Below are 55,698 nucleotides of genomic sequence, written 5' to 3'. Positions count from 1 at the left end.
GCTCTAACCACCATATAGTTTTATGATTTGGATTGGTCGTTTATACTCTCTTCTTCAAGAATGGTTGATTTGGTTTAGGCCTTTAAATTTTTCCTTATTAGGCCATTCTAAACATTGCCTAAAATTGTAATAGAAAGTTATATTGGTTTCATAACCTTTTGTCAATGTAAGTTGCTAATAATTATATTATTGCATTATATTGTTTTTAAAAACTATTATCAGTTGAGGCATAGGCATAGCCAGGGGGGGGGGGCAGGGGAAATCCCCCCCCCTTCAGAAATTTATTACTTTTTGTAAATATCATTTTTAGCTAAAAAAAATATCCACCTTAGTCCTCCCCCCCACTCCCTGACTCTCGAAAATGTATGCATATATCTTAAACAATAATTTGAAAGAAAGAATGTAAAAGTTGATATTTTTTATAAAACTATTCATCATAATTTATACATATTTGGGAAAATAAATTTATAAATATATATAATGAACCAAAAATGTTTAATAAATGGAATATAAGCCAAAGATAAGTCTTAAGACAAAAGTGAAATATATTATAATTATTAATAATAGATCCATAAAATTACTAAATAATATTATATATCAAATATAATTTTTTATAAAGTGAGTAATTTTAATTTATTTATCCTAATAAAAGTAAAATATAATTATAAAACTATTGATAAAATTAAATCATAAATTAAATAAAAATATTAAAGCACAATCAATGATATATATAACATAGATTGGCGATTCATTCATTAAATGCATGATAAAAATGTCCTCACATTGCAATCAGCTGTAGCGCCATTTTGTAGTTTGGATATATATTATTTGTCAGCATGAAATATTAATACATATATAATATTGCCAAAACTAGTCTACGAAGATAATCTATTTTGAAAAGTTTCCTTTGAAATATATTATTTTTCTTATATTCTTAAATATTATGGTAAGATTATAATTTGTTTTAATTATTTCTTAGTCTAGTGAATTTTTATGAACGTAGATTAGCTGATTATACCTAAAAAAAATGATTCTAAGACTAACCCTCCTTTTAATTTTTTAAAATATAGTTTAACATAATTCAGTATGGACTTATAAATCATATGTTAATGCATTTTAGGATACATACAAAACATGTCTTTTAATATCACTATCATTTATTATTTTATTTAGATAATGGGAATGTGCTGTGTTCAGAATTGTAATAAAACAAACAATACAAACATTGTAATATTATATGTCGTAGATTTACAGTATATCTAATTTTATCAATTATCATATGACATATAGCGAATTATATATTTTACAGAAAACTATAAAATATTGATAAGGACATCAAAAAAAAACCTTTAAAGACATTGTGGGATAAATAATATGAAGATTAAATTTTAATATCAATTTTTACTTAAAATAAATAGATGGCGTTAAATAATTGAATGCAAATTCTTGCTATATTTATTATCAATAGCATTGATTAGTAAAATTTGTTAAATTAAACTCTAATATATTCTCTAACTTTCAAATATGTCTGTAAAAGTGGAATTTTACCTAGTATTTTGTAACTATTTCTATATAATAGAGGAATATCAACTATATGTCTACTTACTTTTTATAAATAAATTTCTTATAATTGTTTGGAATAAATTATTACCATGCTTTTATATTAATGTATATACAAGTAAATTATTATATTTTATATAATAATAAAAATATATTTCATATTTGTTCCAGGCTTATTTTTTTTATTAAAATTTGTAAAAATATTTTATATTTATATATAGACTAAGGTAACCCGGCCGAAGGCTTGGCAAAAGCGGCCGAAGGCCCGCCCAAAAGGGGGTCTGGAAACGAAGCCCCCAGTAATTATTTAATTCCCCCCCCCCTCCCTCTAGGAAAATCCTGGCTACGCCTATGAGTTGAGGAATATGTATGAATTAATTAACTTTTTTTATCACTTGTAATTCTTTAGACGGAAGTTTTTTTATATCAGAAATCGAAAATATTTTATACTGTAATAAATAGATTTTGTATTAAAAAATATTATTTTTATAAATGTCTTGTATTGTTTTAATTATTTATATGCCAGTTTATTTTGTATGCATAATACAATAAATGACAAAATATTAAATTTAGAATAATTGTTCAGAGTTAACAAATTTTAAAAATGTATAATCAATTATTTTAGTTGAGCCCCCTGAAATTGTAAAGGCTAGCGACGCCCCTGCATCAAACTCATTTTCATTCCAAACAAACTTATATTCCTGCCAAACAAACTCATATTCATGTCAAGAAATATACTATGTGCAATCATGTAAATGAGGAGTTTTTATAAATTCGTATTCAAACAAATAACTCTAGATTCATCATATTTTAATAGTTGTTAGTAGAGTATTAATAATTTAAATTAAGTTATTCTTTTTAAAATTTACAAAGATGTAGTTAATAATGTGAAAATATCGCCACAGAAGGCGGTAAAACATTTTTAGGGCGATTGATGTTGATTTTTGAGGGGTGTTTGCATCCAGTGAACGTCGTGTCATGAAGACGCTTCAAGCGAGGATCGAAATGCGATATCAATATCAAATAATAAAAAATAATTAATAAAAGAGAAATTTATTTAGAAAATAAACTATTTTTGCATTTTAAAATGAAAATAGGTTTTTTAAAATCTTTTTTAAATTTACCACTCAAATTTTGTTTGTGATAATATTGCAGAACTATCATTTCCTTTTTCTATTACATGATTTATAATTTCACTCCTAAATGGGTAAGGTAAATGGAGGTCATAAGATAATTTATTAGTTTTCCAACCAATTAACGATAAATTATCTAAGATTTTGTTTCTCGATGCTATCTCACAGAATATTTAGGATTTTTGTGAATGTTACTAAATGATTATACATCATTTATGCCCCTACACTTCATAGCATAATTAAGATATTGTTGTTAAGAAGCCATATTGGGTCGATTTTTAAAAATGGCACGGTTAGGATTTTAGCTAAAATGTAAGCCCCATCATTTGGCAAATAGATATCCAAATATTTCTGACATCTATGAGCTGAATCTCCAGGTTTATATAATATTTTTTTGTTAAAACTTTAAACGGGCCGTTTTTTTAAATAGATTCGAATCGGGTTTTTTAACAAAACTAATTGTGTCAACGTCTTTTCATTTAATTTTATGGTTATATATTGGTCATTATGAATTAATTTTTTATTTACATTGTTATCATAATCAAATTTAAAATTATCACTCTATTTTTAAATAAATAGCACCCATGAATAGATAAGGGGGGTGGGCCTCCAGAGTTATGTCGCTTATGAATGTTTTAAGCTAATAAATAATATCTTTTGGTCGCCTCCCTATCCTCTATACCCCAAAAATGATGTATGCATATTTTAACTTATATGAAGAGTATTTTACCTTTATTTTATAAAGAAACCTGAAGGTGTTTCAAATTAGAGATAATTAGTGTAACCTAGTAAGTAAATTAGTTCAAGGACTGTAATAGATGACAGAAAGGTTTGGATATCTATTAATAAAATCTTGAGGTTCGCGTAATAATTTTATGGCTAAAATCTTTATTTAAAATAATCTAAATCGAGTTGTTTAACAACACTACTTTTGGTCCTCAAACTTTCATATTTTATTTTATTATGTGATATTATTATTAACAAAATTTTATTTAGGAATATTAAAAAATATATAATTGGGGTTGCATCATTTTCCCTCTTACTTAGGAGGGGAAAGGGGGGGGGGGAGATTTGATAATAGGTAGTCACTAAAATAGCTATGCTACATTTAAAATATAATCGCTTATAGCACACTAATATTTTGAGAAAGTAACTAATTAATAGAGAAATTATTTTTTCTTGCTGTAGCTATAGCGAGCTAACTTGTTTAAGTAGCTCTAACAGCATTGATTAATTGACTTAACCAGAATATACATGTATGTATTTATTATATTTTAGATGGGAAAATAATCTTTTTTATTTTTACGATTGCATTTAATAAGGGCAACATTAAATTCACATAATACTGTACTGCGACATTTTACAAAAAGATATTCACAAAAATGTTAAAAAGTTAACTGAAGGTAGAGCTATACAAGTAAACTTACTTTGCGCGAGCGTAAAAATTTTTTTAAATTGAACAGGGGTGGGTTTCAGTCTAATTTTTTTTAAAATTAAATTAAGCCATGTTTAAAAAAAATCGTTATATATTATATAAAAATAAAATCAAGTTTTCTAATATTAAAATAAAATTTTAATAATATTTGAGATTAGGAAAAGGCAATTTTTATCAATTTTTAGCCGAGAACAGTTTAATAAATAATAAAAACTTAGGGAGTGATCAGGGCAGAAAAAATAATTTTCAGGTCTTATTTGAAAACTAAACATTGGGATACCGCAAATATTTAGCAAATTTATGTTTATAAATAAATCATCATCATCACAGATAAGGTATTTATAAATTTTGAAGAAAATCAAAGTGTGTTTATCGAATAAAGGCAGGAATAGAGAACTGCACGGGCTGTCCGTAGCTCGACCCGGCCCAACCAGACCCGAGTCTCGGGTTCGGGCATTAAAAAATATTTAACGGTTTTGAGCTCGAGTCGGGTTATAAGAGCTGTCCGACCCAAAACCCAGCCCGACCCGACCCGAAAAAAATATTTATATAAATATCCTAAATAATCATTATAATTCATAATGTCAATTATAAAACCATATCATATTTATTCTTAAAATGTCAATCATAATAACATGTCATTCAACTATTATTTTATCATTTACATAACAACCATATACCAAACCATTTTATGTGATTATATTTTAGTACATTGCATTGTATAGTTAGCGATATTATTATATACTTTACTTTCATCATATTCTATTAAGTTAAATAAAATATATTTTACTAATATCTAATTAAACAACCTCATATTTATTAAAAAAATTATTTCTATGGATGACAAATTAAAAAAAATTGGTGAAAAGATTAAGAGCAATGAATATGAAGTAAGGAAAAATGCTTATGGGCCATTCCACGTCAAATCGATCACGATTCGACCGACCCCTTTTAAAATTGTTAAAAATTTCTGGAATTATTTAGAAGGGTAAATAAATGAGAAAGCCATTTATTTTAGCTCTCTAGCACACATGGTTCTCGAGATATAGGGGCTCATAGGTACAAAAAAGAGCCACTTTGGAATCTGTAAAATTTTTAAAAAGCTTATATCTCAAGAACTATTTATATTAAAAAGATATATAATATATCATATTGTAGGTAAAAATAATCTCTAAAAGGCTATCAAAAAATAATAAAATTTGGCGCCAATTTGAATCTTTAACTTCCGGTTTATCTATAATGCTTTACCTGTATTTTTAAGCAAAAAAGGGAGTTTGTTTTCGAAATTTTTTTATTGCTTTTTATTTAGACACCTTTTATAAATATATATACGATGTCAAAACTTTGGCGACGCTATCGACTCCAAAAATTTAAAAAAATAATAGATGGCGCTTTATGAAATTACGGATTTTGGTTAAAATTTTGCTGCAAACTTATCAATAAACGGATATTTTCACTTTTTATACTAAAAATATTTTAAATTTCTATTAAATATACTAAATAAATTGAGGGGCAGTGTGGGTAAATGCCCATTAGACACTTAATAATGTAATATATTTCCAATAATAAAATCTTTTGTATAATTTTTTTATTATTCATTCATATTAATAATATAGAAATATAGAAATAGAGATAGACAATCATATTCATTCCATAATTTAAAATTTGTGAAATGTTATATTTAATATTTGCGATTCTGTTGAATTAGAATAAAATTTTATTTCAATTTTATCCTGAGAAATTGGATAAAAAGCATGAAATTTTTGCGTCCCTGGTATAGTACGGGCTTTGTCGAATCTCTCTTTTAAAATTATTTGTTCTTTCTCATATTCATCTTCCATAATATAGGAGAACTCTATTCCTTAATAAAAAAATTATAATATATATATATTAATAAATTATAAATCATATACCTTTTATATTTTCCTTACAATAGGCAAAAAACTCTTTAGGAGAAGTTATTTGTTCTGAAGTAGGTCTTTGTAAACTTGCTCTAGCCACTAAACGCTTGACGGTACCTCCGACCCCGTCACAAGCTGATTTGCCATGAGATGTAGCCCAGAAATGCCACTCAGCTTTTATCTCGAAATCATATTCATGGTGGCAAAGATTGATTAAATTTTTCCGATTTTTATATTGAGCTGCTGCTCCATCTGAAAAATAGAAGAATTTTTTTGGCAGGCATTGAAATTTCTTTGTTAAGTATTGAACTAAATATTTTTGGAATATATGAACCGCAATTGTATTATGAACGAGAGATTCAGATATTATTACGCAAATTTAAATTTCAACATACCCAAAGTAACTTTTTAAAATTTTACATTTTCACTTATAACTTTTTTTATAAACGTTTTTTGGACTTAATATTGATTCTAAATGATAAAGAAATATATATATCATATATAAAAATATTGATTTATGGTAATATCTTAAATTATATTTTAATTAACTGTGAAGACCTGGGGCAGATTTTGGCGGGGTGCGTATTAGCCATTTTTAAGCAGGGATTAATTTGAAAAATAAATTGTCAAATATGTTAAATATATTAAGGTTCATCTATATCACATATGTCACCCGGAAGTACTGTCACTTAAATCTGTTATATAATTACAAAAAATAAGTCAATCATCTTCATATTTCATTAGTGGTACTAAACAAACTAGTGGCTTCTAATGTTTTTATAAATTTAGTTGGATTTTTTTTATTCAAATTAATCCCTGCTTAAAAATGGCTTATACGCATTCCGCCAAAATCTGCCCCAGGTCTTCACAGTTAATTAAAATATAATTTAAGATATTACCATAAATCAATATTTTTATATATGATATATATATTTTTTTATCATTTAGAATCAATATTAAGTCCAAAAAACGTTTATAAAAAAAGTTATAAGTGAAAATGTAAAATTTTAAAAAGTTACTTTGGGTATGTTGAAATTTAAATTTGCATTAAAAAATTTTCATGAGCAATTTTGTCCAAAAAAATATTTGGCTTAAATTTCAAAACTTTTTTAAATTATTCAAGAAGGAAATACCTACCCCGGAAACACACCATCCCCGGTCTCCCCTACTTTGGAAGAATTAAGCATTTCAGGTTATATCATATTTAAGTCTATAAATAACTTATTATTTTTTTGAAAATATCTTTTAATATTAGAGGATTGGGTTACAACGGGATCTCCCACGAAAGAGAGATTCCTTTTGCATGATAATAGCGAAGATTCAGATGAACGAATAAATATATTTGCTACCTATTATATGCTCAAGATGTTAGCCGAAATCAAGTCTTGGTATATAGACGGGAATTTCAAATTGGCACCTCATTTATTTTTGCAACTATATGTAATTAGAATACCCTTTAAAACGTTATTTGTTACAGCGGCATATTTTTTACTACAAAGAAAAACATATCTGACGTATGAAGAAGTTTTTAAGATATTACTTGAAAGAGCCCAAGAACGTAATTTAGTAATAAATCCTACAACAATTTATATGGATTTTGAAAAGCTGCAATCAATGCCGTTGAAAATACTCTTTCTTTTAATGATTTAATTATATAATATATTGTCTATGTAAGGACCTTGATTTTAAAATGTATTTTAGACCGGTGGATCTTGAAATTTTTTAAATTTCTTATTTTCCTTTTCCTGATGTTTTTAAGAATTATTTTCTAGTATATTGTTATAAATCGACTTAATCAAAAACTGAGCCAAGTTTTGGGTCAAAAAAATTGACACAAATACTTGAGGCATGAACATGAGTCGACTAGAGGACAAATATTTCAAGTTGGTTTTTTTATTAATTAACAAAACAATTATTTTTTACTTTAGACTTTCAAGAATCGTGAATATGAATTATATAATTATATTATTAATTAAGATTAGGATTAGGATTAGAATCAACCTATCGTAATGATCCATCGTTATGTTTATTTGCAGCAATGATAGACGGATTAGCATTTTTACCTGTACATGATGTCAAACGGGAATGGAGTATTTAAACACAATTGTATCAGATTAAAACAGAGAATTATTGTTATATTTTGATAAAAATTATGTGAATGGAGAATTAAGAAATGGGAGAAATTCGCAAAGACAAGTAGATTCATTGTTTCCACCAGAAACATGGAATGTATTTAATGTTACAATTGCTGGGGAAAATGGAACAAATAATGTATGTGAAGGGTGGAATTGATTTCAGCATATTATAGGTCACAAAAAGAACTAATCGAAAAGATGAGGATGGAAATAGCCGTCGACATGGGAAAAATCGGTCAATGGAATATTGGGACCTACACTACCAAAAAAAAATTGTAGTTACGCCACACAAAATATTTTGAAAAATTTATGTATTGATTTTTTAGAAGAGAGAAGGGACTTACCTAATTTTCTCTCTTCAATTGGAGAACATATACGTTCTAGAATTGTTTCATTTGAACAATATGACTTCTATTGTTTCATATATCATTTTAATAAAATAAAAATATAATTATTTCTTTTCTATAAATTTTGAAAAAAATTTCATAAGTAAATAATAATAAGATTTGAAATATATATTACTCAGTGCTGATTATCACCTCTGAAATAATTTTTTCTGGCCAGCATTTTTTATCTTTTGTCAGTATTTAATTTAAATTGGGAAGTAAAAAATATAATTTAGCAAGTTTTTTTTTTAAATTTTGTATTCAGCCAGTTAAATTCTTATAGTAGGCATTAAATACTTCAGTAAAATAATTTTTATCAAATAGAGGAGACTTGAAATGCAAATTTCCTATTTCGCCACAGAATTTATATTAAATTATTAATATGCCCATCATTAAGCATTAAAAACATAAAAGGGCGCTATTTAAGAGTTAGTAAAAGTCATGCTATTATTTTTGCCAACTAATGACCACAATATATTTTATATTCAAAAATTATCAGCAAAAGATGATTTAAATTTTTAATATGTTTCTAAAAACTTCATGGAAATGATTAGTAATTTGTGTAAAAATTATTATTTTTTTATAATAAATTTTTTTTTTAAATATTTGATTTTTCGATAATATCTAAAAGTTGATGAAAATAGGTTAACTTGATTTATTTAACTTTCGTTTTATTATTTAAAACCTTAAATCTTTTAGGGAATTTGAATTTAAAAAACATTTTGATTTAATTAAAGTATTGCAGATCCAGGTGAAAAAATGGTATAAATTTATAAATCCGGGCCAAAATAAAAAATCTGGGCTGGCCATTATCATTACTTAGCTTATAATAATATTTAGCTTAATATCACATAGACTAGATATCCAATTCTTATTTTACAAATATTGTTTTGTTTAATTTTCACCAAACCTGGATCGGAATAAGGCCATAACATACATTATATTGTTTAGGATTAATTAATAATAATTTAAAAACTTGGTTAGGTTTAATATTAATCACTAATTATTATTCATAATTTTGTTTAACAATTTTATCTGAGAAATTTTTATTTGGAAAAATGTTATAGGAATTTTTTTTAATTTTGTAAGAAAAAATTTTACATATTTTATATGGGTTTTGTTAATTTTCCAAAAATAATTTTATATAGGAATCAAAAAATATGGGAATTGTTTTCCGGGGTAATTTTTTCCAGGGAATTATTTTCAGTTTTCCGGGGAATTATTTTCCTAGGGAAATTTTTTCAGGGGATTTTTTTTCTTCTGGGGAATTTTTTTCCGGGAAATAAATTTCCTAGGATTTATTCTCCGGGATTTTTTTTCTGGGGAATTATTTTTATATATAATTTATAAGTAAAATAGTACAAAAAATATATTATAAGATTAGATATTTTTTGTAATAATTTTTTACATATTATTAACAATTGATTTAAAAAATTTTGATCAGATAAACAAAAATATTCAACATATCTTTCACCATGCTATACATACGTTCAGCTGTCGCAGGATGGGAGGGTTGTATTATACTGAATAAATAAAATTTTTAATTGGGGGAATTTGATAAAAGTTAAAGAATAATCTTTATTTTGAAAAAAGTTTAGTTCATCGTCAAACTTCATTACATCCTTATCCAAAATCTCTATTAGAAAATAATTTGTACGTGTGTTGTTTTTTAAAGGAATCAAGTGTTTCTTTTCTTTGTCAAGATATTTTCTCAAACAGGAAATAAGTTCAAGTTTGCTTCCTTCGCTGACATCCAGTTTTACTTGTGGTCATTCTCTTTAATAAAACTATATTAATTTCACGGAGTTATAGAAAGAGTTTCATTTTGTTAAAACCAGTTTAATCAAATACCCCACTATTTCCTTAAAATTGGGTCCACAGTTTGGAGGATGCCCATGTTTATTCCACAATTGAGGTTAAAATATTTGAGTTAGGACATGATTTAGACTTATAAAGTGTAAACTTTGTACTCTTAGTTTTCTTTATTGGTATAAAAAATGTTCCACATTGGAGCAAAGGCAGCTTTACTGATCTTTATCTGAGAAAATGTAGAATTGACATAATATTCTTTATAAAAAAAATTTATAATATTAATAAAAATAAAAATATAAGTTTACATACATTGATTGATTCAATTTTAATTAGTTTAACAATCTTGACTGAAAATTTAACAACGAAAATTTAAAATAAAAATGAAGGAATTTGATGGTTGATGTGAATTAAAAACTCGGCTCAAATTATTTATAATTTTAAAAAAATTAAGAAAAGTAATTTTATAATACAATAAAATATGTTTTTTCCATATTTGTTAAAAAAAATTTGAAGTAACATTTTGCGTTACCGTCACTCAAAAAAAAAGAAACCCATTACAGTAAATTTATATAATATATAATTTTATAAGTAACGAATAACCCGTTAATTTTTTTAATAACCAGTAAAGCGCATTCCTTTTTTACAAGAGAACGAGTAATGGTAAAGCATTCCTTTTTTCAAACGTAACGAGTAACTCATTTATTTTTTAAAGTAACGTTTTCAGCACTTTATAAAACTGATAAAATTTTATTAAAAATATTGTCAAGAAAAATTTGAAGTAACTAGTAACAATTTGCATTACCATTATTCAAAAAAAAAGAAATGAGTTACTATTACTCGTTACCTCTAAAAGAAGGTAACAAATGGCGTTCCTTAACGCCATTAGTAACGACGTTACTTTACAGCACTAATTGTAAATACAAATATAATAATAAATTTATTAAATATAGCGGCGCTCGAGGTGTTAAAAAAATATATTGAGATTAGTGCAAAAAATTTTTATATAAAAAATGTAATATAGTGATGTGGTTTAACTTGAACGACAAAATTTAGTCGACTAAAACGGACTTAAGTCGAGTTTTTAATTGGAAAAATCGACTCCAACTTCGAGCATCTAAATAAGTCGACTACCTAAATGTCGTTTTGGTATTTAATAATTAAAGGATCCTGTAAAATTTTTTATAAGATTTGATTTTTATAAAATATTGGGGTTTTCTAACTAATTTGATTGCTAGAATTTTTGGTCGGGTTACTCCTACGACTTTTAGTCGTGGTCGGAAGAACTTGTGTGAACAACAATACTAGCAATATGTATTATATAACTCTAAAAGTTATTTATTATTGTATTCTTTAATTATAAATTTATTCGATTTATATCAGGGACAAGGCATTATTGCATTCTTGTTCCCGTTCCATGTTTCACAAGGCTTTCATAAAAAAATCTAATCTAATTTTACTTTATTATATTAAATCAATTTTTACACTGTCGTATTAATTAAGACATTTTCTAAAAAAAATATAATTTATGAGTGACAAAAAACACATTTCTACACGATATTATCCATTAAAATTTAAAGCTTGGAGGAAAAATTCATTTTATAATATAATATTGGGATTAAGAAAATAAAAACAAATATTTACGAATGAGCCATCATATATAATTTTGAATTTTAATATTATTTTTCGAAACTTTCCAAAACTCCCGGGATCAGCGTTCCATAATTTACCCCGAGTTCCGTGTCCGAAACATGATTTATAAAATAACAGTTTCAAATAAAATACTAAATTAATATACAATTCTCCTATATATTTTACAACTGCCTGAAAACCAAAATGCCTTAATCTATATAAATTTACTCAAATAAATTAAAATTGTTACCTTATTTTTTTTACTTTTCAATATTCAAAACAAGTCTTAATCTGTATTTCCGAATCTTGTTACAATTTAAAAATCGAAAATAAATTCATAAGTTGCATTATACACATTAAAAAAGGGTAAATATTTAAATTAGAGGTTGGCGAGCCAGGCAAAAAGATTTTCAAGCCGAGCAGGGCAAATTGTGCAAAATATTTTTACTGGCCAGGTAGAAGTTTTGAAAATGATTTTAGTTGATGGCCAAATTTATGTCATTTTCCAATAAAATATTATTACGGGCTGGGCTGGACAACTTGTATAAAATATATTTTATGGATAGTCGAGTAAAAATCGTGGGATTAACAGAAAAACCTTATATAAAATTTTCACGGACCCGTATGAAAATCTATTAAAAATTATGAGTCTTTATATATATGTGTGGAAAGCTTAAAAATAGTTTAAAAAGTTTTTCTTTTAAATCCTCAATAAGTTAACACCGAATTAAACAGTATTTTAAATGTTTTTACTAATTTTAGAGTTAATACCATGTATAGAAGACCTCAACGTAAATAACATTCGAATTATATATTAAAAACAGCTCATTATCTCGTAAATGAAATGAATAACATTCTTGCAAGTCAACTATTCGATTGCTATCAGGTTTAATAAAAAAAATTTGTCACTAAGTTATGAGTTTAGCTAAAAATTCTATCTATGTTAATATTCTACGCATTTGGCATAAACTTTAAAAAGTGTGAATGTATCAAAATGAAAACCAGAGTTTTAAAATTGATTGTAGGTTTTGAACACGAACGCCTGTTCACCTATTGTTTTAAGAAATTAGCCCGCCCGCTCAAAAAATCTCCCGCCCATTCACCTATAAATATTGTTTAACCCACCCAATATTTAAAACTTATTCGATTGGTTCGTTTGATTCTTAATTTATTTTAATGTATTTTTATTTAAACTTATAAAATACACAATATTATGAAATAAAATTTTTTTTTAAAAAATAAATATAAGTAGGTTCTGCACAGTCCTCATTTTAGTCTGAAATTTCCAAGTCATCCTCCCGCTTATTGTTTTAAAAACACTTTTAACGTGCTCGTCAGATTGTTGGCGGGAGGGTTAAAAACCCGCCAGCAGCAGAACTCTAGCTAATATATGACCTGGATTTTTGTGATCTTAATTGCACAGGGCTCTGGATATAATACTTGCCCCCATTCATATATTTTTAGAGGGGAGGGGAGAGGCTACTAAAACCCTAAACATTAAAGATCTATTTGTAAAATGAAGTGGAGTTTCACTTTTCTGTATGAGTGTGACCAATAATAACTTTGGAAAAGGATTTTAAAAAAAAATATAATTTGTTTAGAAACTAGCATTTTAAATCTTTTTTAAATATAAATAACCTTTTTATATAATAATTTTGATTTATTATTATATATTTATGCATTTTAAAAGGTTTTACAAAATGTGCGATTTAGACAATTTGCTTACAAAGTATAATATAATTTTGGTTTTTAAACATTTAATTTTATTAATATAATTGACTAGATAAAAAAAATGTTATTAAAAAAATTCATTTGCTATTAATTATATAATATATATAAAATAATTAAATCGAAGAAGGTTTAAAAAATTGCATGTTAAATTTAGATTTTGACTATTAACAAATTTCGCAGTTGCTTATCATATTAAGAATTAATAATTGGCACATAATAAAAGATGTAAATGAGACCAAAAAAACACTTTTAAAATTAGAACTTTTTTGATAAATATAATAATCGACATAACATTAAAATTTTTAAAAATAAATTTATTTATTCTTTGTCATCTGGCCAATCGTACATATCCGGAATATATGATTCGTAAGAATAATCATATGCTAAAGACTTAACATAAGCTAGCTTATCAGTGGGTTCATCTATATTACATATAGAACTGGTCCCGCAACATATATCACCATAATTATTACTAATGTCATTCTTGTTCCCATTAATGTTTTCGTTATCACCCAACTTACTGTGACACTGGAAAGATTTCGAATTTAATTTGCGCATGTTGAAGGCGTATTCGACAACTTTAGAAGCGATGACGAGAGAAACATTTCGAATTTCGCTTAAGGGAGGATATACTTTACCCTCTTGTAGATGCATGTCCTTAACCTCATCCGCTAGAGCCTACAGGAAAATAAAGCATGTTCTCAATAAAATATTAATAAATAACATGTAATATTAATCAGTGGTGTTACTATTGGGTGTGATAACCGGTCAGGACACCCCCTAATCTAAAAATATTTACAAGATGCATATTTAATGTATTAAATTTTTTAAATATAAGGGATGGGTTAATAAATTGGTCAAAAATTTTAAAATCGTTATCTCCAAACAATAAATCTGAACATAATTCAAGCTTTGAATTAAGCTAAAAATAATTAAACGCAAATATTTATTGATCTTTGCAAAAATATAACCTAGGATTTTAAATGATTTTCTAACCCAAGATATAACGTTTTAATATTATATAAAAAAAAATTATACCTTTTATAGATATTATTAACAAAATTTACTAGCCATATTAAAATAATTAATTTCATTTTTTATTACCAAGATCTAGAGAGCAGCAAATTAGTTTGTAATATTATAATTAGTATAAAAAGATTGGCTTCGTTTTATGTTTCCAATATTTTATGTATTATAAAGTATTAAAAGTTTTAGATACCCAATTTTAGTAGAATAATTTTGGTTCGATTAGTTTTCAAAAAGGTCTCATAATCCTAATGAAGTATTGGAAAACTTTGAAAAGCCTTTGAGTCTTAGGGTAAAGATTAAAAATATGTTATATTACCTACCATACTTTTTCCAAATTGAAAAAGTTAAAAGGTGACAAGGAAGGTTCTAAGCAATCAAGGATTAATGGCTTAAATTAGTAAATATATACTAAGGTCAACCATCAAAATGTATTGGAAGAAAGTTCGATGAGAATTAAACCGAAAATTCAATTTATATAAATTTTAGATATCTATTTCTAATCATTTTTCTACCCAGTTTATACATTTTATTAATATTAGAATTTTTTTCCATAATTTGTATAAGCAATCAATTTTTTTGATAGAACTTTAATCCTTTTACCGAGTACATTTTATTTATCTTTGCATTATTATATTTTTATAATTTGTTTTATACAATTCATATCATGTTTTAACCTGTGCAATTTATATTTTACGCGATATTAAATATTTTTTTAGTTCGCAATTTTATTCCTTTGAAATTTTCATATTAAATAAATAGATATAATAAATGTAATAGAGTTATTAATTATTTTTTTAAAATTAGAAAAGCATATGTAAATTTTTGAAAAAAAACTTACAACTGAAAGCCGCTAAAAAATTTTTTAATATGCAATACCTTTTACTCAAAAATCCTTGTTACGCCACTAATATAAATTGTAAAACTTTCAATTAATAATTTCATTTACTTTAGCGGCCACCAAAAAAACTTCGTCATTAACTGTTCTTAATCCAGATGCGATAATACCCATCCCAACTCCAGGAAATATATAGGCATTATTTCCTTGACCAGGATTGTAAATCTTTCCATTGTAATTTACGGGAGGATATGGACTACCGCTTGCAAAAACGCATTTTCCCTTCATATTTTTTTAAGTTTATAGAAGAATTAAAAATTTTTTTTTTGCTAATTCCTTTTATTATATATTGTATCTTATGACTAATTAAATTAGTAAATATAACTAATATAATGTAATAATTAAATTGTATGTATAACGAACATATTATAGCAAAAAGGAAGAACATATATCGATTTTTTAAAAAATAAAATTAATAAGAAAGGGGATTGAATGAGAAACTGGCCTACCCGGGTTAGTCTGGGGCTATTAAAAGAAGAAAAAAATCTGCTTTTCAGTAAGTAACAACTTTAGCTATAAAAACTTCGAAACCATCTTTCTATCTTATATGATGCTAATGAAAAGGTGGTATTCACTAAACATGTATATGGAAATGAGTGAAAAATAATGTAAAATTATATTATCATTGTATCAATATTATACGATTCATTGGATATTCAATTTTGACAATTTTATTATTAATAAATTCTTATCATCATGAAACACATTTAGTTGCTTCACATTTCGTTAGCTTATCATTATGATACAGATTTTAATATAATTTAATTTTAATGGTAGGTCTTTTAATAAATCCACTATGTTTAATATCTCAAATTCTTACTTTTTATAATAAAAATAAAAATTTAATTCTATCTCTAATATAATAAAATATATATATTTTGAAAAAGAACTTTAGAATTTTCGTAAGCACTTTGGGCTGTGCATTCAGATTGGCTCGTGGGATTACTTAATGCAAATATAATGGGCCTTTCATTGAGTTCGGACATCGATTGTATGATCTGTGGAGTAAAAGTATTTCCCACCCCGGCAGCTCCTAATTAAAAAATAATAAATGAATTTTAGTTTTCAAATGAATATAAATGTTTTTCTACACAAATTTTTTGAAAGATTTAAGAAAACAAATTATATTATAAAATATGAGAATATAGCATCGCAGCGTTGCCAGCAAGTGCTGTTTTGAAAAAAGTATGAAAAATATGATATTTTATGGTAATTATTTTTATCAAACAAAGCAAAATCAACGAGACGCAGGAAAATAATTTTTTGATTTGCAAAATTCAAATGTTATGTCTCGATTTTCGATATTAGGTTACCATCGCAATGGATTCTTTGAAAATAGTCGTGTTAACAGCAGGCGCGTACGCAGGAATTTGGTCTGGGGGAAGGGGGAATAAAATTTTTTTAAGAAATATTATTGTTATTTAAAAATATCAAGCATAAATTTATTAGGACTAATAACTTTTCTAAAACACAATTTTAAATTAATGTGAATTATAAAATATAAAGTGAATATAACCACCATATGAATCACTTAAATGACCCAAAATTGAAATTTGAATTTTTCGAGCCTTTAAAATTTATATATTATAAAGTATAAAAAATTTAAATGTTGGAAATATAAATTTTAATACACAAAAAGTTACTTAAGAATAATTGTATTTTGTATGTTTTGAGCTAATTTTTCAATTATCTCATCCTTGCTTGGCGTTAAATGCCTATGAATATTTAAAAGATCCAAATCATTCAATCTACTTTCAGAAGTTGTACTTCAGTATGTTTTTAGTGACTTGTTTTTAAAAAAAATATCCGGGCAGGGCTGTATATTTTAAATCCAAATATTTGAAATCGCCACTTTTAGCTATAAAAATTAAAAACAAATATAATTTATTTTTTAAAAATTCAGGCCAGGCCTGAAAATTTTTTTTAAAAAAACCCTGGCCGGGTCGAAAAATATTTTGAAAAAATATCCGGGCCGTGCCCTGCAAATGGTACTTCTGTAGGGCTCTGTTATTCTTCTTAAAAAAGAGAATGTTCTCCGTTTACTAATGGGAAGTTGCTAATATATATATAACCATTTTAATACATTGGTAATATAATCTAAAATGTGTTTGAAATAATGTAAAGCATCCATCGAATTTTTGGGATTGTATCAACCATAGTTAATCTATTAATCATAGTTATTCAGCTAATAAGGCATCATAAGATACTTTAACATCTTCATGATAAAAATATAATAAATATTTTTTTTTCTATCACCACCTGAAAAAGGTTGGAAAGGCTTTAGTGGAAGTAATATCTGCAGATTGGTGTGCTGCATGATGAATTAAATATCATTCATTTATTTGGTTTATAAATGTAATAAGAGAGGGGGCATTTTTATAATACTTTTCTACTGATCCTATATTAATGTTTTGACGAAGCTTGCTTGTTACAAGTCGAGGGGGACAAATATTAAACACGTATATCTAGCTCTGTTTTTGACTCAACAATAACATATAAAATATGAAATTCTTCATCAACATTAGCTCTTTCCGTGAGTTCTAATCTCTCCGCTATTCTCATCTTCTTAATCAAGTCAATGTCATGTTTTTAAAAAAGTATTACATAAAATAGTTGTATAATTAAATAATACATTCTAGAGAAAAAAAATCCAATAATTTTTTTGCTAATATTTATTTCAAGCCATTGTGATATTTCAGTAATAGCATTAATAATCGGCTCTTCTAACTCCATAAAAGCGGTTATTGCTTGATGGCGGAGACTTGATCTCGTTGAACAAGTTTGCAATTTCTTTCTCCCTGTTGGACAAGGAGTTTCAGAGATAATTATTATTTGACTAGAAATTTAGATAAATATTACGCCACTAAAATTTGAAAGGTAAATATTACACGAAGGAAAACTTGAAATCGAAGATAAAATAACTTAGTAGATATATGTGATAAATAAATGTTATTTAATATATATGAGATAGGAATAAATATTAACAAATATGAATTAATATTAACAATAATATTTTTGAAAAATATAATCCGGCAACTGCATTTTTTGGCTTGGGGGGGATTAGCCCCCCCCCCCCCCCGCTGAGTACGCGTCTGGTTAACAGGTATAAATAATAAAATTATATTTTAAGAATAGTTTAGATTTACTAGTTTCACATATTTATTTGTTAAGAGGTATTTCTAAATTTTAAAAAATGAGATTTTTCAGAGAATTAAATTTTTCTATATACAAAAATATTTGGTCTATAGTTTTCGCTTTACGTTCTAAAATCTTAGGACATTATTATCAAATATTAACATAAAAAATTAATTTTGAAATTACGCAAGCTATTGATTTCAAATATAAAACCAAGTATAAATTTTATGAGAAAAATTTAATCCTCTTTATGGGGCATTTATTAGTATAATGATAATCTTGATTAACGATTGATTAAAATGTTGTCAGTTAGGAGAAATTTAATTTTTCGCTGATCCTTTCTTATCCATAACCGGTAAAACCTTAGGGGTGACAGTAACTTCGACGAATAGCAATTTTAGTAATCAGTAAAACTGTTTAGTGACCATATTTACCTGTATATAATTAGGAATGAAAATAAAATAAATACCTATGAGAATATTCGGTTTAACTGCCCTGACGATTTCTAAAAGATCGGTCATTGGAGGGTGATCTTTGGCGAACCTCCATTTGTGATTGCTATCATATTTGCCATTGTCTCTTTCCTGTGTTTATGAGGGAAAAATATTTTTTGTAATTAATATATTATTATAAAATAAAAAGGCTAATGATTAAAAGAACGTGTAAAGGATAAGTGACTGCTTTGCCTTTGTTTCTCACATATACCTATGGGAGAAAAAATATTTTCATTATAATGAACATGTTATCATAAATTATAAAAACTAATTAAAAAGAAAATGTAATGGATGGAAATATTTTATGTCTAAATAAGTGTTTGCTTTAAAAAAAATTTCAACCATTCTTAGTTTATTTCCTATTTTGTAAATATTTAAATAGGTCATTTATTCGTGATTTTACTTTTCGTACTTTTAAAAATTGAATGTCTTTAATTAACATGCAATGTATAAAAATGTTAAACATATTTTACTAAAAACATTCTTAAAATTTAATAATAATCGATATATAATAGTTATCCTTACGTAAGGTTCTTAAATGCAAGCATGGAAACTTAAAGTTATTTAACTTTCTTTCATATTTCATAGATGTGTTTAAAAAGTAATATTTTTTTAAAAGGAATAAAATAAATTTCTATTTAAAAAAGAAGGCATCTGATAATTATACAAAGCTGAAATATAGTTCAGCTAGATATCAACGCATTATGTTTTTATAGCCAAATTTTTGATAATAGCGTGAACAATGAATCCAAGAACTGATTAAATATAAAAAAAAATTTTAAGCAACTCTAATTTTAAAAAAAATGTTAGAATTTTAGTTATATTCTTTAATTTATTTTTACCCTAAATTCTTCGATTGTGGTTGGCAACTTATAATAAAAAAATACATTTTTTTATTTTAAAAAATTGTAAAATAGAGTATACCTTTATTATAAGACCCCTACTATCAACTAACCATATCTTGCTGATAGCTTCTTCTTCGGATATCCCAGATTTCACCATGGACATGGTCAGCAAACTAGCTATGCCAATTGAAGCCTTAAATTTTTTAGGGAAAATCATTTTTATATATCGTTATGCAAATGAGAGAAATTAATATGATGCAATTATAGATCTATCTTAAAAATTATTTTTTTGTTTTACAATTATATGAACAAAATTGGCATTAGAAATTAAAGGTATAAATAAGAACTATATTAATTTACAGCTATAATATTTATATGAAAAATAAATGACGGATAAAAGAAAAGAATGCGAGATATGATGAAATATAAGATAAGAATAGAAAGTATCAATGGTTGATAACAAACATATTAAAAATTTTAAGATAGCAAAAAACTATTTACAATAATATCATTTATTTTAAATAAATAACATTCCTCCATGTCAAATCAATCAAAAAACATTATTTCTGCGGGATCCCTTGGGATTTTGGTAATTTTTTTTATACAAATTTAGGCACATGTAGCCAATGTTCGATTTTTTCATCATAATTATTTAATAATTAAAGTCAAAAAAATAAAAAATGATTTATTTTTAAGCTTATATATTATTGTCATTCAATTAAAGATTTACTAAAAACTACCAAATATTAAATTGATTCTAATATCAAAATGAAGTGTATACATTTTATTTTATTTAGTGTGGTGGCTCATTTGATTCCATTCTAAAGTCTAAAACTTAAAATAATGAGTTTCTCTGATTTTTATAAAATTTAAAGTATCATGAAGACCAATCTATATCTATAAAAAAATAGGAATACCAAGTTTTCTCTTTCATAGTAAAAGTCGATATAAACACTATAAAAAAATAATTATTTCTTTAGTACAATATGTAATTAATCGTAAATATTAATATAAAATACTTTTATATAATGTTCTTATATTAAAGAATCTAGAACTTTTGCAATATTTATATATTTAAAAACAGTAATTTACATGTACTATAACCAGGTTGAGCAAATTTCCAGAAAATTGATATAGATACAGATGTTTTTTTAAAATTTTGTATTTAAGAAATAAGCTACTTAGCAAAAATTTCAATTTTGTGGCATTCTTTACCTCTGCAGTAATTTTATTATGGGTATGTTCATGTTGAGTGGCCTCAAAAAATTTTCCATTTAATATGCTTAATTTAATTGTAATTGTATCTTGAATAGCATCATTGTTTTTACTTTCCGATTCTATAATTATATCTTCGATAACTTGGTTCATGATTTTTGGGGTAATGATGGATGGCGATTTTAATAAAATATGGTAGTTGTTTAATAAATTGCTATTGGAAGCCCAATGTCATATATTATTACCTATCTTAAAATATCTAAGCTCGAATTAAATTTTTAAATAATATCATTTTAAAATTTCAAACTATTTAAATTAACTACTATAAATTTTTTTAAAAGTATCTTTATCTTTTTGAATGCAAAGTTGAATAAGGTACAGATATTTTAAAATTATTTGTATCTTGGATACAAGATCTTTATAGAAACGTTTAAAAAAGATACAAAAGTATCTTGTATCTTATATACAAATATCCCTGATACTGTTGAACCCTAACTATTACCATGTTACCCAAAAATATTTTAAATCATCTAACCTAAGAATTTTTAATTTTTTTGTAAAATTGAAGATATTGCATAAATATGTGTTGTAGATTTTTTATTAATATAAAAATACTATACAAATGTAGTTTAATATTAAAATTGTTGAACAATGCTTTTTTTTAATGTTTTTATCAATTTTCCACATAAAATGGAAAATTGGGTATTCCAATTTTTTTCTATACAGATATAGATTGATCTTTATGACATTTGCTTAAAGTTTTATAACAATCGGAAAAGCTTGTGAATTTTAAACTTTATAATGGGGTCAAATGGAAAGACACATTTAAAAAAAATTTATTGATAGAATGTACACATATTATCATGATATTAGAATCATTTTTCTGTAGATTTTAGTAAATATTTTCGATTGATAATTAATAAGCGTAAAATAAGTCATTTTCCATATTTTGGCCCTAAAAATATAAAATTTAGACTTCTAAAATTTTAAAACCGCATTAGTAGCATGAATCTTAGATTTTAAATAAAATTTCACCCAAATCCCAAGGGGTCCAAAAAATAATTGATTTGACAGGGAATGACTTAAATTTGAAATATTGTATAACCTCACCGGCCCCCAAAAACAATATCTTGTTTTCTTTCAACGGTTTTTTTGTTATTTTTACAGCTGCATACAGGCCGGCTACAATAACAGACGCGGTTCCTTGTTAAAATATATATATATAGCACATTATTAGTAAACTTTTCTTCGTTAATTCCTTTCCTAAGGATCATTTAAGTGTATGTTATTTTACAAGGCGAAAAATAATGTTATCATTACGAAATCTTTATTAATTCTTGACCCTTAATACAATAATTAGCTCAAAGTAATCCCTCTAATTCCCTTTCAAAAATTAAAAATAAATTCATTAAAAAAAATTATTTATATTTTATATTATTTAAAATTTTATTCAATAGGCATAGGAATAAATAAATATAATTTAGGATATAAACACGAAAAGAATATAACGAATTTTTTTTTTCATATGTAAAAAAACACTTTTAAATATAATAAAATTTTGAAGCACTTAAAAAGTAAAAACAATGCCAACATAAGGGGGGCGGGAGGGCAACGGTCCGTGTAGACAAAATAAGACTATTTTACGAATGGCCAAATTTTGATTTCCTTTTTTTTTACTATTTAACTTCCCTATTTGCTAATTTTGATTTTATTTATTTTTGCTAATTTTGATTAGAATTTCCTTGTATAGGTTAAATAAATTGAATTTTTAAAGGGTCGATGAATTCATTTTCACCCCGAGCCGTCAAAAGTCAGCACTGCCCTGAATGGAAAAATGAAATTAAAATTTCTGTCCGGTAACATAATATTTAATGTTTTAAGTAGGTTTATTAATTATTTTCATGTAATTTTTTAATAAACAAATTTAGGAGATGTTGGTGTGCCATGGGAGATATCAATAATGAATGTGCAATCACCTTACTGTTGACCGAATCAAAAACTCCTTTACATATATTTCTATAAAAGAATGTTCTTGAATACTTAATTTTCTATTTGTATTCATAAATTTATCTGTTTTAACATTTTATAACTTTACATTCCAAAGAAGAATGAAAAGCTATCCTCCCGTTTATAGATATTGATCATGGAAGGTGCTACCGAAGTGTCTTGAATAGGTGGTCATTTAGTTAGTGATTTAACTTAAACAATTGTAAATTTATAATTTTAAATGAAGCTAGTTCAGTTCTACCCAATACCACAGATATTCAATTTTTTAATCTAATGTTTAAAAAAATATAAGATTTCAAGAATAAAAAATCCACACCAGCTTGAAATTTTTGTAATTTGTTTATAAATTTATTTAATGACATCACTTAATAAAAAAATAACGCACACTACATAAAAGGAAATTCTATAAGATATACTATATAAATATATTTTTTTAAATATATCAATTTTTAGAATATTATCAGCAATAGAAAAGACTCTTCTGCGTGAAGGTGTATCAATGTTTCTAGTTTTACTGATAATTCTTCTAGTATTCGCGTGGTTAGCTTGAATAAAAAAAGAGGGGTATGGAATTAATCAGATTTTTAGATGCAGTATTGGGAATTGATATCAGTATAAATAAAATTATCGGTAATTTTTTTTCATGTATCGATATTTGTCATCGATATACCTATGGTTATTATAAAGATATATATATTTACCCTGTATATCATCGTTAAAGGTACAAAATTGATGCCTGTATTTTTCTAGAAACCTGAAAGCGTTCGAGTTGGCAAAATCTTCAAATTGTATGAGGCAATGTGGACCGTACCTTGATTAAGTTGATAAAAAAAATTGGGAAATGGGAAAGATAATATACAGACATGATCCAAGTGTAATATAAAATTTCAGCTCCTACCAGAAAATTACTATTTTAAAACATTTGAAAATTGTAACAGAAATTTTGGCGTTTAGATATTTAAACTAAAAAAATGAAATAAGGTACTGTAGTTGCGAAATTCTCTAAGATGTAATATGTTTCCAAGCGATTAATATTTAAAAAACCAAAATTAAATTGAGGAAATATATACACTTATAAACAAATTTTTAGAAAATTTTTTCCTGAAACCGCATAAATGAGATATTTCTAATTTTTGAAATTTTACACTCAATTTATTCATGTGAGGCGAAAATTAATTAAATTTTTTATCAAAAGTAAAATTTAATTGATTTTATTTAGTTCATCTTATTACATTATATTGTTTAGTTTTGTTTGATCGATATTATCAATTGATTGATCTTCAAAAACAAAGAAAACTCCATTATTTAGGCACAGAGATCAAATTCTATTGGGAAATTTCGCCAGCAAAATTTTTCCAAGATATAAAATTTCAGATATTGTAAAACTAACGCTTATTATTATGTTAACCAGTGATGAAAACGTTACTTCATATTAACACCGTTACTTTTATGTTACTGTCGAAAGAAAAGAATATATTTTTCTAAGATTAAGAGAATTTTTCGATTTTTATTTAGTGATAGCAATTCGAGGTTACCATGAAGGTTTCCTATGGTGGAAAATGATTAAACCTGCGTATAATGGCGTGCATGAATTCATCGATTAATTCATCATAAGCTTGACCCCTTACTCGTTTCTTTTGCAGGCCTAGGTAAGCTGAGTCCTTTTGTAATTCCTTTAATATATATTTTAATATTATATTAAATAGACCGAACAAAATTATTTTTTAAGTAAATCCTCACTCTTCTTTTTTTTAAATTTAGGTTACATCACAATCAGTTATATTACTCAGAGCAAGATAATTTATTTCCTGTCTCCTTTCCTTCCTATTATCTCCCCTTTTCTAATTGAATAAAATATTTTAAAGGGTAACCTGATTATCCGTTCCAACATCTATAGCAACCGGTAAACAATACTTGGGATCAACGGAACCCAGAGCAGTATAAAGAGATAATTTTCCCACTGGAATTCCCATTCCACAAGAACCCAGATCCCCTAGTCCCAAAATTCGTTCCCCGTCCGTTACTACTACCACCTAATAGCAGAAAATTTTTTAGGTTTAAAAAAAGGTAAAGAAAGGAAGAAATGAATTAAATAAGAAGAGAAATAACTACAATTTAAAAATACAAAAAATTGCAGGCAAAATGGAAAATCATGCTATTTAACCCTAATCTTCATTATATTTCACTATCAAATCTTCTTTCACCAAATTCTCCAGCATTGCAATAAATTTTATTAGGTGTAACAAGAAATTTGTAAAAATGGTCTAGTTCGAAACCCGAAAATATTCTTTTATATATATACAATAAAATAATGCCTCCTCCGGCTCAAATAAATTCTCAAATCTAAAAAATCAGGCCATTTTATAGACTTTTAACCCCTAATGCCTCCTTAACTATTTTAAATCTAACCAGACTGGGAATGTCCAAGCTTAAGTCCTCTGTATTTATCAGCAATGCCAAAACTATTTTAATATGATCGTCTAGCACAAATATATTTCCATGCGTTTTTTGCGTGTAAGACAAAATTAATAATAACTCACCAGGTAAAAAAAATTATTATTACTGCAATGACCTAATTGAAATAAAATTCTCAATTTCGTGGATAACTTAAGATCACCCTCTTCCCATGCGCATTGATTATTTAGTTCCTTCCATTTTTTTTCCTTAGCCAAAATTTGATTCCGCATCCCCAGGCCTTTTATGATTTTTCCCATTAAAAGTCATTATAATCGATTTAATTCCCAGCCTTAATTTCTAATGTAAAATGTTTCTCCTTCAATCTAAACAATTTCTTTAAGTTTAAGTTTTTTGGAGCATTATCGTGTAACCTATAATTTTTCTTTTAAGTTTTTACTTAAAATTTTAATATATTCTTAGAATATCAAAATTCCTTTGTGACTCCCTACAAAATTTTCATTTTTTAAAAAGATCCTTAACGGAAGGCATCAATATTAATCATTCCAACGAATACCTGTAGCTCATGTTTATATTAGGTCTTATTATTTTTGTAATTTTAACTCTTTATGATTTGGATCGGCCAACAATTAATATTAAATTAAAAAATGGGTATAGACCTCGAAACACAGCAACCATACTCCTTTGATAGAAAAGCAAATATGAATTCTTAAATGTATTGATAATAATTTAAAAAAGAAAGAAAGCTGTTCATCGACACAACACTTATTCGACGCTGTAAATAAAGGTATAAAAGATCAAACTTTAGATTAGGCAGTATCGCTTCAATTCTCGAACGTGGATAGTTCTTCATAGCCATGAATATAGTTATATAAAAATCTGAGTACACAAGAGTACAGAATTGCGCCATTCCGAACAGACAGAAGTGCCGTGGCTCATTCACATAGGCGTAGCCAGGATTTTTCTAAGAGGGAGGGAAAGTACTTTTAAGTTTGTTTTACCCGTAAATTTTATTGGAGATCATTAAGATCATCTATTGAAGGCCTTGTTTATATTACATTTTTTAAAATAATTATTTTGATTTTTCACTTTTTTTCTAAAAATTTTGAATTATAATCATTATTTTAAAATATTATCTACTTTTGCTTATTTTTCTTTCAAATTATCGTTTATAGTGATATATTATATACATATTTGTGAGAAGATAAATTATTATTAGCTTAAAATGATATTTACGAGAACAGGCAAATTTTCCCTTGCATCCTCCTATCCAAGCTACGCTTATGCTCCTTCACTTTAATAAGCTTACTAGTATAGGTGAGTAATGGCTAAATGTCGAATAATTCGGCTCAATCTTCAGGCGCCTACCCGAGAAAATCTGTTAATATTAAGTCGTTTTAATTTATATCAGTTTCTTCCAAATTTAAACTGCTACTTTTTTAAGAAAAACCCCGAGGTTTAAGTGATAGTTTTCGGCTAAAAACTAGGTTTAGCCGATTTTTTAACCGGCTATAAATATAGTATTTGCCCAACTATACTTACTATACCCCAGAGTTGTTAATAGTGCGCTATCTTTTTTGCTAGCTATATCTAATAGCGCGCTACTTTTTTCCCATTTATTTTTTTAGCGCGTTCCTTTTTTATAAAAAGTAACAGGCTACTTTTAAAAAATAGTAAGAATAGCGCTCTACTTATTTTGATGGGTAGGGATAGCGGTAGCGCGTCACTTTTGACAAATAGCGATAGCGCACTACATTTAAAAGTAGGGTTTAACAACTCTGCTATACAACGGTCTAACTTTTTTCTACCTATTTGTGATATTTTATACTTAACGTAAATAGGTAATCATCTTTATATCAAAAGCCCGGGCCATTCTCACAATACTATCCCCTTCCTTTAGATCAGTCGTCTACTATGGATATACTAATTAGTATTTCAAGATCTCAGAAAGGTCACTCATGCTTTCCCTTAAAGGATCATTGCTTTTTATAGCTTTGTATCTTTATCCTTTATGTAATTATAATACATATTTTTGATAAGTCGAATGTACGCCTCATTAAATGTCAATAAAGAGCATATTATTTAAATTCACGTCTACTTTTCTCTTTCCACATAGTTCTATCATAATAGCTCCACTTTTTCTCGAAACAGATTCTAATTAATCCCTTTTTATTAGAAAATTCCATCTCTCCATGAAAGAAATGAAATTAATCAAGTGGTACAAGCAATAATATAAAATATTTTTAAAGGAAAATAAATTGTCAAAAAAAGGAAATAGGAAGAGTGAAAAAAATAAAGAAAACATGTTATACAATGAATTATGAAACACCTAATATATTGAATCAATTAATCTCAAAAATAACCTTAACATTGGTTTCAGGCCAATTACAGACCAAACTATACACGTGTCCTTTGTCGTTGATTGATATGAATAAGCCTCTATGAATTATAAAATGTTATTTTTAAATAAAACAGAATAATAAAATTAAATAGTTTCAAACTTATAGGAAACTACATTAAATCAATCAGGGATACCTGACCTTCTGATTTTTAAAATTTGCATAATAGCAATATATTTCACAACTTCCGTTACTCCCAGAGTTATAGAATTATGGGCACTTAGAGGGTTAAATTGAGAAAATGTCATTTATATTAAAATACCTGTCAATATAGTGATAGTTGAAGAGGAATTTAAATTTTATTATATTACTTACTGGTTTTTTATATGACATAAAATTTATTATAAAAAACTGGAAATAGCCATAGCAAAAAATTTTAAACAAGTAGATGTTCATTAGACATTTTACATTTATACACAATCCTAAATTGAGTCTAGAATTTATTAAGAGCATATGGCGATTTTAAAATTATTCATACGACTAAAAAAAATTAATTAATTATCAGGTTTGCATGAGATTCAATTTCATCACGCTCGAAGAAATTGAAGCGTGCATCGTGTATTTTGTAATTGTACCCGTTTAATTATGGAGGATGGTACCTATATGTACGTTAGCAAAGGTAAAAGGAATATGTGATGTAAAAATTTATTAGTAATTTCTGACAGGGTAATAAGGTGAATTGATTTTGTTAAGTATACAATGTCTGTTAAAGTTGGCTTATTTTTTCGTTTTCGGTTGTAGTTAGGCATAATAGTTAAATGTTCTGTTAGCTGGTAGGGTAAACCTGTAATACCATGTATATTTTCATGCCATGCCACCTAAGTCTTTTAAAGGAATGAGGGAGAGTGCACTAAATCTATTCTAGTCTTAAATATTAAGATAAGTGTAAAATGATTCAAGCATGAGGAATTTTTACATAAAAGAATTTATTTATAGATGTTTTATTTATTAATACCTTATTAGCAAAGGCCATTAAATGGTATATTACCTTTTCATAGTATAAGTAGAACTAAGCAAACGTCATTTAAAAAAAATGTTATTACTCAAAATTATTTCTATATTGTTTGGATCTTTTGTAGATTTAATTTTAGGTAAAGTATATGTGCAAAATTAATTTTGATTTAGTTCTGTAGTTTGTGAGTTGTAATGATTTTTGGAACTTGGGTTCTGCAAAGACCCCACCCATCGGTGTAATTTCTTTTTATCTGTTTAAGCATAAATAAACACTTTTTTAATATATCATTTTTATTAATTAAATATTAGATTATATTAATATTTGAACCTTAGATAAACATTCTACATCATCAATTTTATTTATATTTTTTTATATCTTAATGTGACATTTTTAAATAATTTCTTGAAAAGGCTGTCATAGAATTTTAAAATAACAATAAATTCTTAAAATAACAGTTATTCACTAAATAGTTTATTTAATATGTATAAAATTTGAAAACTACAAATAGATTTAATTCGAAATAGCACATCTAAATTGGGGTCCGAGAGAAGTCCACCTAAACTTTTGTGTCATTGTTTTTCACCTAAGCTACGAAAGGTTAAATGTGTTTGAAGTATTTAAAAAAATACGAGTCTCTAATTTATGTATTATTTTAAAAAAAAATTAATTGTGTAGTTTTTTCAATTTCTTATGCATTCTACTCATATATTAAGAATATGATTTCACAAACTTTCATAATTTTGGAATGGTTAAAATCCATTTCAGAAGACTCAGGGAAGAATAGAAATCCTAAACTAGAATACTTTTTACAAAATTACTATGTTTATACATGAATTAATTAGTCCTTTAATTGTATTTGTACTTGTAGTTCTGAAAAAAAAGGATTCAAAATATATATTTTATAAATTTTATTAAATTAAATCCAATCCACAAACCAATCCGATCGAACTCTATTTTGTTAGATTCTGACCCTAATCTTAAAATCTATTTCAAATCCGATCGAACCTTGAAATTATTTTTTAAATATATTTGTTATCTGTCTTAACCAATCGTTCTTTTTAATTAATAAAAAAAATCGGATCGGGCCTATCTATTTATAAACTAAGATTTAGCAAACTCGGATTCTTGAAAAAAATAAAGGATAAGATAACGAACAAAATTTTTAAATTTTTGCTTGGATCAGGTCAGATTTAGAAAAAAGTAAGGATAGGATAGGTCGGAAGTTCAGATCGGGTTTGACCTCGAAATTATACTTAATGGCATCTATGAATGGCTGTACATAACTTATACAGGGGGGGAGGATATTATAAGGATAGAATAGGTCGGGTGCTGGGGTCGGGTCGGACCTTAAAAAAAATAGGCCGGTACAGGGCTCTAAAATTAATATTATATTAATTTAAAAAAATTTATATATTAAAAATATTGCATTATATATTTTTTCAATACAGATTTTAATATATATAAAAAACACCTAAGAATTTATAAGCTTTCATAACTTTATAAAACATGTCCAAAATCTAATATTCAAATTTTTTTAAAAACAAGATGCAACAAATGGTGTCGTTAGAAAGCTCAATTCGTGTCGATTATTAAAAAAGGGTCGTTTAAGATTATAAACAAAATAAGCCTATAGATTTCGCTAATAGATAACAGAATGTTTGGACATCTATTTGTTAAATCTCGAGGCTTACATAATATAATTTTAGTTAAGATCTTAATCGGACCGATTTTGGGCTTTTTAACAACACTAAACAAACATAGATAAAAGCACCCTACTGAGGGGAGGGGGGGGGGGGTGGATTTCATATCGCCCCCTCCAACAAATATATTCCCAACTGATTTCACAGAAGATTTGGATTAGTGTATTTAATCCTTTCACAACGATTCTTCATAGGCTATGACGGATTCCACTCTATCTTCCTCCAGGATCTTACATCTCTCCTCATAGTCAACCAGGTCCCAATCCTGTAAAATTTGAAAACCTTCTGTAATAAAATACCACATGAACTCGATCGCAAATTTATCACACTCCTATTTGATGCTAAATTAATAACACTAGAAAAGCCAAATAAGAATATTCAAACAATAGCAATTGGAACCGTAGTTTGCCGTCTTGTTACAAAACTAATATCTTCCAAAAAGGACACCGCAACTTTACTTTTAGCACCCTACCAACTTGGTATTGGCATCAATGGTGATTGCGAAATAGGCACACATGCTATTCTTATCCATCTTCAAAAATCCTAGTCAAATAGGCTTTTTTAATGCCTTCATCTCCATTCGACGCTCTAATTTTCTTCTATAAATATAACATTCTTATACATTTTCTCAATTTTTCCCCTCCTGCTATTCTTTAACATCTCATCTCCAATTCAACAATTATTTACTTTCATCAGAAGGGTTCCAATAAGGCGATCCTTTGGGTTCGGTACTTTTCTGCATTGGCATTAATGAAATGGTCAAAATTAATCCGCCAATTGTAATCCTCCATTGTACACCTGGAAAATCCACGATGGAATAATATGCGGCTATACAAAATAGGTCGTATAAGCTCTAGCCATCATTAAAAAACTCCCATACAATTGGGCCTTCAAACGAGCAGAAAATTTTGATCTGCCCAATATACTGTTCTATCCTATTCACCCATAACTTCCATATAAACTCTCGTTCTTTACTCATCTCGGCCTCCCAGTTGGTGGTTTAGAATCCACGAGTACCTTCTTCACTAAAGCTTCATCTAGCTTACTTTATTATATAAAAAGATTTCCAAGCATCTCCCCTTTTTTTATACTCAAAAACTTTTATTATATCTCTTTCGTTAAAATCATTTAAAACTTCCATCAAATCTCTTGAGATTCTTAATATATACTTTAATCAAAATTCATGGTTACAAGCATTACTTTCAAGCAAGTATGGAGATCGGCTTACGTTTACCCCTAACCCTATCTATCAATGGATTAATCGCTTCCCGTTTTTCATCTTATCCATACATTCGCCGGCTTGCCTTTGCTGACCTCTTGTTAGCCGAAGCCCACACTATTTAAGACAATTCCCTAGTCCCAAACACTCTACGACCATCCAAAAGATTAGGATATTCAACTCAATGAAATTCCCATCGCTTATCTAAAATCGAGCCTTCTCGATGAGGACCTCGCAGTTTTTCACCACTTGAACCAAGGATCCGGTTAAGAGTTTTGGAAACCATACCCTCCAGCAACCTCGATTTGTTGCCTTCCGCAGATGAGTTAAGATTTTCTATTGGATTACGGCTCAATTGCGAAATTGTTCTACTTATCAACGACGAACTAGCGTAGATAGCAAGGATATGCATTACCTCCATTGCCGCTTTTGTCGAGGCCGTTTCCCATAAACACCAAATGTAACGACATCTTTGCTACTTAAATCAGCAGGCATTCCCTCTAGGCTCGAACCAACCGGCATATTTAGAACCGATGGAAAACAACTTTAATTCCTTAGTCAAGGGGTCAGCTTGTAGCCAGGATTTAGTCATGGGGGGGGGGGGGGGGGGGTTTAAAGAAATTTGTTGATAGCGAAGTCCCCAAATCTCCCATTTTTTATGCCCACTCAATTGTTTATATCTTAGGTTATGTTAAAATTATTTTATATATTTGCATATAACAAAATTTTAGAGAGTATTTCATTATAGATTTTATTTATTATATAAAAATACTTGAGCACAGAGTTGTTAACGCTCCTTTTTAAAAGTAGCTAGCTCCCGCTCCTACCTTCTCAAAAAGAGCTAGCTCCCGCTACTACATTTTTAAAAGGAGCTAGCTCCTGCTCCACGTAATGGAGTGCCACTCCATAACCGCTCCTTTGATTTTCATTTTTTTAGAAGGTATACAAAACAAAATCATATTTTTTTAACAAAAAACTTTATTTATATTAAATGATCTATCAAAATATTTATAACCTTTTATTAGCTTTTAAAAGTAATAAATTTTCTAAATTAGAATCTAACAAACATCCACGCCTCTCTCCTAAGACCTGTTTTGCAATACTAAATAGGCACTCCAGGAGTACTAGAGGTAAGCGGGGTATTGTATTTTATAAAGATATTTTTTAATTCAGGGAATTTATCAAAAATAGTATTTTGGTATCATTATTTAAAAAATATTTGTCCAATATATTTCTTCCTGATGATCAATTTCATGGAATCCAAAAAAATTTTCCAAATCAATTTGTATTTAAAAGAAAGATTTTTTACTTTTAGATGTTTTTTTGGATTGAAGCTGCTCATTTTTGAAAATTAGATAATTTATTTAAACACAAAAGACATTTTGCCCTTAAATTTATTTGATCATTTGGATCAACATCTTTTAGAAGTTTAAAATATTTTTTGTATGATGGAAATGGAAATTCGATTTCTTCATCTATAATCTCTAAATCCATAATATCTGCGATCCTCAAATAATGTAGATATAATTTATTTCGGATAAGAGATTATACTCCGTGAATAATCTCACCCCTTGCCCCCTCTCACCTAAATTACTTACAAAAGTTCATACCCCTCCCTTTTCAATAGATTGTATAGGAAATCATGATTTCCTTGATTTCCCCCACTAGCCTTTCTTAATCAATAATTTTAGTTTCCCCAATCTGTACATAAATTATATTACATATTAATTAGTTAAATAACATTATATACACATTTTCTTTAAATGCTCTTTTATCTTATGAATATTTCATTAGTTTTAGTATTTATTTAGTATATAAATTCAAGTAGTTTTTGTTTTGTTTACAAAACAAATATATGTTTTATCAATTGTAATACTTTTGCTAGCTTTTAGACAAGATTACTTATGTTAATATACTTTAGTTTATTTATATTCATTATATATTATTAGTTTGATATTAGTTTAACCTTAATTAGTAATTGTTTTTCAGCCTTTTCCCTTGATAATATATTACATCATTCATCTATTTAGTATAATTTTTACTTAAGTTCTTCTGGATAAGTTTTCTCTTTTAAATATACAAACTCTTATATGCACCCTTTTATTAAATTATTATAAACATTAGTTATATTACCATTATGATACAATGATATTAGTAATCTTTGACTAATTTTCTTAGGGGGTAGGCATAGGTTTAGATGGGGGTTTGCATCCAGTGAAAATCTTGTCATGTTGACGCTGGTTGAACCACTAACTAATACTACATTTTTCTTTTAAATTTTAAAATTAGTTAAAAATATTTCTTTCAAAACGTGAGGAAAAGGGTCCGACTTAGCGTGATTATTTTGTTCTTCTCAAAAGTAAGATAAACCAGAAGTGTGATAAACATGAATAAGTAAGAACCACGGCTATTTGTAAGATATGGAAACCCTGCTTCTAATACTTATGCATTCTTAATATTTATTCGAGAAGAGGTTCTGTCCTCATATATACAGATAATAACCGTATGTTAGCTCTATTTCTATCTCGCACCTTCATTTTATTTTAAAAATTGTTTGGCTCCTTTAGACGATAAATTTTGGAACTCTTTGTAAATTAATTTTTCTTTTCATAATTTCGGCGCCAGTCGACTACATTTATTTTTTCATAAAGTTTTAGATAAACGTATTATTAATATTTTATTTCATGTCATTTCCTTATTTTCATTGTTTATATGAGCTGAAGAAAATATTTAATTTTGATTTTTTATAAATATTTTGTGAAATTAGTTTGCTCGATAGTAGTTATTTTTTAGTAATAAATTCAGACAACAAATTGTAGAAATGCCACCCATATTTTATTGTTCTATCAAAAGTGACGTTGATCTCGAAATCCATTCGTTCCTCATCGGGGCATTGTTATTTGTTAAGGCCCTACTTGCTTCATTGATCTGCTCTTTAAAAATAGACCAGCATTCTTCGACCGTTTTAGATGGAGCAATGTCCTCAAAACTAATAATCTTACCACATAAATTACGGTTAAATCTATCTTTAATTTCAGGATTTTGTAAATTTCTAACGTTTAGTCTACTTAAAGTATTTGTCTGGAGGTGAGAAGTATGATTTGTTCTACCAAAGGTTCCCCAAATATTCCTGATTAGAATCTTGGCTTTAATCATTCTGTGGTTGGATAAGTTAATATTCGTCATCGCCGTAACATCTTTGAACCAGCTATGGACGTTCGATATAAAGAAATCGATTTGTGATCTAAAACTTCCTCTATAGAAGGTATATGTATTAGTCTCCCTGTGTTGAAAAAAGGTGTTTTCAATTTTGAAGTTAATACTATCACATAGGTCAAGTAGTTTCCTGCTATCATCCCTGTTAGATTGAACGAGAGTAGCATTACCAATTATGCCTCTGTTTTTGTATGTCTCCTCTAGACCAATTTTAGTGTTGACGTCACCTATTAAAATGATATTAAATCTCATTGGTAGAGCATTAATGATGTTTTCCAAGTCATCAAAGAAAAGTAATCTATCTCTTCTGTTTAGAGGAACATAAATATTTATCAAAATAGTTTTCCTGAAATTAGTATTTAAATATAATAAGCCGCATCTCTCGGAAACTGGAACAAATTTATCTATATACTTGTATATTTTTTTATTAATCAGAAATCCAACACCCGACCAGCTATTAAGAGTGGTTCCGGAGCCATAAAAAATAAAATTGTTAAAGGACGCGGTGGAATTGCCCTGACAGTGGGTTTCTTGTATAGCAATGATATCCATATTTTCATCTAGCATAAGTTTCAGAAGAACAGCGAACTTTTCACATAAACCATTAATATTTATTGAGGAAATAAGTAATTGTCCTTTAAGATTATACATCTCTCTTAAATCAAGAGAAAAAATTCACAAAACAAAAGAAAAAATTAAAGATGAATAAATTATAAAATAATCTCTGGGATATAATAACTTTAGAAAAATAACACTAATTTATCACCTTAAATCTAAAATCCTTAATTACTATAAATTAGTTTTTTAATTTTTTAATGTAAAAAGTAATACAACCCTAAAACCACAACCGGGGAAATGGTACGGTACAAAGGTATTAAATAATATAGAAGTTAATCCAGTATTGGGAAATTAGAGATTTAATATTATTTATCCAATTTTCTACAGTAAGATTTAGATTAAACTTTAAAAAGTGGGGGAAATCAATGATTTCCTATACAATCTATTGAAAAGGGAGGGGTATGAACTTTTGTAAGTAATTTGGGTGAGAGGGGGCAAGGGGTGAGATTATTCACGGAGTATAATCTCTTATCCGAAATAAATTATATCTACATTATTTGAGGATCGCTTAAAACAAATAAGATAAGCATCAACAAAGTGAAATAATAAATTACCTCAGGTTTGGTAGGCTATTGTGAACGCAAGTTGATTTAAAATTAGAGTGCAAAAACGTTTTGTGAGTAAAAGAACAAATTAGCTATAGTTAAACTTGAATATAATACAGAAAAACACAAAGTAAAATATGAAAGAAATAAAGAAATTTTTCAGAAAACCATCGATTAATATGACTTCAAGATTTTCCAAAAAATTTTTAATATAAAAAGGAAAACTTGATGATTAATATTTAAAATGATTAGATGAAAAACCTATATAAAACTAGGCTAAACATTTAATAATAGATAAATTTAAATTTATTAAAATTTCATTTTTATTGAATTTTAATTAATAAATATTATTAATATTTAAAAAATAATTTAATTTATACATTAATTTTAAGGGAGCGGTTAAAAGGAGCTAGCTCCCGCTCGGAGCTCTCCAGGTGTTTTTAAAAAATGTAGCTCATTAACAACTCTGCTTGAGCATAAATAACATCCTTTATTTAATCATGATTTTTATTAAAATAAATTTCATAATGTCGATATTTTATACAGATTATAATATTAAAAATTTTGTTGTATAAAAAAGACTCTATTTTAAAAAAAAATGTTATTTAACAATTACATAAAATATAAGTAATTCATATGCAATAACGGTATTTAAAAAAATATGACGATATTATCAAAATATAAATAATAGACAGTACTAAAATAGTATTAATTGCATAAATTTTAAGAGTTAATACAAAAATTATATAAACGTTATAACTAAAAATTTGATTATAAATATTATATATTAAAACTAATATAATCATATTGCAATTTTTTGATTTGAATTTATAAAGAGAGGTCTACTTTTCTCTGAGATTTTGCTAATTCATCTAGAATCAAATTTTTATTTAGAATAATCTCCTTATAAATATATAATAGGGCTAATCTATTTAAACGTTTTTCACCAGTGGTATTTCTTAAATAGGTTTTTAACCTTTTAATGTTGAAAAAGACCTTTCATTAGTGTAGGTACTAATTGATAATGTAGCTAAAATAATTAATAATGTTTCGATATTAGTCAGGGAATCTTAAAGTGCAATTACGCATGGTAAGGGCCTGCAGAGGTTTTTTGGTCTCACAGAATACTCTATTCTGTCAAGATTTTTATATTAAAATCTGACATCACAAAGTAACTTATCATATGAGCCTACTAAATCATCAGCGTAAAACTCTGAGATTTCCTTAATGTCCTCTCGTGATTTATGTAAAATCAACAATTTAGACTCAACTGGCAAAAGAAAATAAAAGCTTTTTAAAATAAAACTATGACTAATAAATCTTTCCTTTAATTGAAATAAAATGTATCAATAAGGGAAATAAAAAAGTATCAATAAGGGGAATAAAAATGTTTATTTCATAAAAATTCTAAATCGTATAATATTTGAGCGATTAGATTGTCTAGAAACTAAGGTTTAAAAATTTCAATCCCAAACATATTAGAAATCTCCTTTACTTTCATATATTTCATGAAATTTTTCATCCATATTCTATGATATATGTTAAAATTTCAACAACCTCTGCTCTATTCATAGCCTCCCTTAAATCCAAATCAATTTTTTGTAGCATTTTGCTAAAATCATATGTATAATTAAATAAAAAAATAAACACATTAAATTGATAATAAAATTGTGGCTTAATAATATTCTGCAAAAGATTCTCAGCATCTGCTGAATCTTTTTCCTTGCTTGTATATAAAATTCCTGTGCTGCAAATACAGCATCATATAATTTATTTAAAAAAATATAAAAATAATAAAATACTGTAGATCAATTATTATTTATAAAAAATTAAAAACATTTTTTCAAAAAAAAATTTTGGAATCTCATTTTTGACAAAGGCTAGCTACCTAATTCGTTCTAACTACCTAAGTTTCATTTCTTCTATTGAATAATTGTTCATGCCTCCTTATACTTTCCTTCTCATCTCTAGTTTTTGTTTAATATTTTTTTAAACATATCTTTCTTTTAGATCTTTATTCATTTGTTAATTGTATTTTTATATTTATCGCCCATTTTGTCTTAGAAAAAAAATAGTTATATGCATTTTCTCTTTTATTATATATTATATTAGTTATACTTACTCAAATAAAGAAATAATTGAACGGAAAAAATTCTGAAATTTATAATTCATAACAAATAATTTTTATACTTCCCATTTAATTTAAATACTTCCTATCTTGATTAATATAAATCATTTCTTAGTATAATTTGCAAAATATAAATTAATATTACTTACTTTTTTTTCGTATACATCTTACAACTTTATAAACTTTAGGCTAAAATTTATTAAATTTTATTATTTCTCTAACTTTAAAAAATTAATAAGCAAGAAAAAATGATATAGACAACGGTTTTATTTTTAGATTAAAAATAGTTTTCTTTTTTCGTTTATAGTTAAGAAAATTATTAAATTTTAGATATTTCGGTCACAGCTCTAAGGGACTTGCATTTTTTTAAATATTTCAAACACATTCAATACCCTATAATTGAATATTTTTTCATAATTTATTTATTAATATTCAGATTGTTAATATATTAATTATGCCTTATGGGTATGAATTATTACATGACAGTACCTTTCATATTTTAATACTGTATCATTTTAATAAGGTCATAATAAAATTGTGTTATTAAATATGTTTTTATGTCTTATCAGCTGAAATGAAATTGAATCATATATATATTTGTTTTAAAGATATCATTTGATAGTTATTTATTTTAATAACATAGTTAATTGGTTTTACCATATTTAGATTAGAGAACATAGTTTCCTATTTTACTGATATGTTTTGAATTGAGAGCATAAAATTAATTAATCTAAATTTAAGTTTTAAGCATGGCCATTGATCTAATTATATCCAAATAAATTTAGGTAACGTTTATTACTTTGGGTTAAATTAAACCAATTCGTTCTTACTGAAAGAAAATATTAAAAGAATAGATTTCAAGATTAAACATAACTTTATTTCCAAATTCAATTAACAAGTGTAGAAAAATTTGCTAGTATGTAAATGAAATGGGTGAATTCCCTTTGCTATTTATTTTAAAAAAATATATTTTTTAAATTTAATTAAATGCCCTAGACTCGTTGATTAGTTCTAATTTTAAACTAAAAAATTTTTAATATACGTAAGCAAAGCCTTCTTTTTAAATCAAATTAATTTTTCTCTATCTCAAAAAAAAATTTCTACTAAATCAATTTTTTTTACTTAAAATTTTTTTTTATTTGATTATTATTTTAATTTATTTAATTAAAATTTTTTAAAATATATATATAATATTCACCAAAATAAAATGATTTTTTGCTCTTTTGATTTCAAGCTATATTAAAATATTTAAATAATTGCTTTTGCCGCCTAAATTTCCAGAGATATTTTAAAAAGTAAACAATATGCATTTCCTCATGTTTCAACTTTAAACCCGACTGGACCATGCAAAGATATATGGAAAAATGGAAAAAGATATTTCAGGCATCGCCATAGTTACGCGCTCACCAGCAGATATCGTTCAATAATCACCTAATTACTGACCAAAAACATCATAAAACTAGGAGATGCCGACCAAATATGCTCCCCACTTTGTATCATCCCCAAATCGGACGGATTCCCGAGTGTCATAAGCGACTTTTCTGAGACGTCAAAGAATTTCCAAGTACCCGTTCCACCTCAAATCATCCTAATGATGTCGAGAAAACTCGAAAGAGCCAAATTCGAGTGAGATAGACATCAGATCCGCCTTTTTCTCAATACCGCTATCACATCGCGTTAGACGCTATTTATTCGAGAGACAAAAGCACAGGTATACTGTGCTCCCAATGGGAGCATCCTTCAGCCCATATTGCCTACAATCGATAATACTGTACGCGTGTGCCAAGACATCAGAAAGGCCAACTACAATGTTTACTTATATGGCATCTTGATATATGGGGACAGTGAATTCAACGTCAAATGGTTTACAAGATCTCTCAGATGTACCGTGGAAGGTTGTAGGAATACTCGCAGTCGAAAAATCTATTGAACCCGACTCCGTACATTACCTACCTGGATATTCCCATCGACTTGCAAGCTAAAAAGTTAACAGCGGATAACGATACCCGGCGACGCCTCGCTCGATGCATATGGCACTCACTCCAACATCTGGATTAGGCCGACTACTAGTCGCAAGAGTCTTAAGTGTCGTTAACCACTTCGCTTACACTATCACTGGAATGTCGCGACCTTTTTCGCCTTACTACATTACCAAGAATAACTCTGAGCTCACCCAGTAGTGGATACCTACGTAGCCTTTCAGAAGGCCCAAATCATCGAGGGCGCCTTGCAAGCCTCAATCAGCATACGATACCCGTCTAACAACGCAGTATATACGGACGTCTCCGATTCACATATAGGGATCTCCTGCTGGGGTATAAACAATCTGTGGCGTACTAAGAAGCAGCCCTTATTTTTAATATACCCGAACATGCCATCTTGCATATCAACGCTAAAAAAATAATCGCAGTAGGAGTGGGGGCCCTATTAGCCATAGGACGGGGCACCTCCTGTCATCTTTACGGATTCTTCAGTAGCCTACTATGTCTAAGGAAAGGAGGATCGAGATCCCCGTCTATCGAAACAGTCATAACGCAGATCCTTAGGAAGTTTGAGCTACCGAACTTTACTCCAAAGCCAAAACGTTAAGTGGATCCCAACAACCGAACCTTCTCGCACATGGGTTGGTGACAGATCCGCTATGGTCCTCTTTAATCAACCAGGCCAGCTACAACTAGAATAAGCCATAAGAAATGTGGAAGATTAACACTCACTTTTCGGAACGGAAACGATCAACACCCCTTCGTTAATCTCAGGATTATCAGCACCGTCAACCGAAACAAATATCAATCAATAATTTCGACGAACTTAACGATTAAAATAACAATAGTCAAAAAATCGTACTGAAGAAAACCGACATAGCTTTAGAATGATTCATCCACCAATATTTATTTATATAAATAAACAAATATTACATGCAATCATTATTATCGTCGCTTTTACTTTTCTTCTCAAAATATTGTTATTTTACTTATATTTACGTAGACTTATTACGCCCTTACTTGACCAGATATAAGCAATAAGAATGATCAAAGCCATAAAGGCCAAAACATATAGTCGATTTCTATCCCGGATCGTTTATAACGAAAGGGACGTTAATAGAAATCAGTTGAGTAAGAATAGGATATATTTTAGAAAGATCCAATTTTATATGAGTTAAGAAATTTTTTTTTAATTTACTCATGATTACGTATATACAAATATTTACAAAAAATTTCAAAAAATCTGAACCCCTCAGGTTAAAAATCGACTTTTTTTGTTAATAAAATGAAATTCAACATAGGCAAACATTTAACCAATTTATATAACTCTATACTTATAACATAATTATATTTATAAAATTATAAATAATCATATGAAACAAATGGTGATCAGAGATCTATATTTAAATTAAGCTAAAGATAGCATTATAAAAAAAATTATTAATTTATTAAAAAATTAAACCTTATTCACATTAATTTTTATTAAATTTCCAGAAAAAAATAGCAACCTTATAAAGGGATATTAACATTTCATAAAGAGAGGAAATATTTTGATCCCTTTCATTTAAGGCTTTTTTACACAATTCCTGCAAATAAAAAGAGCTGGCCTGGATTTTTTTTTCATTTTCAAGCCCGGTCATGGTTTCCATCTTATAATTTTGGCTGTATATTTAGCAAATTGTTTCAAAAGGAAATTGAAAATATGAATGGTGAATGAATAAATATTAAACACTTCATAATAAAAATTTCAAAAATTTTCTTACTGATTATATGAAATAAACAAAATTCAAAAATCGATCTGATAAAGGATTTCTATTTTAAAATCTGCTCAGAATTTTTAAAATCATATCATTTTTTAGCCCATGCCTGCAGATTTTTGATAGAATCTAAATTAAAAAATGAGATTAAATGGTTTTTACACCATTTTTAGTAAAAATTTTCATAATGATTTTTATGTAATAGAATATAAACTGCGTTCCAATTGAATTGATACCTAGCAATATATCTATCAATTTAAAAAATAATTCAATAAAATTTTATAGATTTAGAGGGATATCAATGTTTTCTGAGAATTTCATCCAATACTATCAATAGGGTCTAAAGTGATGCACATTCAAAGTTGGACAAACAAAATTCGAACTTTCCAATATTTAAATTTTTTAAAAATTAAATTTTACCTTTTGACTAGAATTTAATTAAAATTTTAAGGAGCCAAAAGATTTTTGAAGATTTTCTAACAAAAACTGGTCTATCGCAGCCTTGAATTGATTGATTGCGAAAATTGATGCTACCTGATCAGCAGAAAAACGGTATGGTAGTGGTAGACCACGCACAGATCCTACTAAGCAAAATGTTGATTCTTGAGTCAAAAACGACCTGGCATCCACAGAAATATTTGTCAAGCATCCCGAGAAACTGGTATTTCGCAAACCTCCATGCATCGAATTATCCATAGAGTTGCAGCTGAAATGTTCATAAAAGGAACAAGACTAGTGCCTAACTAATGCAAATAAGACTACCCCTGTGGTACCTACCAAACAACTTGTACGAAAATATTCTCAGATTCATTTCATATGGTTCAGAGGTGAAAAGCTGATTACAGTAATTCCACCAGTAAATTTTCAGGGTGTACAATGCAATTTCAATGAGAAAAAAACAATTACAACCAATCGATTGTTTCATACTCGTTCAAATTTCTCAAAAATTTATCATGGTTTCGGTCACAATAACAAGTCTTGACTGCAGCTCATCTTTATCGATCCAGGGATCATATTTAATGGTGAATACTATAGTAGTGTTTTACTCGGTGAGCACTTAATGTCTCCTATTAAAGAATTGTTGGGCAGTAAATTTTTATAGTAGGACAGTGCTCCATCTAACCGAACCAGAGAAACTGTGAAGAGAAACATTAGATTTTATTTCACCCATTCTTTGCCTCCTCCTCCCCCCTCCCTAATGGCCTTGATCCCAATCTGGTCGACTACAAGAAATAGAGCGTTTAAACGTGTTTATCAACCCCGTATATATGACGTTGACCATCTAAAACAGCGTTTTTAATCAATAAATAGTTTATTGTGCCCAGTGAATGGCTATATCGCCTTAGAGCACATTCGTGATAATGGTGGGCATTTTGGTACAACATTTGGCTCAAATTAATTTTATATGTTGATGTTTTTGTCGAATTGTAAAGTTGAAAATATAAAAAATTTATTCTATTTACATATTGAAAGTTTTAATTTTTTTGTTCAACTTTGAATGTGCATAACTTTAGACCCTATCTATAGAATTTTATGAAATGTTCAAAAAACATTAATAATATATCCCTCTCTTAATCTATTAAATTTAATTTAATTATTTTCAGAATTGACAGATTTATTGCTATAACAAAAAGGGTATAGTTCAATTGGAACAATGTAGTTATTATAATAATCAGAAGAAATATGGTAATTTTGAAAGAAGTCTAAAATATTTTCAAAAAAAATTTGAGTAAGAATATAAATTATGCTGTTCGATATGAATCTAAACCGGGCTGATACCGCTATTGGCAATTTCTGAGATAAATCGGATCAGTCTGATATCATTCAAAAACCTTTAAAATAATAAAATAATCGCGTAATAGTGCTTACAAATTGAACAGTAGAAGTGCTTAACGTTTTGTTGTTTAAATCGAGCTGAAATTTTTAAATGTAAAAAAACACAAACTATTTTGCGTTTTTTCAACTCAAAAAAACGTTAATTTCACGTAAAAATATATAATTTGAAATAAAACGCAAAACGCTTCAATGTAAGAACTAGAATAAAATCTTATTTTTGGCATATCCATTCTTATAAAGTTTTTATTATATTAAGAATGTTAGAGAAGATAAATATTTTTTTATAAAAACGATATTTTTCTTTTAACATAAACCCTGACATACCAGAATTTAAGTAGAAACATTTAAAAATTATAATAGGAAAAATTTTTTGGAATACTAATTTGATGAGATAAATTTTTTTTAAATAAAATCCAAAAGCTTAAAATTAAAATATTAACAAGCAATTTAATATAGGATAGGTTATAGAAACTATTTTCAATAACGGATTAAATCGGTTAAAAAATTGTAATTTGGGCAGACCTAGTTTAAATCAAAATAGTAGTCTATAAATATTAGTCTCAAAAAACAATGAATATTATATTATATAATTCTCACCGTGGTCTACGGAAAATGTTGCCATACTTCTGACAAGCCAAGCCAACAGTAGGAGTGTAAACGATTGGCATCATTATTTCGGTGTATTCACAAAGAATGCGATAAAAAAGCTTTTCGTTTCTGTCCTAAAAAGAAACACGATAAACAAAAATTATTTAAAAATCGATTCTATGTGCCCAAATATTTGATATATGGTATTATTATGAAGAGATTAAGCACAAGAGTAGTGATAAAAATGGATAATTTTATATGAATTTTTAAGAAAAAGAATAAGCATAGTCTGGAGAATCTAAAACTGTATTATTTTTATTTTTTTTATTTCAAATTTACCAAATATTTTTTCAAACTTTTTTATGTAATTTCGAGTTTTTATAAAATGACATACCACATATTTTAAAACCTTGCACCTATATAAAATCTAATTTTTTTAGTATGGTGCAGAATCCATCATTTTATTTAACGAGAGTGGGAAATTAATTTTGAGGTCAAATAAAAACATTTTTAAGTTTAATAATATTTAACATTTGACAAAAATCAAAAATGTAAATAATACCTTCTTTTTTTAATGGAAATTGGACAAAATTAATAAGTTATTTTGAATCCAGAATCTTTAGCACTATTTGGTATTTGTATATTAGGGTCCTTTTATTTTGTTTTTATATTTTATAAATAATATTTATTCAAAAGACTTGGGGCAAAAATTTTTAAAAAAAGGAATATTTAATCAAAAAGATCTTTGAGATTGGGATATACATTAACTAGATATATATAAAATTTATTTTAAATTTATTTTAAATTGAATGAAAAATTGTTGTTTTATATAATTCTTTATCTATATATATCTCTGAAAAACAATTTAGATTAATACAAAGTATATTTTAGGCATATAACCAAAATATGGCTTAGTAAGCACCATGTTGAACACCTCAGCAATAAATATAGATTTCTATGTAGGTAAATATTCTATTTATGTATTTATTTAATTATCCAATAATTCCAAATAATTTTTTAACAATATTTAAGCTTAAGTTATAGCTATTAAATGAAACAATCAGAAAATTGGACAAATTTTTGATCAAATGACTTTATGATCATACAAGTCATAATAATATATGGAAGTATGAGAAATATAAAATATATAAAGGTAATTTAAAAAACAAATCACATGTGATTAAGATTTTTAATTAATAAAAATTATAGTTTTAATGTTTTAAATAAATCAGGTAATACCCAGTCCAGCAAAACCTGGCCAAGCTAAAAATTCTGAATAAATTATTTTTCGTAGCTAAAATGTCATTTGAATGCAGAAATAGGAATTTTATGCTTAAAACTTTATAATTATAATGGGAATCAAATTTAAAATAAATGTTTGTGATGGAAATTAAAATATAATAATTTTATAAATAATCAGTGAGGGAAATAAAAACAAACCAACTTTAAACAAAGTAATATATTTTAATTTAAAAGGGCAGAGATTTGGAAATGGAAGGGGGTGGATAGCTATAGCATTACATTAATACAATATATTTAAAGCTTAAACCAAATATTATATTTAAATCTTGACTAATTACGGCCTTAGATATAAAATTTAATTATTTATATTTTCATATTTATATTTATTAAAATTCTTAACCATACAAAATTTTGGGCAACATTAATTTAAAATCTTGCTTAGCCTGTCCACCCACTATTTTATGATTGGATTGATTCTTTTTTTTATTTTAATATATTTCTACTTAAACTTATAAACACCTGTAATCCTATGAGAAAAATAAATTTATCCAAATCATTGTCCCATCTGTTGAAATTTTCTAAAATATGTTTGACTTGCATGTCAGGACTTGTAATTCTGGGGGGTAATAATCCATGAATGCCTAATAATTGTCTTTCTTTTAGAGTAAATGCACGTCCCTGTTTATTTAATATTGATATTAATTTTGTAACTAAATTGCACAATGAATATTAATTATTATATATAAGTCTTTTATATATTGGTTAACATTATTGTTGTTAGTAGCTCAATTTAGCTTATTTCTTAAAATGGCTAGCTCATATTTGCAAAAAAATATTGGGCAAGCCTGAAGATTTTGCCCATATATGGCAAAAAGATCTCAACATCTATTAACAAAATTTCAAGGCATAGGTAATATTATTTTGACCAAAGCATTCTTTTAAAATTAATGTATTTGTTCAAACTTGATTATTATAAATTAAACACCTCAAACACTGCGTCAACTGTATAGTAAAAATTGACTAAATTCTAGTTTGGCTTAAATTGCATTATTTTCGTTAACAATAAATCATATAAGTATGTAAATACTATTATAGATTATTTTATTTGTTAGTATATAATCATAAAAATTTGACCATGTATTAAATTTTTAACCTTATTATATACAGGATCTCGTAATAATTCAATTCCACGTTTGATCTGAGATGGATTATCTAAATAACCTGGTATTGGCATATTTTTGATATAGAAGTAAATGAGTAGGTTGATACTAGATTTTTCCTAAAATCAGGTAAATTGATTACATGTCACGTAACTAATCCAATTTGAAAAACATCAATAGTGTCTACATGACAGGATATTAACTTAATGTAAATCCCTTCAAAAAATTATACCTACTCCCCTAAAAAAATTTGCCGACTTCGGCGGCTTTATTTCCACATTATTAATTACACCTTTTAAAAAATTTTAAAAATTAGTAATATCATTGATGCTCTACTACCAACTATCAAAATATTGTGAATGTAAAAGAGTTATTTTTAGAACATGATTTCAATTAAAAACGTCTATATTTACAATAAATTCATTAATATAGTATATTGTTTGGCATGAATGAGTTTAATATTCGAATTCTCAACACTTTTAATTTATATTTTAAAGTATAGCAAAAAGTGATCCGAAAATTGTTTTATTTTGAAAATTATGTCTATGATTGTGAGCAGTGCAATATATAGATTTAGTCTATGTTCAGCAGTATCATTGTGTTATAATAGTTTATAATAAAAGAATTAATTCTACAGAAATACATTTTATGTGTCTACTCTTTCCCCAAATATTGAAAATTATCCAAGCACAATATATTAGACCTTTACAAAAATAAACACCACTCTTTTATCTCTTTCTTTTTATTCACTCAAATATACATGTTATGTGTATCGTGTTAGCGTGGAGTCATTTTGTGTTATTTTGTGATTAATATATTTTTTTGTTCTCTCTTTCTTTCTTTCTTTCTTTCTTTTTTATTTTTTTGCGCATTCATTCTTTTAATTTTTATTTGTGATTAATATTTTTTGATTTTTTTTTGCGCATTCATTCTTGTGATATATTATAAAAAAATTTGCTATTTTTAAAATTAGAAAAATTATTATTGTTTATTATTATTCATTAATTAAATAGATATATATATATAGAGAGAGAAAAAATAAATAAAAATTATTATTGCGTTTTTTTATATTTTTTTTAAATTCAGTTATATATTTCTGGTTTCTTGTAAAAAAAGGGAAAATAGATAGAACAAAGGTATCAAGTAAGAACATATTTGACTCTGAAAAACATTAATTATAAACAGTATAATTTTTACATTAATATTTAATATTAACATTTAAAATATATTTAGTGTTTTGGCATTTAAAGTATTTAGTATATGACTTTTAAAATAATACATATCTGTAATTTGTGTCTACTCTTTCCCTACAGAGTCCCCTGATTACTCCCCAACGAATCCTCCGATTACTCCACAATGGGTTCCCCCTATTTGTCTCCTATAATTCCCCCTCCCCTTTCTCCATCTCCCCTAAAATTCCCCCGCTCACAACGTACACACATTTGTTATCTCACTTAAATCGAGAAAGATAAATAATTACAAAACTTGTATTAAAAATTTCTACACAGTAGTCAATATACTTCTTTTTTTTATACCCCAAAATTTTTAGATAATTTCATAGTTTCATTAATCAACTTCTAAATTTATTTTTCTTTCATTTCAAAAATCTACATATTTTATAAATTCGTCAACTCATTTAAAAAATTTTCTCCACATGAACAACATCTTATCTATTCTCCCTTTTTTTAAACCAAGAAAAATATTTAACCTTGAATTCATTAATTATTTATTTTTTTTAAAAAAATTATCCAATATTCTGTTATATTCTTATCAATTAACCAAATATACGTTCCAAATTAATTTTTTTTTTATCCCCAAAAATTATTTCCTTTATCAACGATTACAATTCTTTTTTATTCCTTCACGTATTTATTCCAAAATGAAAAGTAAAAATAATATTGAATATCTTTCTCCATTTTTTAAAAATATATTTTATCCTAAATATATTCTTTGAAATCATCATTTTAAGATAACCCCTTTTGTGTAAAGAATATTTTCCTCGCATAATAATATTTATCGTCAATCTTTATCTTGTATTATATATTTTTCTATCTTGGAGCCCACCATTTTGTTTTATTATTTTCTCCTTCGCCTCCGATTTGTTTTTAAACCCATTAGTATTCATCTCACTCCTTTTTTACACACAGCTTTTGGCTTTATTTTCCAACGTTTTTTAAAAAAAATTTCTATCTCTCCTTGTGAACTCGAACATTTTGTTTAATGAAATTTTTTTTTTAGCTTAGCACCACAGCTTCATAAAAAAATAATTCTTCTAGCACTTGCCATTTTTTATTTTTTATTTATATTTAACGTTATTTTATTTCTCAACATTATTCTACATTTTCGCTGCTACATTAGTTTTCGCACTCGTTAATTTAAAATATCGCTCTCGCTAATTTTTAATTTTGGCTCCTACATATATTAGTTCACCCAAGCGCACTATTATATTATTCTCTTTATTCACCAATGCACTATTCATTGAAATCTCTAAATATTTGTCTCGCATGATGATTTTCATTCTTTTATATTCACCCCATAAAAAGGTATAGCTCATTTCTAAACTCGAAACCAATAACTTTTATCTCATTACTTCCCTCGTCGGTGATATATTTTTAATGCAATAATTATCAATATTCTCCTTCATACATTGGCTGCATACAGAACCGTTCCGTTCTGAGGAAATCAAGAAACATAAAAATTTACATCTCTTTCCTCCTTCAGCACTAAATTTTGGCATAACTCTAAATTTCTTCACTTGTATATTTTCACTTATATTTATATATTTCTAATTAATATAAATCCCTGACACACATGTATTTTCTTATAAAATTGTGTGCTCTCTGTTATGTGTATCGTGTTTCTATGTTAAAGTGTGGAGTCATTTATTATAATAATTACGCAGTCATTTTTTTTGGTGATGAATATTTTTTTTGATTTTTTTTGCGCAATCCTTCTTTTATTATATTATTATTAAAAAAGGATTATAAAAAATTGTTATTTTTAGATTAATGATTTATTTAATAAATATATATTATTTTATAATGAGTATAAAAAGGAAAAAAAACGAAATAAAATTGATTTATTGTCTTCCAATTTTTGAGAGATTTATTAATTTTTGCAAGATGTTTGTAAGATTTTTTGGGGCTGTTGAAAAGAAATCAATTAAAAGGTGAAAGAAAAATACGAAGTGATTAATATATTTTAAATATATCAATAAGGTAAAACTAATATTCTTTTTGATAAAAATTTAATAAATTTATGTTAATTAAAAATATTTTGATAAAAAATTTATACTCTCTAAATAATTTATTTCGTTTACTACGATTACACAGTATTTTAGACTTTATTTCCAATAATAATATGCATAATTACTCAAAATTACATTATTTTATTTAAACCAAATTTCGCATCTTTTTTTAAAAAAAATATCATCACATTTTTGCCAAAGCCTTCACAAATATTAACTAAATACACTATAATTTCCCCCATATGTTTAGATAACATTCACCGGTTAAAATATCATTTATTAATGCAACACTATAACTTTCCCGGTAAATCCTGGCCTGGGCGCCATTGTGATAATTATATAATACAAAACTTTACTAGTACAACGCTATTTTTTAACTCACACAATTTACCAACACAACTCTAAAACTAAAAGTAAAAATTTTTCAACGGCTAATTTTACTGGCCAAAAAAAAAATATATCTAAAAAAATTAAAAAAAAACAAAAAGTTATTATATTAATAAAAAATTATGTATCTTTTACACTTTTATGACTCAAATAAATCACGAGTTCTAAAAGTGTTATATAAAATCAGGCCACTATTTATAAATACGCTATATATTAAACAAAATAATTTTTAAAATAAATATATTTTACGTGAATACTAGTAAGCAATATAATTTTAAATAATAATGTAACAACAGTATTTAAATGATAATCCTCAATAATTGGAGAAAACTTTTATTATATAAAATATATGAATACGATAAGAAATAAAACATAACTTAAGATATAAATCATAACTTATATGATTAAATATCCTGATTGGCCTCAAATTTTCTTCTATCGTGGGCAAAATGGCCATAGACCAGTCTGCCTCTATCTCACATATGCAAGCTCTTTGGTCATATATGTGAAAGTTCCTCCAATGGCAAATGCTGGTCCTAGCAATCTAAAGCTAACTACATAAGCGTCAACGGCAGTCTTCTACTAATTTCTTGATCTATTCTAAATTGAGAGCCATGAATATTTAAATTTTATAAAGTTATATAAGACAATGCACATTTACATAAATATTCATATTTTGGTTTTCGAAAAAATTTCGATAAATATTAAACTGCAATTGTGCAATGTCTACGTCATCCGAGACTACTATCAATCAAATTTTAAACATTAGCAAGAAATTAATAGGTTTAGTTTCATCGCGCTACTTTTACAATAATTAATTAAACAAACAAATAAGCGCTAATGAGATAAGATAATCCAAGCGAAACGTGGACTATTTTTATAACTTTCTCATAAAATATTTAAATGCATTATTTATTTCTTATTATATATGTAAAAAATTTATGTTTTTGATTGTGTTTTTGATCATCTGTGGCCTAGTCGGGGAGTGCATTGATTACAATCTGATAAACTTGGGTTCGAATTCAGCATGGCCATTTTTTTTTGAAGCCTCTTTGGAGGTTTCATATTTGAGGAATGATATATAGTAGATCGGACTCAACCATGTGTGATTCTATTAATATATATTAAAAAATATGTGAGTCTTATTATATTACGACAACATTTGGTCGTTGTTTGGCAATCTGACGCGCATTACTAATAGTTTAAAATAAATATTCATATATTCGTTAAAAAAAAAATCGCTAAAGCTAGGTGCCCCCATTTTTGGTATTAATGATAGATCACGTCATTTAAGGTTTCCTATCTTTTCATATTTATACGCTATATTTAAAAATAGATTAAAATAACCTAAATCTAATCTATAGATACTGCTACAACCTCATATCCATATTATCATGCTACCCAAGCCTTACAGGAGAAAGTATCCGCAATTATACAAATTAATATTTTATCTTGATATAAAAAAATATATAACTTCATATAAGTTATTGACAATTTTGGAAAGAGACAAACAAAAAGATGATGAAAGTATGTCATTATTTGTAGTTTATTTTTGAATTTCTTTTATTAGTTTCCAATTTAAAATGTGATCAAAAAATATTTTTTTACTATTTTAGATAAAGAGAATATGGAGAGCAAAATATGCAATCTAATAAATGAAAAGGCATGGGAGGCGTAAAGAATCTGATCTAACAGTTATTGGATTGTCCAGAAAAAAGAAGAAAAATAATCTAATATCTGTAGAAAATATCAAGATAGGAGAAAGTACTATGTTTCATATAAATTATAACTTTTAATATTTAATAGAACAACCTAATTCCCAGGCAGAATTTATCAATTTCATAATAACTAACAATAAAATTCAGGTATTTATATATTTTTTTTATTACCTTATTTTAATTTAGCAAATAGAATTTGAATCAAAAGAAAATATATTTTTTTACCAGAAAATATATTTTTTTACCAGAAAATAAACCCATGGCCTATTCAAATCTTTCAAATATAGAAAAAGCAGTTTAGATTTTATCAAGATTATCAAAAAATTGAAAAACAACAAATTCCATTGCCAAAATATTTTAAAAAAACCATTTTGTGTAAATTGTCTTTAATATAATGATTATATAAATTATATATTTATCTTATATTTATAAATTATATATATATTAATAAAGCTTATTCATGTTTGTCACAATATATTATATTATAAAATTATATTTAAAACATAGTTTTAAAAAAAAACATTGTTAAAATTTATAAAAAACAAGTTTGATTACAAAAAACAAGGTTGGTTTTAATAAAACAATGTTAGAATTTACAAAAAACAGATTTGTACAAAAAAACAAGGTTAGTTTTAAAAAAACAATGTTAGAATTTACAAAAAACAGTTTTCTAAAATGTTAGAATTTACAAAAAAACAAGGTTGGTTTTAAACAATTAGAATTTACAAAAAACAGATTTGTACAAAAAACAAGGTTAGTTTTAAAAAACAATGTTAGAATTAGAAAGAAAGTTACTTTAAAAAACAATGTTAGAATTTACAAAAAACAAAGTTAGTTGTACAAAAAACAATGTTAGAATTTACAAAAAACAGGTTTGATTACAAAAAACAAGGTTGGTTTTAATAAAACAATGTTAGAATTTACAAAAAACAGATTTATACAAAAACAAGGTTAGTTTTTGATATGTGCGCGGCCACGACCGCGGGCTGTTCTACCGGGGGATAGGGAGAGGGATCGGCAGAATTCGAGGGACCGGGATTTTCTGGTAGGTTGACGTTGAGTTTTAACTAAGTCATCATCGGGTAATTTTAGTAATTTAATTTATTGTTAAAATATCACAATTTTCCAAAGAATAAAACTTTCAGAATTTTATTTAACACAAAAAAAATTCAGTAAAATAATTAAAAGAATGAATAATAAATGTATTTTTGCAACCTTTTATAATTTATAAAACAAAGAAAAAAAAATAACATGTTGTTATATAATATCGCGATACAATCATTCTTGGGTCAGAACCAGTTTCAAATACAATATAAAAATAAGGTTATCAATATAAAAAAAAGGACGATGGGAAAACAAAAGAAACAAGTGGAGAAAAACGTAAAGAAAAGAAATAAGTTATACGGGACAAGAGGGGGGGGGGGGGGTAGAACATAACAGTTATAAAAAACAATGTTAGAATTTACAAAAAAAGTTAGTTTAAAAACAATGTTAGACTTTACAAAAAACAATTAGTTTTAAAAAAACAATGTTAGAATTTACAAAAAAACAAGGTTGGTTTTAATAAAACAATGTTAGAATTTACAAAAAACAGATTTATACAAAAAACAAGGTTAGTTTTAAAAAACAATGTTTAAATCTATATAAAAAAGGCTCCATTTTGGGGCACCTAGCCTATAATTAACTTAGTTATTGCCACTCTCGGGAGGTATATTATTTTTTTTTGTTATTTTTTTTATGTTATTTTTTTTTTATGATATTTTATATTTTTTATCAATTTTTTATTTTTGCCTGCAAATTTAATTTTTTTTATGAAGATATTTTTAGGAGAATTTTGCTTACAAATTTAATTTTTTTTGTGGTAAAATATAGGAATTATTAATTTCGCATATTTAAGATATTTTTAGGAGAATTTTGCTAATAAATTTAATTTTTTTTTGTGGTAAAATATAGAAATTATTAATTTAGCAAATTTAAGATATTTTTAGGTAATTTTGTATTAGGGATAAAATAGACCCCACCTTTGAAGTTTAAGTGATTTTTAACCTTTCTAGTGAAGGGTTAAATCGGAATATAGTACGCAATTAAATATAATATTAAAATATATACACGAAATATAGTATTAAATAACCAATTTTATTCAATAAATTGAAATATATTATTGAAATTAATACATTGATTTATAAAATGAATGAAAATGTCAAAACGATTTAACAATTTATATTTCCTAAAATATCTATATTCAAGAAGATATTATGAATATTATCGCGATCCCCATGTCTTTTGTAGTTTGCTTTTAGGTCCCGCCACAGCCTTTCGACTTTTTGGGGATGAATCTGTCATTAGGTTCAACTAAATTTCGCGAATGATTGACCCGATAATGGAAATAATTAGCTTGTTCTAGCCTAATATATCTAACATAAATAGATTCAAATTTATTACCACTTGATTTAGAGGAAAATTATATTTGCATACCTTAACCAAGTCATTCATTATCGTCAAATCTTGCATTACATTATCTTTAACCACACGCAGTGTGGTATAAATATCTTAAATAAAAATTTGTAGAAAAAACTCTTTTAATTATAATGATATTCCTTTCAGGAATTTTACAAAAAATAACTTACATTATTTTATCTCTACTATCAAAATTTTTGAATATAAAAGTTATTTTTTAGATAATGACTTCAATTAAAAAACCCCTTATTTACAATGAATGCATTATTATAGCATTCTGAGTTTGCTGAGAATGTCTAAACCTTTTAAATGATAACAGAAAGTTTTATTTGGAAAATAATGTCTATGTGTTTGCAATATATAGATTTGTAGATTTGGTCGATGATCAGCAATATTATTGTATTATAATAGGTCTATATTAATTTTAACAGCAATATATTTTGTCCTTTTTCATCTCAAAATTTAATAAATAACCCACCAAAATAATTTATCCTACCCCAATTAAAGGCGCCTACCTCTTACCCCCCCCCCTCAATGATAATTGGATGCAAACTCTTCCTACCCCCCCCCCCCATCGTTCATGTAGACGCTGATTGTCGATATCTAAGAAATTTGGCTGTCGTTGTAAAGCAATACCAAAATAAAATATTAAAACAGTTATCCTTTATGTTATTTTTTAAAATTATTTCCCCTAGAAATGCTTTTGTAATTAGATATAAATCAAGATTCGTAGATGTTGTTACTGAAATAATACCAGATGCTCCAAAAGGCCATGTATACGATACAA

At 26.7% G+C, this 55,698-nt stretch overlaps 1 protein-coding gene and 1 long non-coding RNA gene across 2 annotated transcripts; one reads left to right on the top strand and one right to left on the bottom strand.

Annotated features, from left to right (window-relative positions):
- Positions 1-13,689: 13,689 nt before the first annotated feature.
- On the bottom strand, positions 13,690-47,241 carry LOC135925064 (NADP-dependent malic enzyme-like). The gene is made up of 13 exons (XM_065460223.1): positions 47,096-47,241; positions 46,462-46,620; positions 44,710-44,834; positions 28,121-28,196; positions 25,214-25,375; positions 24,912-25,015; positions 24,044-24,153; positions 22,441-22,538; positions 20,200-20,313; positions 19,251-19,365; positions 16,537-16,679; positions 15,698-15,868; positions 13,690-14,400 (listed from the first exon to the last, which is right to left on the bottom strand). The coding sequence occupies exons 1-13, from the start codon at positions 47,174-47,176 to the stop codon at positions 14,041-14,043; spliced, it is 1,818 nt and encodes a 605-aa protein (XP_065316295.1). The 5' UTR covers positions 47,177-47,241; the 3' UTR covers positions 13,690-14,040.
- A 4,849-nt stretch (positions 47,242-52,090) lies between these two features.
- On the top strand, positions 52,091-52,558 carry LOC135924978 (uncharacterized). The gene is made up of 3 exons (XR_010571475.1): positions 52,091-52,263; positions 52,359-52,500; positions 52,543-52,558. It is a non-coding gene; the product is annotated as an uncharacterized LOC135924978 (long non-coding RNA).
- The last annotated feature ends 3,140 nt before the right edge of the window (positions 52,559-55,698 follow it).

The sequence above is a fragment of the Gordionus sp. m RMFG-2023 genome, chromosome 2, assembly GCF_954871325.1.
Source record: "Gordionus sp. m RMFG-2023 chromosome 2, tfGorSpeb1-WG-v2, whole genome shotgun sequence".
Lineage (NCBI taxonomy): Eukaryota > Metazoa > Nematomorpha > Gordioida > Chordodea > Parachordodidae > Gordionus > Gordionus sp. m RMFG-2023.
The sequence above is the reverse complement of the archived record's forward strand: the minus strand, read 5'-3'. Positions and strand labels throughout refer to the sequence as shown.

What these genes read in the sequence shown, in the direction of transcription:
- LOC135925064 (XM_065460223.1), bottom strand. Translation starts at nt 47,176, where the DNA reads ATGCCAATACCAGGTTATTTAGATAATCCATCTCAGATCAAACGTGGA. An exon ending in TTTTTCTCATAGGATTACAG is followed by an intron (nt 44,835 to 46,461) that starts GTGTTTATAAGT and finishes GTTTCTTTTTAG; the next exon opens with GACAGAAACGAAAAGCTTTT. An exon ending in TGTTTTTGGGGGCCGGTGAG is followed by an intron (nt 20,314 to 22,440) that starts GTTATACAATAT and finishes AAAAAATTTAAG; the next exon opens with GCTTCAATTGGCATAGCTAG.